This window comes from Orbicella franksi, chromosome 5 (genome assembly GCF_964199315.1).
Source record: "Orbicella franksi chromosome 5, jaOrbFran1.1, whole genome shotgun sequence".
Lineage (NCBI taxonomy): Eukaryota > Metazoa > Cnidaria > Anthozoa > Scleractinia > Merulinidae > Orbicella > Orbicella franksi.
In genome coordinates this window covers 15,830,132-15,902,220 of record NC_138149.1, presented here as the reverse complement: position 1 = coordinate 15,902,220, position 72,089 = coordinate 15,830,132, and the positions used below count along the sequence as shown (strand labels likewise).

The 72,089-nt window shown below is 38.5% G+C and overlaps 2 protein-coding genes across 2 annotated transcripts; one reads left to right on the top strand and one right to left on the bottom strand.

Moving 5' to 3' along the window:
* Positions 1-11,935: 11,935 nt before the first annotated feature.
* On the top strand, positions 11,936-57,393 carry LOC145487813 (uncharacterized). Its single transcript, XM_081466611.1, has 7 exons — positions 11,936-12,111; positions 52,442-52,777; positions 54,008-54,313; positions 54,761-55,081; positions 55,957-56,016; positions 56,354-56,570; positions 56,955-57,393. Exons 1-7 carry the CDS (start codon positions 11,988-11,990, stop codon positions 57,391-57,393), a joined length of 1,803 nt encoding a protein of 600 aa, XP_081322737.1. The 5' UTR covers positions 11,936-11,987.
* Positions 57,394-61,518: 4,125 nt separating this feature from the next.
* Positions 61,519-62,507, bottom strand: LOC145487355 (uncharacterized). Its single transcript, XM_081466118.1, has one exon. The coding sequence runs from the start codon at positions 62,498-62,500 to the stop codon at positions 61,775-61,777; it is 726 nt and encodes a 241-aa protein (XP_081322244.1). The 5' UTR covers positions 62,501-62,507; the 3' UTR covers positions 61,519-61,774.
* Positions 62,508-72,089: the final 9,582 nt, after the last annotated feature.

Here is a 72,089-nt window from a genome sequence, read left to right as displayed (position 1 = left end):
AATCATATAAGTGCTTCTTGCTTTATTCGCGATACTATTTTTGTTGGGTATCAGATTCTCTTTATTTACATTCTACCCTCAGCTCAGTTTTCTAATAATCACTCAGCCATCCAGTCCAGTATAGTGATTTGTCGAGCAGGCTATTTCTGATCTTCTGGCCACAGGTTCAGTGGTCGAGTGCGCGTGTGCTCCTGCTGTGGTTAACCCGTTGTCAGTTTCCATAGAGTTAGAGTTCTGGAAGAATAATGTTTCTTATCTCAGTTCCAGTGTTTTGCAGACGTTGCTCGCAGACTATCTCGTATTGTATACTCGGATGTTAGCGCTATTGGATTGGCTGCTTTCATTGCCATTGGTAACATGCCTGTTTTCGCGCAAAAACTGAGATTCTATGTAGACGAATACCAGATCGAGTACCACGTGGAGGGAACTCCACTGTGTTTGTTTTGCTTTGAAAAGTTTGCACATCTTCTTTCAGGGTGCTCTGTTAAGTGGTTTACTGACAACCAAACTGTACCTTTGATCGTCGATTCTGGTAGTATGAAACTGTGTTCGCTTCAACTCGCCGGTGATATATTTGATACCGCCAAAGAAAGTAATATCAAAATCGAGGCTGAGTTGATACCTCGTTCAGCTGATTACTTATGCAAGATCGTCGATTGGTGACTGGTCAGTTAAAGATAGCTATTTTCATGAAGTAACCTCTTATTGGGGTCCCTGTTCAATTGATTACTTTCCCAGTTAAAAAAAAAAAAAAAAATTCAAGTTTTCCCAGTTTCTATTCGAATATTCCCTAGCATTTAGTTGGGTAGGAGAAACCTGTTGGCTGGTGCCACCTGTTTCGTTAGTTAAAAATGTCATCCGCCACATATGTTTTTGTCAATAGAACTGTTTACTCTTTATTGGCCTTTCAGCTCCCTTTTGGCCTTTTTTGGTGGATCGTAGGTGGGGTTTCAGATCTTTTGTTATTGATTTTCTCTTCGTTGAGAACGGTAAAGATGTTTATCTCCATGGGACAAATAACAGTTCCCTTTTGGCTCGGAGAATTTTAGTTGCTTGTCGGGGCTGTACAGTACATTATCCAGTAGAACCTGTCTATGGAGAAGTCATGCCGCGCGGTCATGATTACGCTGTTTTAGGCCGTTGGGCCATGTCATCTTTGTGCGGGACTGCCCGTTTATCATGTGTTGATCTTAGGTGATTGCACTGTTTTAGGCCATTGGGCCATGTCATTTTTGTACGGGACTGCCCGTTTATCATGTGTTGATCTTAGGTGATTGCACTGTTTTAGGGCATTGGGCCATGTCATTTTTGTTCGGGACTGCCCGTTTATCATGTGTTGATCTTAGGTGATTACACTGTTTAAGGCCGTTGGACCATGTCATCTTTGTGCGGGACTGCCCGTTTATCACGTGTTGATCTTAGGTGATTACACTGGTTAAGGCCGTTGAGCCATGCCGTTTTTGTGCAGGACTGCCAGTATATAGTGTGCTGAATACAAGATTTAGGCCTCTGGGCCTTCCTTATGTTCTGATCTGCGTGTTGTTGCTTTTTTGTTTTTTCTAATTGTTCTCACTTTTTTTTTGTTATCTTTCAAGTCTACAAAGTGGATGTGTGTTTACTTCAAAGGTTGCCCACTCAAGAGATCCAGACGGCTTCGCAAGTCAACGGAAGGTCTTCCCTTGCGTTCCTCTAAAACAAAGGCCCCTTCAACAACACAGCGTTATTCAAGTGACTTTCAAACATTTAGAGAATGGTCTTCGCGCTTTGAGGAATTCGCTTGTTTGCCGTCTGATGAGACGTCATTTGCTCCTTATTTGGAGTATTTTGCTGCAGCAGAGTTCCCTCTACTCCACACTTGAATCTGTCTGTTATGGCATAAATTGGGCACACCATCGGTATGGCTTTCCAATTTGTGATTTGACTTGTGATACAAGTGTTCTCGAGGCGGCTAAAATTGAGCTTGCAAAACCTGTTTCCATAAAAAGGGGGGCGCTGTTACTCCCGAGATGATTTTGAGGATCTATAATAGGTTTGCGCGCCCCAAGGCTAATCCTTCTAATCATCGCTTAGCTGCAATTTGCGTGACTGCCTAATCGGCTTTTCTCCGCGTCAACGAGTTAGCTAGCCTTCGCTGTTGTGACGTTAGTTTTTGCGATGCATTTGTCAGAATTTATACATGTGAGAGCAAAACAGATGTTTATTATATGTAATTTTTAGTTTTAATTTTAGGAATTTATTTTCTTCAAAGATAGAGCATATTTTGCTCTCAAAAAATTTGCAGTAAAATAAAGTTTTAGACTTGGCATGCGTTTCCGGAACTAGGATATCTTATACACTTGTTTGATCTACATAGCTTAAGAACAGGGGCCGCTAACGAGCAGACATCAACAATCTACACTCTTTATGTCACGGCAGATGGGAGACTGATCGAGGCAAGGACGGCTAGCTACGGCTATATTACGATAAGTTAGAATCTTTACTTTCAGTTTCTTGAAGTTTGCACACTTAGATTCCTTTGTTCTCTTTCTTTATTTTCGAAAGCGGGCATCAATAAACGAGATGCCCGCCCCTGATGCTGTGTTTGTGTTTATTAAGATTAGTTACAAAATATTTTATAATCGTTTCAGGGTGATTAGAGTATAAATATATTTTGTAACGTTTCGCTAATTACACTGGAGTATGTTCACTATGTATGGTTCGTGTTAACTTTAGAAGTATTTTAGGCGTGAACCCCTAAGGGGCTAGTAGGCTATTTAAGAATTTGTAAGTTATGCAAGAGCCACTCGAAGGCATCTCTTTCAACTTTGCTTTTTAATTCTTCTGTTTATTCACTGCTGTATTTTCTTTATGATGATGTAACGCTCGCTGTATCCTGCATCAATAAACGAGATGCCCGCCCCTGATGCTGTGTTTGTGTTTATTAAGATTAGTTACAAAATATTTTATAATCGTTTCAGCGTGATTAGAGTATAAAGAGTTTTGCTGTCTAAAGCAAGCACAACATTATCGCCACAGGGCAAACGGCCTTCTGTTAGAGGACTAAATGTGACCTGTACAGTTAACACATCTCCTCAGGCCCGCCTCACGTACGATAATGGACGACGCTTACTAGCAAATCGTTAGACTTGAGCCTTCATTGGACTTAATGATGTCCTCGGGCAGACTTTAGACAGCAAATACAGAACGCTGATCGGTCGCTCCTTGTCAGAGTCACCGCGCGAACTGAATTCAGACGAGTGTAGCATGGGCTAAACTTAACGCAAATTGAAAAGGGGGGGGGGGGGGTCGATAACTAATGAAAAAAACACCTAAATAAATGAAACATGCGGCGAGGAGTTTTCTACATTTCATGCTAGGTAAGATTTACAAGCTGTTGTCATATCGAAAGCAGAAAAAAAAACAAACAAATGAAAAAAAATAATAAATCAAAAAACACCTGATTTAGTCTTTAACACCGTTTTCATATATATATATATATATATATATATATATATATATATATATATATAGCTCGCTGGCATACAAAGCTCTGCTTTCATGTCCAGTTTGAGCACTCTACTGGGATGAGTCGTTACTGCTGCAATTGCGTATGCTCACTAGCTCGCTAGTTTGAGCACTCTGGTAATGGCTTAGATACTACCACATGTGTAGTATTTGGGGCGGCTTTTTAAGCTTAGCCTCCATCCTAGTCTTCAGCACTGCACTGATGAGGCCCAGAAGGCCGAAACAGTACTGTCTGCAGTTATATATAAATAGATAGATAGATAGATAGATAGATAGATAGATAGATAGATAGATAGATATAGATATATCACAAATGAAGACAAACTGCACAATGTAGTTGCACACCTATATTTCGACTGCCTACAACAGTCTTCCTCAGTCTTCATTTGTGATAGTGTATATGAGTTCATGAAGATCGTTTACGTGTGGCTGGTGTTTGTGAAGATTTATATATATATATATAGGCTTTCAAAAGATGCTTTGTCTGGAAATGGCATTTTGTATGTTCCACAAAATGTTGCCAAAAGATTACAAAAGAACAGACAACTCAATAAAGGAATGGATATTAAACTGTCCAAGATCAGTTTAAGAAAGCAGGCTGGTGGAAGCCTTTTGACGAGCATATTAAGTTTAGGTCGTACTTTTGCACCCACAATAGCAAAAACACTTGGATTATCCGCATTAGGTGGATTAACTTCAGAAGGTGCTTCCCAAGTTGTAAAAAAGATAACGGAAAGAGGCCAAACAGGTGGTTTTTTGATTCCACAAAATAAAGTTGATCAATTAATAACTTACAAATATCTTTTAACTGCAAAACAGAAACAAGACATTTTGAACGCTCTCCAGACTGGTGGAAGTCTTACAATAAGACCAACAATAGTTCAATCAGGTGGATTCCTAGGTAGTTTACCTGCTTTAATTGGTTTTCCACTTGCTGTTGATATGATTGGTAAACCATTGTTGAAAGCCATCACAGGAAAAGGCGCTCCACAACTTGGAAGGCCACCATTACCAAAATCAAGGGGTGGTGCAGCTCCTCAAACAGGACAGCCGCCCCCGTTTATTGGTACTCGGAAAAAGACCGTCGGACAAGGGGAAAAAAGTCGGGAAGGGGACTACTATTAGGCAAAAACAGCCCATTCAACTCCATTCCAATAATCTGACAAATATTCTAAAATTTCACAAAAATATTCCGATGAGCAACCATGATTTGGTAGAATGGTGTAAGTATCTCAGAATACCGATCAATGATGTTTTGTCGAGAGATCAAACAGTGCCTCTTAATCATAAGCAAGCATTATTTATTTACAATCTTGAACCTTCATATATGAGTGGATCTCACTGGGTTACGACGTATGTTAGGGATAACGTTGTAAACTATTTTGATTCATTTGGAATGCTGCCGTTTCAAGAAATGGTGGATCACCCTAAAAAACTCAACTTAACTTTATTACATCACAATAACCAAATTCAAAATCTTCTGACAACTATTTGTGGTTATTTTTGTTTGTCCTTTTTGAATGAAATGGACAAAGGGAAATCATATTTGGATGTGTTAAAAGTGTTTGACATACACAATACAATGAAGAATGAACGGTTTATTGAGAGACATATTAAAGTATTATGTAATATATATTATATATGAAATCTTATTGCGTAAAACAGAAAAAGGTCACAGAATGTGTTCCAGGTAGTGAAAAATATGTCACGGCTAAAAATGGAAGACTGATATTAAAATGCATTTGTGTTAAATGTGGAATAACAAAAACCAAATTTGTGAAGTCAAAAAACTAATTGAGCCCTCACAAGCGGGGGGGCAATATATTTCAAACAATGGATTTGGTTATGAACTTGCAAAAAGGAGAAAGCTGAAAAAAGAACGAGGGGAGAAGGTATATTGAGCAGTGTTGGAGATACAGCTGCTGAATTATTTATCAGTAAGGGGATTCCTTATTTAGCCAAGAAAGGTACAGAAGCTGGGAGATATCATGCTTCTGAATTCATGAGAGATCCAAAATTGCAAAAGAAAGCAATTGATTATGCAATAAAGAGAGCGACCCCTGTTATTTAAAAAGTTGGTTCTGAAGCATTGGATCAATTATCAAGCAAAGTTATACCTAATATAAATACAAAACCGATAGAATGGATCTGGATGCGGATATGTACAAAGGTGGTAGACTTGAAATCCACAAAGCAATTGGCAAACTACCTCAACCTAAAGCCGGTTTTACTCCTGGAAAGTACAGATATATGGGGCCGTACAACACCCTTGATAAGCAATTAGAATACGACCCAAACACCGGTGAAGTTCTCAAATGGCACGTACAACCATATAACAAAGTGGATGAAATTGCCGCTTATCACGATATTTGTTACGACATGGGTAAAAACAAAGGAGATTGTGATCGACAAATGGTGCCAGTCATTGGACAAAATACCTTATAATGAAATGCCAAAGTGGGGATGAACAGCACGATTCCTGATGGACAAAAAACAAAAACTAGGTCTTGGTGTTCCAAAAAACGAAAAAGCCGTCGAGTGAAATAAACTGGCAAGAAAAATTAGCTGATAAATTACATAAACCAATAAAACGTAACTTTGCTCGACGGCGTGTAATAGTCAATCATATTGATGAAATATGGTGTTCTGATTTAGTTGAAATGCAACAGTTTAGCAAGTGGAACAAAGGCTACAGATGTCTACTAATGGTCTTAGACGTGTTCAGTAAATATGGTTGGATTGTTGCGCTGAAGGATAAAAAAGGTGAAACTGTAACTCAAGCTTTCGAAACCATTTTCAAAGAAGTTAGAAAACCTGAGTACTTATGGACTGATAAGGGCAAGGAATATTACAACAAACATTTCAAGAACTTATTAGACAAGAATAAAATAACATTGTACTCCACCAAGAATGAAGAAAAATCATCTGTTTGAGAAAGATGGAATAAAACAATAAAAACCAAAACGTGGAAGCAGTTTACTGTTCAAGGTAATACACAGTATTTGGACATTCTACCCAAAATATTAGAACAGTACAATAACACCAAACACAATTCAATAAAAATGACACCCACAGAAGCTTATCAGAAGAAGAATGAAGGAATTATATATATATATTATTATTATATTTTAATCTGAATGGTAATACAGAACCCTCATCAGAACCAAAGTTCAAAGTAGGTGATAAAGTCAGAATAGGTAAGTACAAAAGAAAGGTGTTTGACAAAGGATATACCCCAAACTGAACTGAAGAAGTAATTACAATTGATAAGATCCAATATACGAATCCAATAACATACAAGTTAAAAGATCTCAATAGTGAGGAGATAAAAGGCAGTTTTTATGAACCTGAGCTGTTAAAGCCAAACAGAATGTATTCAGAATTGAAAAAATTGTTCGGAAAGATTATAGGAAAAAACAAGCTTTAGTAAAGTGGAAGGGATACAGTGATGATTTCAACAGTTGGGTGTCCATGAAGGATGTGGTGAAAATATAAACGTTAATCGAGTAATGTAAATTAGCGACATTACTCGGTTGTGGTGAAAATAATGTAACCTATATATACAGATAGATTCTCTATCAGGTGTGTTGTTATTACTACAGGTTTATTTTGCTATTTTATTTTAGCCAAAAATATCATTGTTTCTGGCTATCGTATATTTTGTTATGAGTACATCTAGTACCAGTTTTCAAAATTTATTCACAACGAGGGCATTTGTATTGTTTTTGTTGCCATTTTGTTAATAATTCATTTTTACGCTTTTTTCGTTCTTCATCAGACATTTTCGGTTTTATGTTGGCAGATTTTTTGTAATCATCGGGTAGATCTTCTTTCTTGACATACTCGAATTTATAATAACAACCATCTTTTGTCGACATGCCTGACTTCACATTATTGATTTTTTCACAAACCATTTTCACAATACCAGCATTGATCCCCAACTGTTGATTTACTGCATACAGACTATTATAGTATGTTACTTCTTTTGTTTGTTTGTTGATTGATGGCTTTCACACATCTTTTATTTTGATGATTGTATTTTACAAATGTACAATCACGTTTTTTGGCACACTTTTTGCAATTTTGTTGTTGTGTCATCAATTGGAGATTGCATAATTTATTATCATCTTTGATTTCATTGGTATGATCAATAACTTTATTATCTGGGATAAGTCCGTTATAACATTCCCAACCAAATCGATGAACGTAATAACATTTTGACCTTTTTGAGCATATCTACGAACACGGAGTTGGATATAACCAGTGTTATGAAGATTACCACTACTTGGTATTCGCTTTATGATATGAATTATTTGTCCATTTTTTGATGCTGCATACAGATCATAACTGGGGTGAATTTTATAAACACAATTATTTATTATAATCTTACTCATTACTACCAATATATTAATAGCGACATCGCTTTATATCTTATTTGGAGGGGTTATTTTATATGTGATTTTTAATAACTTGTGACTCAGGGTTGATGGAGCTATAATATTATTTCATATTGAGCAATGGTGAGGCAAATTTTGATTTCTGAAAGTATGTGGTGAAAAAGTGGATTGACATGAGAAGCCATGATTTTAAAATGGTGAGCCATTTTTTGATTTCTAGAAGGGTGGGAAGACTGTTTTTTGAAAAAGTATGAAAAATATATTTTCAAATAATGGGCCATTTTTTTTTTATTTCTAGAAGGGTGGGAACCATCAAATTTGTCCACTAGCGGGCTGGAAACGGAAGTTGCTCAGAGAGGTCTGAAAATGCATTTTTCCAGTTGGGGCTCGGCGAGGGTATTTTTTGATTTCTAGAGGGGTGGGAAGGCCGTTTTTTTTCATAATGTCCTAGTAGCCCCATTTCCCATACTACTATCCTGGAAGCATACATGATGCCAGGGTGTTAAGATTAAAAGGCCTCTTTGATTTAGGAGAAAATGAACAATTTTGACATCGCCAATGAAAATCGTCAGTGGTACAGAAATCCTCCCTCTTATTATAGGAGACAGCACTTACCCACTGCTTAAGTGGCTTGTCAAACCGTTTAAAAATAGAGGGCACCTAACACCGTATTAACGTAAATTCAACAAAAAGCTTAGTGCTGCAAGGTCTGTTGTTGAAAGAGCATTTGGCATGCTCAAGGGACGCTGGCGGTTACTATTAAAGAAAGTTGAGCAGCAAACCAGAACACTCAGTAAAACTGTTCTTGCTCCATGTGTTTTACGTAACATCTGTATTGATCATGGAGACTTGTACAATTGCAGCGACAGCGATTCAGATGACAGTGACTCTGGAGACGATTATGCAGGGCCATTACGGGAGGGCGGCACTGAAGTAAGAGAAGCTCTAAAGAACTTTGTGTGGGATAACTTGTAATATAACTTGAATGTGTTGAATTTAAGTAGCAAGTGCTCCTTGCAAAAGTCAAAATTGCTTGTCTTTCTACGGAAGGAAACAAAGACATAAAAACAAGTGGCTGATTTGTTGATTGTTTAATTCGTGAATTTTGTTGGGTTTTCGTTTTCACGGGGTTACCATGTCTTTTACAACTCATGCAATTAGAACGACTGTTAAAAATAGGTGAAAACTGTAACAAGCAGGAAATTTTATTTGTAAACGTCCATTAAAAATTGAGCTTTTCAAATGTGAAAAGATGAACAATCAACGGTGGAAAATCGTGTCTGTTATAAGCATAATTTTAGAACGAATTTACTAGACGACGGTAAAGTTCAAATGGTCAAGTGAACAGCACATGAGCAAATGTTTACTGGCTCTATTCCTTCATCAAATCCTTCATTAAATCTTTAAATCGGGATAAAAGAGACGCTGTTTGCATACTTCTTTTCTTGGAACATTTTCATTGACTTTTCAATCCTTTCATTTTCTTGTTGAAGACTTTTCTCCCACACTTCTTTGAATGCACTCAAGTCGTCTGTGCCATTAGTCTCGTCACTTTTTCCTCGTTTCCTCTTCCGTGATTCCTTAACACGCACTTCTCTACAGCCAAGTTTCACGCCAGCACTTGTTGAAGCCCAGTCCTCGTTTTCCGATCTTGCAGCACCTGCAGCACTAGCTTTCCTCCCTTTCCTTTGCCCCGGAAGAAATGATTTATGGAGTACTGTCAGCATTGGACGCACTTGGCATGAAAGAAGAACCTTCAATTTCCATCTTGGCGGAATCTACGCGGTCACGATAACCCATAGTTTGGTCAAAAATGCTATAATAAGGAAAGCCTTCCTTGATTTTATTCAGGCCCTCTTCGCCAGTTTTAATTGCTTTGACCTTTAGCTGCTTAAATTCGTATTCCAGATTTTGCTGTCTCTCCTTGACTTGTAACAACGTACGATCACTCTCATCCCAACTGCTCTTGAAGTTTTCGTAAATCTCGTTCCAAATCGCTGTGCGTACTTTGTTGTAGGCTCCTTTCAATCTTTCAAAGCGAGGAGCCCACGTATGAAGTAGTTGTTTTGTCTCCGGAACGGACCAATCTGCAGCTTTTGGCTTTGTGTTTCGGATTTCCTTTCCTTTTGATGATGAATTTCCTTTGGATGATTCCCGGTCTGCAGTTGGAACAGTCGGTGCGGAAAACTGTAATTGTTGACGGATCGGTTGTGGTGCAAAGAAATGAATGATTTGCCAGTAATCGGATACCCGTGTTTGCGCGAATAACTCTGGGATCGTCAGGGGGCAAACATTGCAAGTCGCTAGAAGAAAATGTATAGCGAAAAGTTGTTTCGACGTCCAAAAAAAACGATTTTGGAGAGAGATCAACGATTTTTCGCCGCTGTTTTATCGCAAATGAATTTAGGCAGTGTTGATGTGTGGAAAATTTGAGTTTTTGTTTGGATAACCGTGAAATATGTGATAAAACCTACCGACAAACTCCCTTCCTTGCGTGAGGTTTATTGTGAAATTTACAGCGCGTAATGGTCCGAAAATATTACAAACTTAGGTATAATCGAGAGGAAATAACCCAGAAAAGCCTTTTAAGTTATGTAAGGCTACTTTTGGCTTATTTTGAAGCTCATTTATATAAATAATATTGGAAAAAAAATCCCGGTGGCGATCATTGTGCTGTGTGGGGTTGATTAAAATGAATAGACAGACCTCGCGACTCATGCTGTGGCCATTGTGTTGTTCATTTGAAGCTGTTGTTTTGCTTTTACAAGCACATCTTTAGGCGATTTTCCTTTTCTAAGTGGCTCCTTGAATGTCTCTCTGAGTATTTGCATTTAATACGCCATTCGCCCTTGATTATGCTTTTCAAATTTTGGTAATGCAGTTGAAATTGCGTGACAAAGGGTGGAGGTTTCTTGTGCGCTCTCGTTTTCTGTTTTAGAGATTCTTGTCTGTCTTTATATCTAACTTCTCAGAGAGTCTTTTCTACCACTTGCTCCGGGTAGCCTCTCGAAACAAGGAGTGTTTTCAAATTTTAAATATTCTGTTCAATGTAAATTTCGCAATAAACCTCACGCAAGTAAGGGAGGTTATCGGTAGCTTTTAATCACACATTTCACGGTTATTCAAACATAAACTTACATTTTCCATGTATCAACATTGCCCAAACCATTTTCGATAAAACAACGGCGAAAAAGCATTGATCTCTCCCCAAAATCGCTTTTTTTTTTTGGACTTGGAAACAATTTTTCGCTATACATTTCCCTCTAGCGACTTGCAATGTTTGCCCCCTGACGCACCCAGAGCTCTTTGCGCATAACATGGGTATCCGATCAGTGTCAAATCATTCATTTGGCAGAACCGCACATTGTGTGGGATGAAACGAAAACCGACAATTTAGGCTGTCTCTGAAAATGAAATCCAAATTAAGGTTATTAGTTTATCCACTTGTATCGACTTTTCTTTCCTTTCTACTTTTTTACTTACAAAAAAGAATGCTCCATAGAGTCTTCTAAACTCCAGCCATCCATTCTGAATGTTTCCATCGATCTCAGCTTGCAAGTTTGTCTCTCCGTTCATCGGAATTGTAGCACCGCTGCACGCCGCTTTCAGTTGGCTTCCATTTCCTATTGGTCAAGTACGTTCTCAAGTATGTGTAGACCACACTTGGCGGCGTACTTCGGCTTCTTTGAACTATGAACGTTTCCTTGGTTACTAAGTAAAGCTCAAGTAAGTACATTTTACCCCTTCAGACTCAAAGTAGGTTCCAAGAGCACTTAGATCGTACTTACAAGCTCTAGTGTGAAGCCGAATATTGTTTCCTAACAATTGTTATTCTAATGATGAAGACGGGTTATTTTTGGCAACACCAGTTTGGGATCAATAAAACTGTCGGAAGCTGATGACATAAACCTTTTTGTACTTTGCGAGAATTTGAATAAAGAAGTTCAATACAACCCACACAAATTACACTCCACTACCCCAGCAAACGTACGGCACTGAAAGAAGATGTCGAGAAAGTAAAATTTAATAGCATCTATTAATCACTGGATCTGGACAAGCTTCTGGGGGACAGAAACATATAGCCAAATGCAGCAGCTCTGCTTGAATTTTGACGTTGTGAAACATAAAAGTAGTGGTGGGAGCAACTTTTCACTATCTCAGTTTGTAAGCTGTTGTCTTCTTGCCAAGCTGCTTGTTATATTTCACACAGGTAAGCTCTCTACATTTTTTTAACATGACTGGTTGACTTTGATGGACGAATCAGTGGACAGCTTTTGGGACAGACTTTACATGAGTAAGCAAAATGATAGAAGAAATTTGGAGTCAGATATTCACTTCAGTAGACTGTTGAAATTATTTCACACTCAAACGTTTGTTTAAGTATGCAGGAAAACAAGTTGATATAGTGTTCATTCTGCTGGTGCGACAATTATCTTTACATTTGTCCTGTCAATTAGAAATCATGGTGAACTGAGTAGACTGACTGACTGACTAGCCGCTCTTTAATCACAGGAGGCTAAATAAACTAATTCTGTGCTCCCACACCAAGAGAGTTGGGAGTTTAAATTAAATAACGGATTGTTTATTGTCCCGTGCACGTCTCGACTGTCATGTTATTTCATCCGATATTCCGCCCGCGAAAATCTCCCTGCGATTATTCCAAATTCACCGACGCCGTTTTCAAATTTTCAGAGCGAGGTTGATTACTTTCAAGCCAGCTTAGATAAATTAAGGTATGAAAATTTAAGATTAATTTTTCGCTACAAAATCTATGCAAAGGATGCAGGAGATCCATCTTTTTCTTCTATGTCAATATTTTGATTTAACACTAGATTCCCAGGTAGTCAAGTTTGCCTACAGGTTAACAACGCGAAAACGTTTTGTCTTCCTAAAACATGCGCTCCCGTTTCCAGTACATGTAGTTGCGATTGTGGTGTAGAATGGGTATAAATCACAGCAATAGGGTTTTACAAACCACAAACAATACGGTTTAACAAACCAGAACTTGTGTTGTGGAGTCCAGTTGTATAAGCTGATCACTTAAACTAGTGTCACGCAATCTTTTCCGTCAGCACATGTCATTGTGACCAGTGATTTTTCTTCAAACGTCATTGGCAGAAAATACAGAAAAGCCAAAAGAAAAAAAAACGGGTAATCAGCAAAGGCTCAAAATTTCGGGTCCCGACTCCAACTGGAGCAAGCATGATTTATTCCGAGATGACGGTGAGATTTTGATCACATAACATTAATTTTGAACCCAGTAATGTCCCATAACTGAATGGTATGTTCAGTATAACTTTGTTTTCAGTATATTTCGATAACTAAGTTCCCCTAACTCAATCGAGTACATGTCTTTTAATATTACTTCTGAGGAGTTGGTGGCAGATCAATTTTATCCCTTAGTTGACGATCTCAATTCCTTGTTTCTTGTCGACTTCCTGTTTAAATGGAAGCGGAGCAGCATACCAAATTGTGTTTTTGTCTGTAAGCCTTGGTAACATCTCAGGCGAGTCTGGTCAAGCTATGTTTGGTGTTTGTCCGGGCACATTTAAGCAGATCAAAGAAGACTGATGCCCACTAAGTTTAGCAAAATTTCATTAGAAGGTACTTTCGGTGACAAACTTCAGGTTTATTTCTTCGCGAACAAGATTTTTCCCCAGTTAAAATGTAACAGCCATCGAAGTATGTGATTTCGAATTATCTTGATTGAAAATAGTTTCAGAAAAAAAAAATAGGCTTGCTGTCACATATACGTTTTTGCTTCCTATGAATTTGGCGAGAAAAAACATCGAATTTTATGGGTTTTGAGGGAAATTTGTTGATAAAATCGCTGGTACAATGTGTGAAGTGCTCTTTGCAACGGCTGTGATTTCGGCGCGAAAATTGGCTTGCTCAGCTTTTGTTTGGTGACGTCAGACAAATTACTAACTGATCCAATCTTATGTCTTACGTTAGCTGCAATTATGTGTCATCTTACTTACGAAAATTTCAACTGTTATGCGCAGAATCTAACCTGTAGATGACATCACAGGACATAAGCTCAGTGCATTGATATTGCGGTAGGATAAAGACCAATAAAATTTATTCGTTTTGCGGCAATCTGCCATGAAAGAAAAACTTTGCGCTACGTTGCATGGTGGTCCTCTGGACGGCTCACATACATATGACGAGAACTATGATTAAAGAGAAGGATTTTAGTTTTATAGTTTTATTACAATTCATGGCGCCAAAAGAATTACTTGTAAATACAGAATAATAAATTCATAATTAAAAAAAAAAGCCAAGGGATAATCTGTAAATGAGTCCAGGATCCCAAATAAAAACAGTTCACCGAATTGGTTAGAAGTGCATGTGATATCTAAGTAATACTAAAAGTGTAAAACGTAAAACTATAAAAACTGGAGTTAGAATACTCATAAGTCCATGAAAAGCCTCTTACCTCTAGCTTTAAACATATTTTGAAAGATGAGAGCTGTTTTTCATAAACCGTAGTCAATGAAACGTCGGTTACTTGGTGCGCTGGAGTGCCAAAATACTCACGGCGAGACCGAACGAGCCCTATTAGCCGTCGAAGCAGACTAAAATGGTACGATCCAAACTACAGTGAACACCCGCATATAAAAACAAATGGAATAAGAACATCAGGCTGAAATGCGGCCCATAAAGTACCATAAATATAAGAACCAGTTTAGCCTGATAAATAGAACATGTCCTTATATAATAACGGAAAGGGTGTCGGAATAAGAAAGCAATGTAACTATGGTTGCTGCCAGACAATGGTGGCCCGGTTGAGTTAGCATGACTGTAAGTAATATTTAAAAAATGTTGAAACTAATGTTACATTTCTACTTGTTAGTGTTAACTATTTTACTACCTGAGATTGTTATTTTATTCATTGATTTACTGATTTGCAATTGTTTACTTACTTATTTATTTATAATAAAATATGCTAACTAAACCTCTAATAACATGTTATGCGTAGTATTTCTGAAAAAAAAGTTTAAGAACATAATTTATTAAGAACATCTTCAGGCTGATTTCTCACTAAGCACCCGACAAATAAGAACCAGATCAGCCTGAACCCCGAAATCATGTGTTCTTATACTTTATTCTCACTAGATTTCACGAGTGTTCAATTTCGCGAAAAGTCAAGCGCCATATATCGCGAGTTTTAAATTTTGCGATTCTGAGAGGAAATTAGAATTGGAGTGTATTAAATTTCGCGATTTTTCTCTCTTCTTTAATATGTCGCTTAGACAGCGCTGTAGTTGGACATCTTCCAAGGGAGATTTTACGTGTCACGTTGTTTTTTAATCCTGAACGGTGGTATTGTAAAAGTGGACGTAATTAACTCTAAGCACAGAAGATCGCCTTTGGTACAAGGAGGGCTTGAAATTCGGGTGAAAGTAATCACTGAAATGTAGCACAGCACAAGGGGACGTGAGATATTTGCAAGACACCAGACACATCTTAGAAACAATTGCGAAGACCCAACAGATGGAAAGTTTGACGACTGCACAAGCGAGATTTTGAAGAACTTGGCGGCAGAGGACAGTTCTGACAGCGAGAGTGATTTATTGGAATATAACTGATGGACAAAATCAGACGAAAAACTCCTTAACATGAAGCTGAGACATGTTGGAAAAACAGTAATAAAAAACAGCTAGAATTTCATTATTATTTGATATTATGTAGGTATTAAATTTCGCGAGTACAAAATTTCGCGATTTTTTGAAAGTCGCGAAAATCACTAATTTTAGTGCATGAGAATGAAATATGCGGGTGTTATCTGTATTAGATGTAACCTTCTCCCGCTCAAGTACGATTACTTATTTACAGTTCCCAAATAGTAAGTAAGTAAGTAAGTAAGTAAGTAAGTAACAACTTTATTTACAGAGGGTAACACATAACAGTAAAAAACTGACGAACCAGTGGCCCTCTATCCTAAGTTAGAAATTAAAAACTATTTACACTTATAAGATAATAAAAATTACAAAATAGAATACAGCAAAATTTAAAGATATGATAGAAGTTAAAAATTTAAAAAATCTAAATCTAGATATGCACAACTAAAAACTAAGCTAAGAGGTTTTGGACAAAAAACATTTTCTAACAGAAGATTTAAAGGAGGCAATGGAGTCTTTCTTGCGAATGTCTAAAGGGATGCTGTTCCATAGTTTTGCTCCCATTGGCTTGGAAAGTTCGTCCCCCTTCCGTTTCTCTGTTATAGGAGGGGCACACTAAGTTATATTTTCCATAGCGACCGGTTCTGGTGTGTCGGTCTGAGCCGACCTTTATGATATAAATGATACCGTGCAATCAGTCGACCTTATCGCCTGAATAAGACTAGCAGTAAGCAGTCGAAACGTCGCGATCTACATCTAAAGTGACTACATCGTGTGACAAACGATAATACATTTTATTATTTCTGTTACATAGCTCGGACAATTATTTTCATCTTTCATGCACCTAAATATTAAACTAGTCCTTTTAAGGTTTAATTCTTCCTTAAGTAGCAGCCAATCAAGTCGTCTGAGAAGCATCTCGCCGTAATTTCGGCCGTATCAGGGCGACACTTTCAATCCAGCCAAAAATTGCGGGACTTTCAAAACGAGAGCAAATAGTACAGAAAATGCTAGGAAAATATTCGAATATATACGAATCAAAAATATACGAATTGAATCGTTCGGTCGAAAATGTTGAGAGAAAATTTTGTAGAATTTTTTTTCGAAACGACGACAACCTCGCGATATTTACCCAACGTTTTGTAATTTTCTTAGACCTTCTAAGAAATCTTCGTTTACATCAGATCTCGACAGGTTTACTCAAATTTCTTTAGCTAAATAAGATAAATCTTAATTGTTAGCAAACGTCATGACAGGTTAAGGAACATATTTTTCAAAACCTTTTAGGCAGTTGTTTTCTGTATTTTGCGGTTGTCAATATCATCTCTACCGGCGAAGTAAGGGGATATGTTTTTGGGTAGACCATTTCCATGGTTGATTGTCGTGCCAATTTGGTCTTATAATTCATCTGACATCCTGTTTTGCATAAGTAATTAATATTTGGCGTTCTCCCCGCCCGGCTAGAGCCATTAAGAACTCGCCTCTCTAAATTTAAGCATGTAGGTACATATTGACCAGCAATCAAAGATAAGGGTGGGTATCCGTGTTCAGGAAAACACGAGTGCAACAGCAAGATATTTCGACAAAGCTAAGTGATGACCACGAATTTACAGTTTACGGCTGGAATTGAGAGCATGAACAATCAACACCTGGAGAAAAACTTCAAGCTTCGTTTGGTGAAATACTTCCTGCTTTGTTCTTTGTCTCTTCTCATGGTTCAAGGTATGTAAAGTGAATCACGCTGTTAAAATTTCATTCGCCATTGTGCATTCCTTTAAATTTAGTTCATCAACTATGTCGTTTTTTGTTGTTTATTTGGTAGCAAAAATGAAAAATAACGAGAAATTAATCGACTTTTTTCATCGCCCGCAGTGAAGAAACCCTGTTTGCAAGCCTTCTTGGCTTGGCGGGACAAACGTCTTCGTTATTTCTTTAAAATATCTCTACGTATACTTCTTTGCATACGAAGAAAATCATTCCAGATATTTCAGAAAATTTAAAAAACTTAAAAGAAATGCACTTACATCACTACGTCTTTATTTTAGTATCACAAATTACAAAGGGTTCCGGAAAATTCCAAAAATTGCACCATGAAAATCAAATAGGACAGAAATTTCCAGCAAATTAAAATTACTTCCAGCATGTTGGTATTTTGACCGCGATCACAGAGAGTTGGACATCTCACGCTATTAGATGACGGCGACGCGTCTTCGAAAATGGATTAATATTTTACTTTATAATCTAGCCACCTGTCCATCGATAGAATACTAGCTACAGCTAAATACGCCAAGAAAGTGTTTAATTCCATTTAAAAGATATGCCCCGTGGTGTTCTCGTTCTTTTTTTTCTTTGTTGTTTTGCAAAGGATAGCTAAGAAATGTACGGAAATTTATAACGCGTGCAGAACCACCCGAACACAGTACAAAGCGGTAGACAAGATGATATTTGAAATGTAACCCGCCTTCGCTTCTATTCAAATCCCTTCTCAACGGCTGAAAAAGGCACAGGAACACAGGTAAATAACAGTAGTGATTATGTTATTGCTGATACAGTGTTAGGGTCCCCTGTGTTTAAAACTTGAAGTCATTGAATAATTCCAAGCGAACAAAAGTGCGGGAGATTCAGGGTCTGTCAGCCATTTTCAATTTTAGAGGCAACAATTTCGAATGGAACGGGGAGTCTATCTTTTTGTCGAGGGTTGAGGGTCGAGAGTCCCATGTCGAGGATGGAGGGTCGAGGGTAATATATTTTTTTCTGGTCTTTGCTGTAGGTTCGATTTCCGCCGCTCAGTCGAGTCAGGTCTGCATGTTCCTCCCCGATTTGGTTAAATGTTCGCTAACATGATCGCTCTTCATATCACAAACGTCTTTGCTACAGTGAGAAAGATAATTTATGTAGTCCTCGATTCAGATATCTTTTTGGGTCCAATGTTGAGGGTTTAATAATATATCACAGACCTGATTATTTTTCTATAACCTTCTCTAACATTCAAAGTCCGGTTTTCATGTGACTTCATCACGCTGGATGCTTTGGCCGATGTACTAATGCCCTCAACTTTTGAATAGCTATCCGCGTAGAAATAAATCTAAGCATTCAGTTTTGCAGTTGTAATTTCTTCAACAAAAAGATGACACACAGGGATACCAGTAATAGAATGAGGTTCGCGTTGATATTTGTATTGATAGTGACAATGTTATGTCAAAGTACCTCACTCGCTTCGAATTTCACATTTTTAGCTTCAAATTTTTCACTGTGGGAAACAAATAAAAACACCTTCCCTGGCTTCGTTTATGTATCTTTTTTTCTTTCTATGTCCCTGTAGTGGTTTTAGGTCGTGTTACTACCAATGCGATTTCGTGGAGTGTTCGCTTCATTGTTCCCAGTGTTATTGACGGGCCGCGATGAGAAATATTCGTTTGCCATATATCTATCCAACAGGAACTGTAGGTGATGGGAGCTATGGAAGCAAATTTACGGCTATTTTCCTCCTTCGGTAAATTCAGTAAAATATCTGTGAGATTTGTGATCCAAATTACCGCTCTCCTTCGGTAAACTTGCCGGGCTTTGCCATGGGTCGCGATGAAAAATATCTGTGAGATTTGTGAGCTTAAATAGACTACATATCACGGTTTTCGACGCCACCTTACTGACAAATGTAAGGCAAATTAGAAAAATTAACTGAGCGTCTTCTAGCTAAGCTACATCCTTCAAACTTGGTGAATACAATCTTCCTCGTAGTATTTTATACCTAGTCAGAATGAATGATAGCAAATCAATAGAGGAATTTAAAACATATCGAACATATTCATGGGGAAAATTTTCAAGCAAAATTTCTTCTACGTCATTTTTTATTCAAAGAACTATTTTTACTCGGGAGAAAGCCAGTTCAAATCCAGTTCTATTTTTGCGGCGGCCGTTTCTAATGCGGCTACTTCCTTTTTTTCTCCTGAAACTCCTGTTTTTCATCTGGATGCCTACTCAACTCTCCACAGAAAAGCACTGACTCACAATTTGCCATTCGGCAGGTGCGAACCGTATGATTTCTTACATGACAATTACATAGCGTTGACCGGTATTTCCAAGCGCGGACGCTGCGTCTCTTATCTTGGGAGAGGTTTCTTCAAATTCTTTTCTTTTAGCGCTCGCTTCCTCAAATTTAAAGTTTAACTCTTGCCTCTTTTCCTCGATGAACCTTTCGCATGGGCTAAGTAACTGATGCCTGCTTGTCGGAAGAGAAACGTCGCTCGCTTTTGGTACTCTATACTCGTCCACGACGGACGGCCATAAATTTTCTAACTCCTGCAGCACTGTTTATTCTCGCTGTTACAATGTACACAGGGCTACTAAATCGTACTCTTCCTCAAGATAAAGTGATTGACTTTGGACTGAAAACAACGCTTGCCGCCAAGGATCCTCCTGGGATAGGATTCGAGGCGATAATAAGAACTCATCGTGAGCAGAGATGGAGGTCCGCCATCTTGAAACGGGATCGTACTCCAAGTTCGTTCCTGGTGCTCTCACTCCTGCTACTTAGCGGTAATGTCGAACTGAATCCTGGCCCACATTACAAACATCCTTGCGGATCCTGCATCAAACCGGTGAAACCTAATCAGAGAGGCGTCCAATGTGACATTTGTGACATTTGGTATCATACTCGCTGTATGCTAATGAGTCCTGATAGGTATGAAGGCCTAGCCACCTCATCAGCGGTATGGATATGCTCAAGTTGTGGTGTAACAAACTTCTCTAGCACTCTACTTGATGCTGACAACAACATGGAACTTTCAAATTCCTTCTCAAGCTTAACACAAGGTAAATTATCTGCCAACCCACGTTCTTTTAGCCATTCAGACATGCCGGGTGTCCTGTACGACTCATCTTTACCAAGAACAAACTCGGCGAAAAGTTCCCGATCAGTGAAGAAGAATATATCTATCCTGAACGTCAACTGCCAAAGTCTACCGGCTAAAAGGGAAACATTTCTACATCTGATTAACGATGCAAAACCGGATATAATTATTGGAACTGAATCCTGGCTATCTCACGAGCACAGCAACAATGAGTGTTTCCCTAGAGAGACCTACCAGGTAGAGAGGAGAGACAGACCAAACGACCCTCACGGCGGGGTGTTTATTGCTGCTATAAAAGACCTAGTACTAGTGAGAGAAAGTAACCTGGAAACAGAGTGTGAACTGCTCTGGTGCAATATTCATATTATTGGATGTAAGACACTCCATATAGGAGCATACTACAGACCGCATGTAGGCGATGAAAACAGCCTCCAAGAACTGGATAAATCACTTTCTCTAATAAATCCTGCCCATGATATCCTGCTTGGAGGGGACTTCAACTTCCCAGGCTGGGACTGGAAAAACAAAACCTTGAAAACCTGCCCCTTCCCTACACTACACCACCAATTTGGGGATCTACTCGACGATAAAGGGCTTATCCAAATGGTCGAAGAACCTACCAGGAGCCAAAATATACTAGACCTAGTAATCACTAATAATCCATCTAGAGTTCGCCAAGTCAAGGTATTGCCTGGCATATCAGACCACGACTGCCCAATGATAGATCTAGACATACGTCCCATTCGCTACAAACAGAAACGGCGAAAAATACCACTCTATAAGAGGGCACGATGGGATAGCTTTGAGGCAGACCTCCAAACCACAACTGAGGTGATAGATCGTAACAAAGATACATCGTCGGTAAATGAACTATGGCTTACGTTTAAAAAAGCCATTCATGACGGCATCCTAAAACACATTCCACAAAAGACATGTAAACACAAGAACAACTTGCCGTGGATCACGCCTAGCATTAAAAGGCTAATCAGGCAGAGAGACAGAACAAATATCAAGCGAAAAAGAGCAAGAGAAAGGAATGCAGTTGGAGCTTCTCGTCTACTTGACCAGAAGATGAGAGAGCTAAAGAGAAAAATCCAGAGGGATTCTAGGAAACAGTATTGGGAGCATGTCGAGTCTATCATCTCACCGATGGAAGAAGACACAAATGACTTCTCCGGAATGAAAAGATTCTGGTCCTTCATCAAACACAGCAGAAGGGACAGTATGGGTGTTGGGTCATTGAAGAAAGATGGCACAACAATATCTCATCCCAGAGATAAAGCTAATATCCTAAACATGCAGTTCCAGTCAGTGTTCACACGTGACAACCCAGACGCACAAGACATACCGATGATGTCATCGTCGTTTGCCACCACAGACGACATCCAAATAACTAGGGCAGGAATCAAGTGGATGTTAGACCGGATGGTATAACACCTCGAGTGATGAAGGAGCTCTCAGAGCCTGTAGCCTCCATTCTTACTATCATATTTCGTAGTCGTATGAAAGCGGAGAAATCCCAGACGACTGGAAATGTGCCAACATCACACCTATCTATAAGAAGGGCTCTAAATATGATGCAAGTAACTACAGGCCTATCTCCCTCACGTGTATATCAAGCAAATTGATGGAGCATATCATAGCAAGCTCAATCATGCGGCACGCCGATAACCACAGCATCCTGTACCCCCTACAACATGGCTTCAGGGATAGAAGATCGTGTGAAACACAGCTTTTGGGATTCGTAAACGACCTAGTTAACACTATGCACGTTGGATCCCAGACGGATATCCTGGTGATGGACTTTAGTAAGGCATTTGGCAAAGTCAGCCATCCTCGTCTTGTTACCACGCTGAAGTATTATGGAATTGGTGGTAGGACAAACAGATGGGTCCAATCCTTCCTAAGTGGCAGAACACAGAGAGTTGTCCTTGAAAGAGAATTTTCAGACGACGCCGAAGTACTTTCTGGTGTACCACAAGGTTCTGTCTTGGGTCCATGCTTATTCCTTTTTATATAAATGACCTACCTGAATCCCTTGCCTCTAACATTAGACTATTTACTGATGACACCATTGTGTACCTGACCATCCACTCAGACAGTGACACCCAAGTACTCGAAAGAGACCTAGACAAATTAGCCGAATGGGAAACCCTATGGAAAATGGAGTTCCATCCAGACAAGTGTGAAGTACTTAGAGTAGGGCGCAAGCGTGCTATGGTACAAAATAACTATATTCTTCATGGTAAGACATTAGCAACGGCTGACTCAGCCAAATACCTCTGAGTTACTATAGCATCAGACCTGAGATGGAACAAACGCATCGACACCATCTCAAGTAAAGCTAATAGAACTCTTGGATTCCTGAAAAGGAATCTAAAGATTAACTCTACTGCACTCAAGTCCACTGCCTATAAAACATTGATCCGACCTACCCTCGAGTAGGCCTGCACCGTTTGGGATCTTTACACACAGGGAAACATCTATAAGCTCGAGATGGTGCAACGTCGGGCAGCGAGATTTGTTCTTGGCAGATACAACAACACATCTAGCGTAGGGGACATGCTATATGAGCTCGGCTGGACTTCCCTCCAAACTAGGAGACAGACACTTAGACTCTGCATGATGTATAAAATTCATAAAGGCTTGATAGCCATGGACGCACAAGAGTTCATGACTCCACTTCAAAGGAGATCACGGCACGTAAATTCAGATGCGTACAAAATTCCCCGCTCAAAGACGGACTACCACATGTACTCGTTTTTCCCGAGAACGATACGAGAGTGGAACAGCCTGGCCAATGAAACAGTAAATGCACCAAACTTGACGGCCTTCAAGAAACGCCTGCCGCCTGACCAAGGCCAAACCAAACGATGTTGACTTTGACTTTATTATTATTATTATTATTATTATTATCATTATTATTATTATTATTATTATCATTATTGCTATTATTATTATTATTATTTAGTTTTTATTATAGCATTTTAGCCTTATTTTAATTTGTAGGTTTTTTTCTATTTATATGCTCACTAGAATCTTCAGAATTGAAGGAGGTGAGTCGCCCAGGAAGAAGAAGGATCATTGTTTCAGCCCGACGTGAAGACCTTTTTTCGTGCAGGAGATTTTAAATTTGATTCAGGGCTTTGTAAATGTTGTGTTTACGTTGTTTGACGCTTCAAGCTGCTTTTACTCTCTCGGGCGTTGTTAGCCGAACAATCATGTTCAAGACTAATCTTTTGTGGCCTTCAGGGAGAAAATGAAGATCTTCTTCTACTAAATACCGCGCTGACAATGTTGAGGCGAACCCTTTCGTCCTTAATTCCCCTGAATATTGTAAAAGATCACAGTCGATATCAGACAGAAATTCCTCTATTGATTTCCTATCATTCGTTCTGATTTTCAAAACTGCAAAACACAAAATGCCCGTACGCGTTCCTGACTTTGCTTCTCTTCAATTGTCTGTGGAGTGGCGCCAAAATATTCCCAAGTGGGCGGGTAAACTTTGAAGTATGATTGTCAAAACTTTGAATTTTGATTGACCGGCAGTTGCAAGCGACGGTAAGACCTTTTTTAAACGTTTCCTCCACCGGGATCTTCGTTTGTAATAGCTAGTAGTTACGGCATGTATTTCAGAAAATTTATTTAAAAGTTCGACTGATCGTGCGACAGGAAGTCTCGCCAAAATTTTACCAAATTAGATTTGATGTTATGACAAAGCAAATACACGACAATGTAGTGAATGGTCATGTAAAATGGGATTGACAAGCTTTCGATTCACAACTCTTACCATTTGTGAAATTTGAAAAAAAAAACTACTACTACCCTCGACCCTCGACCCTCGACCCTCGACAAAAAGATAGACTTTGAAACGGGCTTATCGTTTTCCACTCCGGCGATGCAGTCAACCGGAAAATTGTGTTCCATTCGCTCTAGGAAATTTCACACTAGAAGTTTTGGTCGAATGGAAAGCGCCCAATCTTTCCAAGTGATTTTCTTTTTGACAAGTACATGAATTTTGAATGAATATTGAAAAATGGGTTTAAAAATAAGGTTATATTAGTTTGTTTTGTTTTTTTTGTTTTTTTTTACAATATTAAATACAGTTTAATTTCACGTCTTCCTTTACTGAAACTTTTAAGTTGTTGGAACTTTTGTTTTAAGCGAACTTTACGGCCTTTTGAATTATCTAAATTTTTTTGGTTTTCGAACAAGTTTGTGTTGTTCATTGCCATTTGAATATTAATGTTTATGATCCAAAATTCTCCGGCTAAGTTTTTTGAATTTCAAAAGTACCCTTCTAAGTGCGCTCATTTAACGTACCGCCTTTTTGAATCTCGAGTATAACCTTTCATTTTCATCTAATGGGATCCTTAGCACTAGCAGAAACGTCTTGAGGTAACATCTAAAAAACAGTCACTGACAAACTTATCAGTTATGGTCCAGATGGTATTTGGCGCACAAAAAGCAATGAGCCTACTTACAGAATGCAGCTTGGATGAAAGACTTACTCTAAACATTTTATGAAGTTAGTGATATTTAGCAACGCCACTATTGCAAGCTGAATGCTATCCTCCTTCTGATTTTGCTTCTGATTCCGGTATAACTGGGTCGTTCCAACATGACCAGGGTTTAAGAAATTATACCATCAGGCCCCGTCTACACTGCGCCGGAAAAATTTGAAAACGCAGCTTTATTTCTACGGGTTGGCCTACCGTCCACACTAATCCATCACGAAAACGGGGCGTATCGAGACCGCTCTTGAAAATGGAGGAAAAAGTTTTTCACTGCCAACGTTTTTCTTTACTAACATTTTGTATTGTTATTATTATTATGGTAATTTTTTTTTCTCTCCCGCAGACTCATCTGTTTGTTATTAACTATTAGTCTTGTTACATATTATTAGATACCAGTCTTTTTCTTTTTCTTCGCGTTTAAATTTCGATTGTAATCTAGTTAACGGTCACTTCTGAAGATGAATGCTATACATACGAAACGTCAAGGAAATTAACTTTGTTTAACATGCGTTTTGGTTCCATGTTTATCACCGCGGTTTGTGTTTTGTTTCTTCTAAAGCTACGATGGCCAAGGAAAAATATGAGTAGGCTTCTGGTGAAGAGCGTAACACACAGGCTCTCTTTCATTATATTTGTATACGTAACCGCATGGGCCACAGCGCAATTAAGGATTAATTTCACGCGTATTTTCAAAGTTTTCACAACAATTTGGAAAACTTTAAAAATACAAGTGAAATTAATCCTTAATTGCCCGAGAGCAATTGCGATTACTTGTTTATCACACAAAGAGCAAAATTATGCGCAAACGAAGGTCTTGCCGTTCCGTAAACAGGTTTGGCGGTTGTCATTAAAGAACAGGCTAGCAGTAGAACTAGAAAAGCCTACTATAATAGTAAGCAAAACACAGCAAGTTCAATTCACTTAAAGCAATTTCTTTACAAATAAAACTTTAAGCAATCTAGTTTTATTCACCTGTTTTGCGAAGTTTGCAACGGCGTGAAACTACTTCATCAATCGATGAAAGACGTAAACAAGTGTCCAAACGAGCTCTAATAACTCAACCTTTTTTTCAGGCTATAAATCAATGCATTTTTCGATGGAAAAATCCTTTTGCTTTGCCACCAAAAGACTGGGCTTTGCTGCATTAAAAATTCCTCCTGTCTCAGCCAATCAGCATTCAGTAATTTTGTCCCGTATGTGATAAGCTATGAAGGTCATTCCTCACATTTGCATTGCGCATCCTTACTGCGCATAATTTATGGCGTCATTAGCGCGCGCTTGTGCACGCGCATATTGATATTGATATTGAGCTCTATCAGTTGAAAAATGGCTCTAGCTCACCAACGAGCATGGGCACCCCAATTTTTTTTCCAGTCGTTGTAATGAACTAATCATAAGCTTTGCGTGAGAAAAGACTGATTTAATTTCTATTGCTGAAAATTGAATAAATAAGAAAAATAGCAGATACACTGTGGGCTTTTCTATTTTGCAGTCGGTAACCACGTCAAGAAATTTGGTTCAAATTTTTAATCAAGGATTTAGCTTTCTGTCTGAATCAAACTTAAACGTTTATTTGTGTCCGACACAATGTATTGACTGTAGTTTAATGCGTGCTCTTATGAGTCCGGGCTTACAAAGATGTTACAATTACTGGGAATGCGTTCTTATAATAAGCATTAAATAATGCCAAAATGGGGCATTTTCAATGCCTCACTGCTCCTTAATGAGCATGGGCACTCCCCGTTTTTATTTCAAAATTGAAGTTATCATATGACAAATATTCAGTGGACAAAGTTTGAACAAAAATCTATTCTCGCTTTTATTTCAGAGGAATTACCTTAACAGTCCCTGTCCATAAAAATGGAAAATAGCTCGGCAAGGATCGAAAATTCGATTTCGCTCATATTTTCATGCTAGATAGGCTAGGGCATGACGAAAACTACTGGATAGTTTTTTTGGCAAAATATCCTTTTACTTCAAAGAAATATGCAAATTACCAAATTCCGTTACAATCGTCATTTGACGCACCATTTAATTAAACAAGTTTGAGAGCTTCGCATGCAAAGCCACATCATTCTTCCGTCTTTAAAACACTCAAATATTTTTGTGCGATGTTTAAATGTGTACTGGGTTGATTTTAGGGAATGTTGCGTTGTCTTTTTGGGTGCAAAATAATTAAATTTCGAAGACATGTATTTCATTCACTTAAAAGTACTTCGTGAATATAGTTAATTTTCACCCTGTGCGAAACCTTCAAATGGATTAAGCTTCTGGTGGTCGAATCGCCGAAGGATGGTCTACAGATTCCAGTAAAAATTTCTTTGGGCAAATGATTGTGAGCGACGCGAGAGCTTTTCAAAGTAGGTTAAAAATGCAAATATTTGACCATCCTTCGTCAAATTTCAATTTACGGGTTAGACGTATATTTTAGCATGCGCCACATGACTTGACCTATGTTAAGTTGAAATAGACAACAGATAACCTGTAAAAGGCAGGTCCAAGGCCTATTTGACGTGTTTCTCTCGCCATTCATGGCACATAAAGCAGAAGTTTGCTTTTGTTTACATAACGTCCGATGTACATCGCCAACTGTCAACTTATTTAACGGTCGAATACCATCAATCTGTGACCCTCTTTCGACACATACGATCACCACTGCATCTAAGTCAAAAAACGGCTAAGTCATTTGTAGAAAGTTGCTTGCTTTGCACTACACCAAAATATTACGTTTGATCATCATGGTTTGATGGCTCGAATCCTTGCTTGCAGCGGTTCCTTGTTCGTCACGCAATGCTGTCATCCCATTTTAGGGGGTAGGGGTAGGACAATTTCTATCCTAATACGTAAGGCTCCGTAAGGCTTGGAACCACTGGGAGCCCACAATCGTTTTGAGAAGGAAGAGATTAAATTAAGAAATGAAAAGAATAAATAGTTTACCATTGACCCTGTTGTTATCTTTTACTCGACCACCTCTACCTACATGCCCTGCGTAATGCTGTAACGCTAAACTCGTACCTAGGTCTTTTCGCGCTGTGCAATTACTTTTGGTTTACATGTAATACAGTGGGCTACCCTCGGGGAAATTGGCGGTGACCGCTTAATGGGGCTAGTCGCTTAAATAGAGGTTGGTGTACCTTGAATATTTAATTTTTCACTATCGGGTTATAAATTGCTTGGTGAACATGGAGTCAATTCAAGACAATCATGATAGACGTGTGTTTGAATTATCACTCGTCATGCACCTTCAATTTCAGACTCTTGTCTGCCATCGCCCTTTCCAAAACAAAGTTTTTAAATTTTGGGTGGCCGCTTGATAGGGGTAAAGACAATGATGAAACCCTTGTCGGAACGACCAAATGGTGGCCGCGGAGGTAACCGGTCAATAGGTGTTTTATTTACAATATTTTACTGACAATAATTTTGGACTGTATTGACAACAGTCCTCTGTTCTCTGTTACAAACATACCAATGCCTCGCCACTAAGGAAACAAAATACGCGAAATAAAATGGCATGGCTAGGGCTATTTACTCACGTAATTACTAATTAAATTTAGTCTGTTTTTCTCACGAATTAGACACGTCATTTCCTATTTTTATTTCAGCTAGTTCTTGCTTCATTGATCTATAATTTGTGTATGGCGATTTTTTTAAAATTCTAATGAGTACAGGCACTAGTTTTATCAGCTGTTGTCTGAAACATCAGAACGTACAACAAACGTGATTTGGACCGAGGCCACGTACACTATAGAATACGAATATATAAATATACAAATATTATTATATATATGAACAAACAGATGAACAATGATTAAATTGTTTCACTTATCCTGAGAGTGCTCTATGCAAAATAGATGATCAAAATGTGCAGCATAAACCGTGACAGCATTGCGTGACGAACAAATAACGGCTGTAAGATTGTGCTGCGCCGACACGATTGTCAGCAATTGTCAGCAATCGATGAAACTTAATATTTTGGCGCAGTGCAAAGCAAGCAACTATCTACAAATGATTCAGCCGTTTTTGACTTAGATGCAATGATGTTGATATGCGCAGAAAGATGGTCACAGATTCATGGTATTCGACCAATAATAGGTTGACAGTAGGCGATGTACATCGGACGTTAACCTTGTGTAAACAAAAGCAAACTTCTGCTTTATGTGCGACGAGTTGTGAGAGATCGACTAGAAACACGTCAAGTCGGCTTTGGACCTGCCTTTTACAACAAATAAGGTTAGAACGTTTCGAAATTATCAGCTCTGTGTCTATTTCAACTTATTATAGGTCAAGTCGTGTGGCGCATGTTAAAATATACGTCTAACCCGTAAATTGAAGTTGACGACGAATGGTCAAATATTTGCATTTTTGACGTGCTTTGAAAAGTTCTCGCGTCGCTCACAATCATTTGCCCAAAGAAATTTTTACTGGAATCCGTAGACCATCCCTCGGCGATTCAACCACCAGAAGCTTAATCCATTTGAAGGTTTCGCACAGGGTGAAAATTAACTATATTCACGAAGTACTTTTAAGTGAATGAAATACATGTCTTCGAAATTTAATTATTTTGCACCCAAAAAGACAACGCAACATTCCCTAAAATCAACCCAATACACATTTAAACATTGCACAAAAATATTTGAGTGTTTTAAAGACGGAAGAATGATGTGGTTTTGCATGCGAGGCTCTCAAACTTGCTTAATAAAATGGTGCGTCAAATGACGATTTCAACGGAGATTGGTAATTTGCATATTTCTTTGAAATAAAAGGATATTTTGCCAAAAAACTATCCAGTAGTTTTTGTCATGCCCTAGCCTATCTACCATAAGAAAATGAGCGAAATTGAATTTTCGACCCTTGCCGCGAAATTAACAATTTGTCTGATTTTTACAGGCAGGCACTCTTAATAGGACTAATTACAGATCGACAGGTCATTGCTTCGTGGCAGCTGATTTCAATTTTAAGTTAGCGGTCGTCTGGTGCGATTTTCGAAATAGAAAAACCTTTCGAGAGCTAGTTCTTACAAAACCTTAACGGTACGCGATCAGTGTTCCGAGAATTGTCATACGTATTGTAAAGCTCCAGACCTCCAACCGTTCAAAATGGTCGCCACAGAAAAAGAAACGCGTCGCGGGAATAATTATCTTTTATTCGTTCCAAATTTTTTACTGTGCTGGCCACCCTGTAAGTATTCTGGCAAATTTCATGTACCTTTCCCTCTAACTGACTATAAAAAAATTAGCCAATGAGCGCGCGACAAGTTGCACAATTGTTGTATCAGCAAATTGTGCAATCGAAAGAAGGCCAGAGAAGTAGTTGCGGGTAAGATGTCGTTTCTCGGTTTGCCTGACCTAAGGTCTTGCAATTTGCTGCCAAAAATGATAAATGGCCCGGCGCAGATTAATAATAAAACCTTTTTAACTTTTACTTTCTGTGCAAATGGGTTTTTGGCAATGAACGAAAAATTATTCTTTTTAAAATTGTTTACGCGAAATTGCATCGCTGATTTGTAATTTCACGAATTACAAAATTAATCCTGTGTCACTAAGAGAATATCCTGTTTATGGAATGCGTTTAAAAAATTCCCATTAACTGAAGAAAGAGCTCATTATACAGCAAAATTTAAATTGAAAGTGAAGGATGATCATCGCAGTAAATTTTCCAATTTAAGCAATTGGAAAGAAGCCTGAAAAAAATCAAGGCTTCGACGGGATTCGAACCGGTGACATCCGCAATACCGGTGCAATGCTCTACCAACTGAGCTACGAAGCCACACATTGGGAGCGAGGTCAATTAAGGTATCAGTAAGGGGAAAATTTGCAATTTTGCATAATTTTACTTTTTTAAGCGGTTGGATAAATCTTAAAGTAATCTTTAAGATAAAAAAAACTCCACGAAAAAATCTTATATCTGCCGCTAGTTATTGCGCGAGAAAGATTTTTTGCATATTAATTACTTAATTGAGAGTTGACAAGTTCTGTCAAATGAATTAATTATCGAGGCAAGAAGTCACATGACATCAAGATCATGCTGAGTTGACACGCGATTCGCGCGCCATAGTCAGTGCCGGTTGTCTTCGAGGAAGACAGAGCGATCTTGCACGTTTTCATCGGCTGAAGGAAGGCCAAAGAAGGCGAAAAACACTTTCGACAAAGAGTGGGCCGCTAAATTAGCGGAAAGCGGCAAAGGGTTCGTTTTACAATCAAGAAAAATTGCTGGATGAACTCGACAATGATCGCGATCACGAAGCCAGTGAGCAGGCCTAAATGAGCGCAAGCCGCGCTAAAATACTGTTGCAAGAAACTGTCGAAAATTTTATTAATTTAAGCAATTGGAAAGAAGAAGCCTGAAAAAATCAAGGCTTCAACGGGATTCGAACCCGTGACCTCCGCAATACCGGCGCGATGCTCTTCCAACTGAGCTCAGTATGAAGCCACACATTAGGAGCGAGGTCAATTAATTGAGTTCATATCTTATTATTTCATATATACTTCACATCAAAATGTAAATTGTCGTCACATAACGTAGTCAATGAACCGTCGGTTGCTTGGTGCGCTGGCGTGCCAAAATACTCACGGCGAGACCGAACGAGCCCTGTTAGCCGTCGAGGCATACTGAAAAGGTACGATCGAAACTACAGTGAGCACCCGCATACAAAAACAAATAGATTAAGAACATCAGGCTGAAATTTGGCCCATAAAAAACCATAAATATAAGAACCACTTCAGCAAATAAAACATGTTCTGATATAATAAGGGACAGGGTGTCGGAATAAGAAAGCAATGTAACTATGGTTACTGCTAGACAATGGTGGCCCGGTTGAGTTAGTATGGTTGTAAGTAATATTTAAAAAATGTTAAAACTGTAATTGTAAAGATTCTTGAGGTTGCCCTTACTCAAATCATAAACAACTACAGGGGTAGCGCGGTGCGAGATATTCGAACTCCACTTGGTAGATTCAACTTGAAGGAGCGGTAACTTGGATCCTCTGATCGTAGCACGGTAGCGGTATAACTTCACTAACAATCTCTGACTAAAAGAAGTTGCGCGTCGTCTTTTATTGCCTATGCTACGTGAAAAAACTAGAGCGTTGTGAGAAACGTGGCGCCCACAATAAAGACAACTTCCTAGCGGCAAAATTTCTAGAACATTTACATACGTGTGAAAATCACCATTTTATGAAAGCTTTGATTTTGAAATCACGTACTTGGCTTGAACAATAACTGATAATAAATCAGTAGGAAGTTGCATAGGAAGTTGATAAACGATCGGCGTTTCAAAACTAACAAAAACTAATGTTGCAATTCTACTCGTTAATGTTAACTAGTTTACTACCTGACAGACTGTTATTTTATTTATTGAGTTACTGATTTGTTTACTTACTCATTTATTTATTTGTTTATTTATTTAATTATAACAAAATATGCCAACTAAAAGTTTAATAACATATTATATGTAGTATTTCTGAAACAAATTCAAAGAACATATTAAGACCATCTTAATATGTCTACCTGCAGTTTTGAAAAAGGGGTCTGTTAATTGTGCTGTGAAGTTATTTTTGTTGGTAAACTTTTCAAACCAGTTTGACTTGATTAATACTCTTTTGGATTTTCTTGTTTTCATTTTCAATTTGAGTTTGGTTTTTCTAGATGAAGGTAGGGGCTGTAGATCATAAACATGCCACACTGTCAAAATCAAACTGCTTTGTTATAAAGTTGAAGCCAAAGGTAAATTTTGTAAGCACAACAGGGTTGCTATAATGTACTGATCTTACCTCTCCAAGCCCACGGGCAGGTCAACCCTACATGGGCTCAGACAGTGACTTAATCTGAGTGCAAAAGGACATGTTGTTTTACAGAAAATGCATGACCTGGAAACATAGAGCCATTACAATTGCACTTTTCCTTGAAGTTTTGAAAAACGCATACCTTTAAGGTATGCGAGCGAAATCGAAGGTATGCGAGCTGAAATCGATGCCGCAGGCATCGATTTCAGTTTAGCGTAGCACATTGTTTTCCAGGGAGGCATCTGGAGACATCTACAGGAGTGTGGCTAATTGTGGATACCTCTTTGGGGTCCCTGGCCCTTAATCTAGGGGGGGTGGGGTCAGTTTGAACTTGTGTCCATAGTCTCAAGTCAGTCTGACGGCTGGGTATGTACTTAGCTGTCCGACGTGACACAATCCTAAAAGTGCACGGAATTTCCCAAAGCTGAGTGGGTTTATTGCCTTGGCAGAAGGTTCCATTATTGTCGTGAGGGGGGAGCTGATATGTGCGGAGGGGTACCTGACCCCCGGGGGGAGGGGGAGATTTCAAGGCACTTTAGTTTGCTGTCATTAAGTTATGCTTGCAAAAAGCTTTTATCTGATATGATGACAGTTAAGCCTGAATTCATCCACAGGTGGCCCAGAGATTCTAGTGTCATTTCCTTTTTGCACTAGATGAAGTGTGGAGTGCGGAACTTGGTAAGCACTGCTTACATGACTCTATTAGGCACCAGCTGTTATTGGGCTGTTCAGACCTGGTTTTCAAAACATCAGGTATAATTATCGTCAATGTATCAGTGGCTAGAGCAGAAATTGCTTGTAATAAACTCTTGATCTATTACCGAAAGGCTGTTTCGCATGCTAAAATATGACCTTTCACTAAAAAAGAGGAATATTTAAGATAATGGCAAGACTTGGCTAAGTGTAGATTAATAGTAGTGTTTATGAGAAGTATTGGAGTATTTTTGGCCTTTTCGTTGTGCTAGCTAGTGCTATAAGCCATTTATTAGTCGTTATTATTGACATTGCTTCTATTCTTTTCCTTATTGTAGACATGGATGTGTTTCCAGAGTTTTTTGGATAATAATACCATACTTTGTTTGCTTTGGAATGTTTTTGGTATAAAAATTAATTTTTGTTTTCTGTACATTGTGGTATTTCTTTTTTGTTGCTTTTGCTGCATTGTCACTGAAAACATTATTTTTTTGCTGTACTGGTATTTTTAATATTCTTATAACGATAAGCCATGTATATATATAGAACAGAAGAACAGCTACTCCTTAAATCGGGAATATTGATATTAGGACCACAGAAACGACTAACCTCTTGGGGGTTGTACTTGACAGTAAGCTAAAATTTGACGATCTTGTATCGAGTATTTGCCTTACTTAAGTGAGTGCTCAAATAAACGCCCTTAATAGACTGAAAAACATTTTACCACTTAAAACCAAGGAATCGTTATATCGTTCGTTCATACTACCTAATTTTTATTACTGCCACCAAGTTTGGCACCATTGCGGGAAAAGAAACACTACAAAAATCGAAAAAGTCAACGAAAGGGCGTTGAGATATGTCTATAATGATAAACATGCATCCTATCAGCATCTCTTGGACAGGATAAGACTACCCTCCATGGAATCTCGAAGAATTCAAGACATGTTATTGACAATACATAATAGCATATCGAACAAAGCACCACGGGCAATTAGGAACTTTATTAATTTACGCTCATTTAAGTACAATCTCCGGCGCCAAGAATATGTTTTATCTTTACCTAAAGTTAACACTACCATATATGGACTCAAGTCATTGAGATATTTTGGAGCCAAGAAATGGAATGAACTATCAAATGACATTAGAATTAAAGTAGGCACCAATGAAATAGTGAACAGAATTAGATCGCTAAATTTCGGGGATTAGTACATTTGTGACATTAGTTTTAATAGTATTTTGACTGCGGCGGTAATATTGTAATAATAGTTTTGAATAGTTTTAATCAGTATTTAATTTGTGATTTTCACCTGATGAATTGTGATATTATCGTTGTTTAGTTGTTAGGTTCTCATTAGTTATTAGGTGGAACACCTGTAAACTAGCTCTCAAGCTAAGCGTATATCCACGTTAAATAAAGCATTCATTCATTCATTCGTATCCTGCATACCAGGTGTAAACGGGGAGGGAATAAGGGGTATCCTTTCCCACGCAACGCTTATGCAGCGTTTTCTCTATTGTCACTTGTATTTTCTTGGTATATATGCCAAGTGAATACAAGTGGGATATTCCAATGTATACCAAGAGAAAGCGTTACATAGCTAGTTTATATTTCAGCCCCAAGTTAATTTAGAGGGCTAGGAAGTCAAATCAGCCAATCAGATTGCTTCATTGCTGGAACAATATTCTTTAAGTATTGGACCCGGCCGTGTCTAGGATGATCCCGCACGATTACTGTTAAAGATTTTTGTTAGTGTTAATGGCGTTTCTGAAAGAACTTGCTTTGATCACACGAGACACTCCTTTTATTTTGTTTCCAACTCTCTTTCCCTTCTGTTTTGTTTAACATCAGGCGCGAGTATGCGACTAGTCGGCTTCCGGTCAGAATTGCGCGTTTGAAGTTTGCAATGTCTCCCCAGTTTGTGATCGTGGCATTTTTCTGAACATTTTCAGTTGCGTAATAAATCCCCTCTTAACCAAGCTTGCAATTCTTGTTGACTAATTACTTGTAAGTAATTTATGGACGTCCGGCCCATTACCCCCCGGGCATTCTGCATAAAAGTCAAAGTAAATTTATGGCCACACATTGTTTAAAGAGTTGCGGTTTGTTTGACAGTATCACATCTGACAACGTCTTCAGATGTTGATTCTTGTCAGTGTGCTCGTATACGACATATCCAGTCAAAAAGAGCCCTTACCCATTTTTCACCGAGATCCGATCGGTTTTGTAATAAATTTCAAGCATTTTCAGTTTCTGGTTATTTTTGGGAAAAAACTTAACAATACAACAATCTACATTTTTTTTGTTCCTGTTTATTTTGTGAACTCCGATAAACTCCTCATCCGAGCTATCTCACTACATTCAATACACTTTTTTAGCTAGAACTGCGACATCATATCTCAAGGACGCAAATCTGACCTCGCTTTCTCGAAGGTGTAGGCTCCGACGAGTTATCAGGTCACGAATTTCGTCGTCTTGCTTGCTAGATCGATTGTTCAACGATCGTAGGTTGTCAAGCCTGTTCTTACATTTGTCACACTCTTGTATCAACCCTAAACTTTCTAAAACTTAAAACGTCTTTCAGTTCCCTGTTAAATATATTTCTAAAAGTTGAAAAACTAATTACAGGTCCACTATTTTTGTTTTTTAAGCTGGTTGTCGTTAAATTAGGGTGTTCACGGACGAATTCAGACCACATTTGGCGCATCGAAATAAATAGTTAGAATCAAAATATTTCTTGCACCCACTTCTTGCTCTCCGATAGTGTGATTCTGTAATCTCGTAAGATAATATGAAGTCCATGACAGCATCTCTCGCTTCGGGTAGAAGTTTCCGAGGAGTCTTCTGTCCCCTTTTGTCTGGTTCTATGAACAACCCGTCTTGGTCGATCTTTTTAAGCAAAACTTCAATTTTGCTCTTAGAAATGCCGTATACTTTCCGGAACGCAGTCTTGCAAACTTTTCCGAGCGATGGTACATGATACGAAATTTTCCGTACGCCACTGAATGTCAGTTTCAATTCCATGAGCTTTGACAAAAGGTAGTTCTGTTCATTATAACATTTCTGGTATAGCAAGTTTCTTTGCTGTCGTGCAATGCTTCTAATATTGTATAAGCCTTCTTTTAAGAGACAACCACTGTCGCAGCATGTGAATTCCAACTGGTACAAGTCTTTAAAACCTCCATTTTTACGTCTTGTCCACGCTTTTTTCTTTGGCAGGTAGACCCTTTTTAACTTGTTAGAGTTCAATTTTCTTCTCCCTCTTTCCACTGAACTTGCAACGGGATGACCTTCCTTAAAATGTTGCCATGGTTTTGCCGCATCAAATTTGTACAAAGTAGGTGGAAATCAATATCATCTGTGCCTCTGCGCTCTGCATTTACTTGATGAGTAGGACGCAACATGTTAAAAATCAATCTATAGGCACTCTAAGGTCTGTCTAAACACACAAGTCAGGTATATGATTGAGCTAATCTCTATACCCGACCGAACGGACTTTACGTCGACAAAAGCTACTGAAGTTACGTTTACGCCTGAAGTTATTACGCGCGCTCTTACAGTTATGCGTTTTGTATAGCGTAGCTAGGGCTTTCCACAAGTTGCTCAAGATTTCCCAAAAAGTTTCCCGCAATTTCTATAAATGTTTCTCAAAGTTGCTCCAAAGAAATCAAAAAGAAAATTTTGTTGCTCTCTTCCTTTATTTGGTCTGATGCAAAAGTACATGAAAGTAAGATTTCAAAGCATTTTTCTGCAATTTTGCGGCATAACCAGCGTTGCTAAATAGCTTTGCCCTTTGTCCTCTAAGGACACAAGTCGGGTATATGGTTGAGCTAATCTCTATATCCGACCGAGCGGACTTACCGTCGACAAAAGCTACTAAAGTTTATGCTCGAAGTTATTACGCGCGCAACGTCGCGTGCGGGCTCTTTCAGTTATGCGTTTTGCGTAGCAAGCGAATTGTCGTGTGCAAGGCCAACTGAACAGGTCAACAAGATAAATAATAAATCCTACCTGAAATATGTTACCGAGGGTGTTAACTCTCCAAATGGATTACCATAAGTGCTTACGGACACCAAAAGTTTCTTCTCAGGATGGCTTTTACGCGAGGAAGCTACGGGCTAACCTTTTCGGGATCTATTGTGCCAACGAGGACATCATTCATTGTTTCTTCTATGATGAATCTATTGGAGGAAGCGGTCCAAACGAGGTAATATCTCTGCTGAACTATCTTCTGAAAAGCCTTCAGGAAAAATACGGTAAATTCCATCACCTTATACTGTGGGCAGATAACTCGCCGGCTCAATTTAAAGAATCCTACTTATTTTTTTACCTATACCATATTGTTAGAAAGGGAGAGTTTCTAAGAGTGGACCTTAAATTCCTACTGGAGGGACACTCATTTTCAATTTGTGACAGGCGGTTTAGCTGTATTCAGCAATTCTTTAACAACAAAGAAAAAATTGAAACTCCACAGGAGTGGGAAACGACACTACGAAACAGCCCCTTAAATAACGTTAAAAGTTACTGGGTGAATTTGGATTGGATTATGAACTATAAAAGCTTTCTAAGAATGAAGTACGTTGCTAAAAGGGAGGACATTGAACGCGAGAAATTCGAAGTAAGGAAGATCGCGTTTGTCAATTTTGGTTCTGGAGAAATAACCGATCAGGAGGAGAACTTACAACTAAGCTGGCACCCGGAAACCCCATTTATAAGGTTTACAATGGATACGAAAGAAAAAACGAGAATTGTCTCGTTTTTGAAGAAAAAGCAAGGCGTGGAATTGAATGCGGCTGAACATTTGGTTCCAGTGAGACTAGAAAAGAAACCCATTCGCGATGATGTTAAGCAAGACTGTATAAAGCTAGCTCAGAAATATTTATCTGAAACTGCAAAACGTTTCTACGCCTCATTACCAGCAAGCTCTGATCAAGACATTGATGACGATGATGACTGAAACATTTACCCCAGAAGAATGAAGTTAGTGTTAGTATAGGTAATCGTATGAATGCGAGTGCATTCATACGATTTACACTACTCCTTATATTTGAAAATTCTCTCAAAATTGCACAAGCCTTTAGGCGAGTGCGATTTGAAAGAATTTTCCAATATCAGGAGTAGTGTGAGTCCTTAATTGCTCAAACTCTCATACAATTACTTATTTATTATATGACTGAGAAAATTGCGAACGCCCGCGCGTTGATTTGTACTGCAGTGCAAATTAAGAATTAACGACAAATTAGCCTGCTCTTAGCCAATCACAATGAAGTAATTTTCTTGGTCATATAATGTCCGTAGGGTGCTAACTTAGAAATTCAGATCCAAAGAAAAGTAGTATCATTCCAAATTGTGAGTTTTAAATTCAACTTTTAACACACTACCAGCAAAACCAAACACAATTGGATTGCATATCACAAATGTGAAGTCCCCTGGCTTCAGTTAAAGTGACAATAGCTTTCACGGTAATGGCGGGTAAAAAATTGCGTTTTTGGTTATTGGTTATTGAAGATGATTTCCAATTGAATTCCATTTTTTTTAGAAGGATTTATTATTTATCTATAATGTTGACACCTTCAGTACTGTTTCTTCCTTTCGCTGGGTTAAATTTGAGCGGTTTTCGCGATTCGCTACGATTCTGAGTACCCGTTTGCTAATACGGATTGCCATTTGTTGAAATTTTCAAAAATATCTAGTTAGCTATAAACACTGACGACTTTTTTTTTATAACAAATGGATAATTTTTCAGACTCGCGAAATTCACCTACTCGATTCCACTTTCGAGTAAATAGGACCTGGCGAAATAAGTAACAATGATAGGTATTTAGCCTCTGTGTCAATCTCGTTCCCAGAGTCCTCTGTGTCAAAAGTTTTGAGACAAGAGAAACATAACTCTTGCTCACGAATAACTCATGTTGGGTTAGTGGTTTTAGCTGGCCCACTGCAGGCCATGATCAGTCAGAAAAAAATCAGTCAAGCCAAATGCAAGGTTTACTATCACGTGTATTCTAATAAAAAAATTATCTACATGAAACAGTATATATAACAGTATACAACTATATAACAGTAACTTCGTTTTTGCTATTAGTAGGTGGCGAAGTATTTGAATAATTCGTAAGAAATTGAAAGGGATGCAGTTCAGGATGAGAGGCATTACATCAGAATCCGGAAAATGCGTTTGTACACTTGCTAATTAGTGAGATGCAATGAAATGTTTCCATATAAACGTGTATAACGTTACACTTTGTTTGAAGGGGGTGGGGACAATTTTTACTCACGAAAATTAAGGCATGAACCAGGCCTATAAATTACGGTCTAGAGAAGGGTCACAAATTAGTCCAATACTCTGGTTCAAGTCATACCCTAAGATTCTTTAGTAGAATTCTACTACTATACTAATGAAAATGCTGTAATCTGATTGGCTGAGCCACTGCACACTATCATGCATTAGTGTGCAGTAGCTTGGTGTGGTCGACAACATTGCAACGTTTCCTCGATTCTACGAAGTTTTCAAAGAGCATTCAGAAACAAATGGATAAACAAAATTCCTGAGAAGACTAAAAGGAGGGCATTTACGTGCGGTTTCTTGAATTAAAAAAGGTCGAAATGTTTGAAAGAAACTGATAAGCGCGCGTACACAACTGCAAATGTCAAACTGACAATTAATTCAGTCCGCACGAATTCCCTAAAGCATGAAGTTTAACACTAAGACCAGAAATAATTAGAACCGTTACTTGAAAGAAATTTCAGTTAGAAATCTACTAAAATAATTAGATTACTCGCCCTCGATTTCTATTTAACAATTAGATTACGAGCTCGAGATTTCAAAAAATCTCTTATCGAAATCCTCCTCGCAGACACTTCGAAAGAAGTGGCCGTCAATTTGTTAACAAGGGCACACTACTACGCCACTCATTATCTATCGATCACAACGTAGCTAGTGAGAAGCGTAGCCAATCAGAGAACGGCATTCGTGATAGAACGCTAGTAGATTTGACTACGAGGCGATATTTGATTCGGCCTACGGCCTCGTCAACTATCAACTCGTAGAAATCTCGAGCTCATAATGTAATTGTTAATTAGAGTTCAAGCACATTAAGGTCTGGATCATAGCAAATAGTTGATTCATGAAAATGTCAGTGGAACAAAATTTAGCAGTTCTGCCTATTTAGCGTCGTCAACATTTTCAAGTGTACCCAACATTTGAGGATTTGGTGGTGTTTGACAAAGAAGCAGGTCGACCATTTCGGTCCTGCAACGTTTGGAATGAGCGTATCCCTCGTTTTGAGATGGTCGAAGGTCACTAATTTCCCCCAAAGACCTACACCACTCTTTAATACGAAATCAAGTACACTCCATTCTAAACGTAACAAAGGTAGATAATTAAAAAAAAAGCCCTGCGTTATTGACCAACAAGAGTGGAAGTCTATGCCAATTCGATTTCACCGACATGTAAGAAAGGACTCCAATTTAGTTTTTAGCAGAAGAAAATATACATGTCAGCTTAGTAAAACAATTCAGGATAACCATAACCCGCGTGACTACTCAGGTTCTGCTGTTTCCCTTTAAATTCTTGATCCAGGCCTTAAAGGGCTTGAGAGGGAATAGTTTGACTGTCTGCATGACATTCCCAATCCGTATCGTTGTAGTTCCATAGGAACTCTACGGTTTCGGGAATATCATGCAAGGCAACCAAAAACACTCTCGGTCTTCCTGAATTTTTTAACGCTACGAAGGGTCTCAAATTTGCGTGGTTTCGAGAGTGGTTGATCAGTGCCCCCCAAGTCGGCCCGTTTTCCTCGTTGCCTTAGTAGGGATTGATCCTAAAAACAAAATATAAAACAAATAATGCGCATTATTAAATTGTGTATACTTGTATTTCAGCCGTGGCTATAGGTTTAATTAGTCTGGACTCATATAGACAAATTGATCAAACTCGTTTCATTTTTCAAGTTACCATTAATTATACTAAGGGTCGCGATGGTTGTTGAGATAGCTCTGTTAATGAAACGCCTTTTGAAGATCTTACGTCAAACAAGGTACTTACGCAATTTGGCGGCCTCCACTTTCAATGACCATCAGGGTGCAAATTTTGCCCTCCCTGGCGTATTTCTCCTCGCGCGTGGCCGCTTCTACCAAGGAAACATGCTCCCCTTGATATTCTACTACTATTTCACCCCTCTCGATGTCGCGGTTTGCAAACGCACAGCGACCTGCCCCTCTGGGGTCACTGGGAACATCATGGTTCGGTAAAATGAAAGAATGGATAAATATTCAGGAAGATGACAAAACATGTTAGTAAAAACATTAAAAAAAACCTTGTTTGACTCGGGAAACTTCGTATACAGCCTTAGCTTCGTTTAGAAATCTTCGGAATAGCTTTTATGACTTTCGATATTCTTTGGATGTTTCTCGGTAACCGTAGGAAATATTCTAAATTTTCGGTTGAGTTCAGGCAAACTTGGCCAATCTTTGTTGAAAAAAAATCGGATGGCCTCCCGTGATATTCGGAAGCCTTCCAGTGGTTGTTATTCATCTTCGGAATACTTCGGATTATGTTGGAAAAGTGATCTCATATCATTCGCAAGTAAATTATATATGGTATTGCCTCCTTGGTTTGTATGGTACATGTAATAAATAGCTATCGCTGTTAAAAAAAAAAAAAACTTGAAAAATATTTTGCTTTGGTTGGTAAAATAAAACTCACCTCTATCGGGGGTAATGGTGGAGGATTTGCGTCTATGTAATTTTGAACCCGTTGTTGGGTGTCACGCCCACCAAATTCATATCCTGGGCGACTTCGACGAGCGCGGCGGAGTTTAAGTCCTCGGTATCTGCGAACGTGGTTGCTCATGTCTGTCCTCACTTGCCATCCCTTAAGTTGACTATGAGTCGAAATGGCGTTTTTCAGTTGCTGTAAAAAAAAACGCGTTAAATGTGCAAATAGTGTCCCCAATTAGTTTCTTTCTATAGCTAAATACTCTGATCTTTGACGTGATTCATTCATTCATTCGTTCAAAAAAATATCTATTTCATTCTCTTCACTCTTGTTTGAAACATAGAATCACAGACCTATAAACGAAGCAAATTTTAAAGCAATGATCGCTGCAAAATACTTGCTCTGTTAAAACTGTTTCTCTTCATTAAAAACTTTGTTTGGCCGCTAACACTGTCGTTGTCCGTCCACACTCTAACCGCGCTTTCGTAGGCTTCGAAAATCTCGGCCGTGGACACAAAGTTACCCGGGCTTTGCTCCACACAAGAAGACAAAAATTTAACTAGAAGTGGACATTTAGCCCCTCTCTTGTGCTTAAGCATTACCCTGCGGACGTTTACGAAGGACATCTCTGCTCCTTGATGGCAAGATAGGCTACATACAAGTGCCAATGAATATTTTCCCACAGAAACTTCACATGGGCCTTAAATTTATTCAAAAGCACGGGAATTTGTGGTTAACACGCGGTTCGTGTTCCATTTGGTCGGGGTGTAGTAACTCCAAGAGAAACTCTTTTTTGTTGCTATGCAGTCTCTCTGGGAACGCATTCATTTTTGATACAGACCAGTTTTTTGTTTTTTGGGTCCGTTTCCGAGTGCCGTGTGTCTTTGTTCAATCAGCTGATTCAACTCCTGCTCGCTTAAATTTGAGGCCCGGCAAAAAACTTAAGCTCGAAATTTGGTAGCTCACAGGAACAATATTCCTTGTCTCCGGAAGAATTATTAGATTTTTCCATATTTTAAGAGAAGAAAAATAGGAATTATGTTTTACGAAGTGTCAACATCGATGAAAAAAATTTGCCGAGAAGTACCACTAGGGCAAATGGATCGAGCATATTAGCCAATCTTAACACTTGAAGACTGGCGCGAGTCGCACTGCGGTCTAAAATATGGCGGTTGTTGAGTGCATAGAGCTTTCTAAGGCGAGTAACTTTACGTTAGTCAGGGTGGACCGGAGATAAATTTGTTCGGATTTTTTAGTTTTATCGTTCCATCTCCCAGAAAACACTAAACAGGAACCTCTTGAGAGGCTCGATAGTAAGAACAAAACAGGTTTTTCGCAGAGTAGCCGAACGTACAAGTAAGCAGTAAGGAAAAGATGGAGAGAGGTCAGAAGTCTACACAAACGTTTATAGTGGTAAGTATTCATCCATAAGTCTCTCATGAAATATTCATATCCAGAAGGGCGCCCATTATGCTATTTATTTGCCGTCTTTAACTTTTGAGAAGTTCTGAAGCGAGATTGTTTTTATTCAATCTTGTGGTCTGGGTGATTCCCTGCTGTATCGATTTACGTAATTTTGATAAGTAAATACTGTTATAGTGCAACTTACTCAGGGGAACGAAATTCCGTAATATGTTTTACTTAGTCGAGAGTTCAGTTTAACAAGGCAAATTAATAAAAGTTTCTCATCTCTGTTATTCCAGAAAAATTTACAGTGACGACGATCACTCTCGAACTCTAAACACTCGATATTTTTTTGAACATTTTTTTGATATATCAATTTGTACTGATATGTGCGGAGTGGTACCTGACCCCCGGGGGGGAGGGGGAGATTTCAAGGCACTTTAGTTTGCTGTCATTAAGTTATGCTTGCAAAAAGCTTTTATCTGATATGATGACAGTTAAGCCTGAATCATCCACAGGTAGCCCAGAGATTCTAGTGTCATTTCCTTTTTGCACTAGATGAAGTGTGGAGTGCGGAACTTGGTAAGCACTGCTTACATGACTCTATTAGACAACAGCTGTTATTGGGCTGTTCGGACCTGGTTTTCAAAACATCAGGTATATATCGTCAATGTATCAGTGGCTAGAGCAGAAATTGCTTGTAATAAGCTCTTGATCGATTACCGAGATGCTGTTTCGCATGCTAAAATATGACCTTTTAATGAAAAAAGAGGAAAAACCAGACTGATGATAGGTTGCAGAGGCATGACTTTTACACTGAAAAGAATCGGTGAATTTCGACAAGATAGAGCAGAAACAGCTGGTAATAAGCTCTCGATCGATTACCGAGATGCTGTTTTTCAGGGCAAAATATGCCCTTTAAGTGAAGAAAGAGGCAAATCCAGAATGATGATAGGTTGCAGAGGCATGACTTTCACACTGAAAAGAGTTGGTGAATTTTCACAAGAGATATCTACCTGCAGTTTTGAAAAAGGGGTCTGTTAATTGTGCTGTGAAGTTATTTTTGTTGGTAAACTTTTCAAACCAGTTTGACTTGATTAATACTCTTTTGGATTTTCTTGTTTTCATTTTCAATTTGAGTTTGGTTTTTCTAGATGAAGGTAGGGGCTGTAGATCATAAACATGCCACACTGTCAAAATCAAACTGGTTTGTTATAAAGTTGAAGCCAAAGGTAAATTTTGTAAGCACAACAGGGTTGCTATAATGTACTGATCTTACCTCTCCAAGCCCACGGGCGGGTCAACCCTACATGGGCTCAGACAATGACTTAATCTGAGTGCAAAAGGACATATTGTTTCACAGAAAATGCATGACCTGGAAACATAGAGCCATTACAATTGCACTTTTCCTTGAAGTTTTGAAAAACGCATACCTAATTTTACTCCGCGAGCTGTGCTGAAATCGATGCCGCAGGCATCGATTTCAGTTTAGCGTAGCACATTATTTTCCAGGGGGGGCTCCGTTACCGGAAAGTCTGGAGACATCTACAGGAGTGTGGCTAATTGTGGATACCTCTTTGGGGTCCCTGGCCCTTAATCCAGGGGGGTGGGGTCGGTTTGAACTTGTGTCCATAGTCTCAAGTCAGTCTGACGGCTGGGTATGTACTTAGCTGTCCGACGTGACACAATCCTTAAAGTGCACGGAATTTCCCAAAGCTGAGTGGGTTTGTTGCCTTGGCAGAAGGTTCCATTATTGTCGTGAGGGGGGAGGGGCTGATATGTGCGGAGTGGTACCTGACCCCCGGGGGGAGGGGGAGATTTCAAGGCACTTTAGTTTGCTGTCATTAAGTTATGCTTGCAAAAAGCTTTTATCTGATATGATGACAGTTAAGTCTGAATTCATCCACAGGTAGCCCAGAGATTCTAGTGTCATTTCCTTTTTGCACTAGATGAAGTGTGGAGTGCGGAACTTGGTAAACACTGCTTGCATGACTCTATTAGGCACCAGCTGTTATTGGGCTGTTCGGATGTGGTTTTCAAAACATCAGGTATAATTATCGTCAATGTATCAGTGGCTAGAGCAGAAATTGCTTGTAATAAGCTCTTGATCGATTACCGAGATGCTGTTTCGCATGCTAAAATATGACCTTTTAATGAAAAAAGAGGAAAAACCAGACTGATGATAGGTTGCAGAGGCATGACTTTTACACTGAAAAGAATCGGTGAATTTTGACAAGATAGAGCAGAAACAGCTGGTAATAAGCTCTCGATCGATTACCGAGATGCTGTTTTGCAGGGCAAAATATGCCCTTTTAGTGAAGAAAGAGGCAAACCCAGAATGATGATATGCTTGCAAAGAGCTTTTATCTGATATGATGACAGTTAAGCCTGAATTCATCCACAGGTGGCCCAGAGATTCTAGTGTCATTTCCTTTTTGGACTAGATGAATTGTGGAGTGCGGAACCTGGTAAGCACTGCTTGCATGACTCTATTAGGCACCAGCTGTCATTGGGCTGTTCGGACCTGGTTTTCAAAACATCAGGTATATGTATATCTTAATGAATATCTTAATTCCCAAATCTGGCTGTAAATTCGATCGTATCAGGGCGACACTTGAGATTCTGCCAAAAATTACGGAATTTTCGTCACGACGGTAAATAGTGCGGAAAATGCTCTGAAAATATACGAATATATACGAATCAAAAATATACGAATTGAATCGTTCGGTCGAAATTTTGAAAGAACATTTTGTATAATTTTTTTTCGAAATGACGATAACCTCGGGATGTTTACCCGAAGATTTGTAATTTTCTTACACCTTCCAATAAATCTTCGTTTACATCAAATCTCGACAGGTTTACTCAAATTTCTTTAGCTAAATAAGATAAATCTTAATTGTTAGCAAACGTCATGACAGGTTAAGGAACACATTTTGGCAGTTGTCTTCTGTATGTTGCGGTTGTCAATATCATCTTTACTTATGTGTAGGTCATTTCCATGTTTGGTTGTCGTGCCCATTCCGCCTTGTAATTCATGTGATATCCTGTTTTGCATAAGTAATAAACATTTGGCCCTCTCCCCGCCCTGATAGAGCCATTAAGAACTCGCCTCTCAAAATGCATGTAGGCACATATTGACCAGCAGTCAAAGATAAGGGTAAGTAAAGTATCCGTGTTCAGGAAAACACCAGTGCAACAGCAAGATATTTCGACAAAACTAAGAGATGAATACGAATTCACAGTTTACGGCTGGAATTGAGACCATGAAGAATCAACACCTGGAGAAAAACTCCAAGCTTCGTTTGGCGAAATACTTCCTGCTTTGTTCTTTGTCTCTTCTTATGATTCAAGGTATGATCATGCTGTTAAAATTTCATTGGCCATTGTGCATTCCTTAAAATTTAGTTCATCAACTATGGCGTCTTTTGTTGTTTATTTGGTGGCAGAAAATGAAAAATAACGAGAAATTAATCGACTTTTTTCATCGCCCGCGGTTAAGAAATCCTGTTTGCAAGCCTTCTTGGCTTCCCGGGACAAACGTCCTCGTTATTTCTTAAAAATACCAATATGTATACTTCATTGCATACGAGGAAAATCATTCCAGATATTTCAGAAAATTTAAAAACCTTAAAACAAATGTACATACATCACTACGTCTTTATTTTAGTATCACAAATTACAAAGGATTTTGTTGCTCTTAACAACGAAACCTCTTACAAAATTTACGCTCTGTACACTTTTGCTTAAAAGAGAATTTTCAACATGCCTAGGTTTGCTATAAAATACTAAACAGTCTTTCAAATTGATCAATTTGACAAGCATATTTCAAAGGCAAAAGGACTGCAGTAAATTTAAGACTTTGCTTATTTATCCTCGCTACCCGCCAACTTTGGCGCCACAAAATAAAATGGGTTGATAAGATTACAGTTAAGTTTTGGTTATGACGTCCTCCATTATTCAATCTTTTAACTGTTGTGAATGTTGGATTACTCCGACCTTCAAATTTTAGATTATCTGAGTTTTTTGTTATTCGGACTTGTCTCTGTTGTTTAGGTCACATTTGAATAATAATGAGTCACTGTCCAGGTGGTATTTGTCGGTGAAACGAGCAATAAAGCCATTCACCGAATGCAACTTAGACGAAAGTCATCGTTACTTACTCTAAACATAACCCATTGTTTACCGAGCAACATAAGGTTTTTGGAAAGTGAATATGTATCCTCGTTCTCATTTTGATTCCGATCCCGGCATATCTGGGACTCTCCACTCTTTTTACATTCAAAATACACCTGAACCAGTCGTTAGGAAATACAGCATTGTCTTCACTGTCTCCTTATGGATTTATTAAATATCAACAGTCGCTAAAAAAATCGACGTGTTTTATCGACGTCACCGTCGTAGCTACTTACCTTTTAGTCTACATGATGCCGCGGTATCCTTATATTATATGGTGGGCTCTATAATTCATATATGACATCCTGTTTTGCATAAATAACCAACATCTGACCTACTTCCCGCCTCGCTGCAAGCATTAAGGACTGTTCCCAAAATTTAAACAAATCGCGTGAAAGGGAAGGCACATATTGAGCAGCGATAAAAGGTAGAGGAGGGTAAACTCGTTGAAGAACACACTAGTGCAACAGCAAGAGACAAAGCTAAGTGATGACCACGAATTCACAGATCGCGGCTGGAATTGAGACCATGAAGAATCAACACCTAGAGAACAACTTCAAGCTTCGTTTGGTGAAATACTTCCTGTTTTGTTCTTTGTCTCTTCTTATGATTCAAGGTATGTGAAGTGAATCACGCTGTTAAAATTTCATGCGCCATTGTGCGTTTCTAAAATTGTAGTTCATCAACCATATCGTCTTTCGTTGTTTATTGGTAGGAGAAAATGAAAAATAACGAGGAATTAATTTTCTTTTTGTCGCTTGCAGTTAAGAAGCTTTGTTTGCATTCTTTCTCGCCTTGACGAGACAAAATCCTAGTTATTTCTTCTACACTTCATTGCATTTGGGCAAAATTACTCGAGGTGGTCGGCGAAATTGTATGTAAAAGAAATGTATTGTCCATAACGATGTTTGTTCTTTAAACTATTGCAAGAGTATTCCGTTCTAATCCTTTCTTGATAAAACAATTTTAACAATAGGCATAGATTTTCTGTAAAATACTAAACAGTGGACAATTTCCATTCAACCAAAAATTCCGAAATTTTCTAAACTGGGACACGTGGTACGGAAATTTCCTGGGAAAGGTTCCGGAAAATTCTAGAAGTTCCACCATGAAAATCAAATGTAACAGAAATTTCCAGCAAAATTGCCTCCAGCATGTTGGTATACCTGAGAAGGTTGTCCTCTTTTTTTATTCACCGCTAGTTCTTTTGACCGCGATCACAGCGAGTTGGACATCTCACGCTATTAGATGACGGCGACGCGTCTTCGAAGATGGATCAAGATTTTACTTTATAATATAGCCACCTGTCTGTCGATGGAATACTAGCTACAGCTAAATACGCCAAGAAAGTGTTTAATTCCGTTAAAAAGATATGCCCGTGGTGTTCACGTTCTTTTTTTTTTTTTCTTTATAAAACCTGAAATTGAAAATGAACTGTTGTTTTGCAAAGGATGGCTAAGAAATTTACGGAAATTTTTAACACGTGCAGAACCATTGTACCACTCATTAAACCCTTTGTTTTGCGATGTTTTCGCTGCCGTTGTGGTTTGTATAAGGTCCCCGCTTTTGTGGTCTTAAAGTCACAGTATTCTGGTTCCTTAGCGATTTAAGCCACAAAGGACCCGAACACTGTACAAAGCGGCAGACAAGATGATATTTGAAATGTAACCCGCACTTCGCTTCTATTCAAATCCCTTCTCAACGGCTCAAAAAGACACAGGAACACAGGTAAATAACAGTAAATTTATTTTAAATGATTATGCTATTGTTGATACAGTGTTCGGGTCCGCTGTGTTTAAAACTTGAAGTCATTGAATAATCTCAAGCAAACAAAAGTCTGGGAGAGTCAGGGTCAGTCAGCCATTTTCAATTTTAGAGGTAACAATTTTGAATGGAATGGGCTTATCGTTTTCCACTCCGGCTGTGCAGTCAACTGAACCAGAATTTTTGGTCCAATCGAAAGCGCCCGGCCTTTCCAAGTTATCTTTTTAATAAGTACATGAATTTTTAATAAATATTGAAAAATGGGTATAAAAATAAGATTATATATATATAAAAAGTTAAGATTCATATATATATATTTTCTTTTTTTTTCTACAAAATTAAATACCGTTTAATTTCGGTTATCACGTCCTCCTTACTGGAAGTTTTATTTTAAGCGAACTTTACGGCATTTTGGATTATCTGAACTTTTTGGTTTTTGAACAAATTTGTGTTGTTCAGTGCCATTTGAATATTAATGTTTATGATCTAAAACTCTCCGGCTAAGTTTTTTGAATCCTTCTAAGTGCGCTCGTTTAGTGTACCGCCTTTTTGAATCTCGAGTATAACCTTTCATTTTCATCTAATGGGGTCTTTAATACAAGCCCAAACGTCTTAACGTAACATCTAAAAACAGTCACCGACAAACTTATCAGTTATGGTCCAGATGGTATTTGGCGCTCAAAAAGCAATGAGCCTATTTACAGAATGCAGCTTGGATGAAAGACTTACTCTAAACATTTTATGAAGTTAGTGATATTTAGCAACGCCACTATTGCAAGATGAATGCTATCACCCTTCTGATTTTGATTCTGATTCCGGTATAACTGGGCCGTTCCGACATAACCAGCGTCTAGGAAATTATGCCCCCAGGCCTCGTCCACAATGCGCCGAAAAAATTTGAAAACACAGCTTTATTTCTACGGGTTGGCCTACCGTCCACACTAATCCGTCACGAAAACGTAGCGTATCGAAAACCCTCTTGAAAATGGAGGGATTTGAAAACGGCGGCCTTGCGTTTTAGATTGGGCGGAAAATATTTTTTAAAAGGAGCTTTTCGAAAACGATGAGGTCAGGATAATCATGCGATTTCCTTGCCTAAGTTTTCCTCAAACACAAATCCAAAATAACAGGTAATGGTTGCGTTCACAAATTTCTTCGATATAGTGTGGATGGAAAACTTTTGATGCGTCTCAAACTAAAAAAACCCTTTTTTAAATTTCTTCGGCGTAGGTGGACAAGGCCTTAGTGTCTCTTTGTGGACGCCGGTATCGAATATCAGCAGTTGGTAAGAAGGTTTTGGTTGTTAATTGTGCCTTTAAGCAAGGTGTCTCTTTAGCAAATAAATAAGAGACAATTCAATAACAGTTTCATCTGTCATAAATTGTTATTTCCCACAAAGAAAAAACTACAAGAGAAATGATCAAAATATGAGTAGGTTTCAGGTGAGGAGCGTAACAGACAGCGTCTCTTTCATTATATTTAAGGACTAATTACAGATCGACCGGTTCTTGCCTTGTAGCAGCTGCTTTCAATTTTAAGTTGGCGGTCGTCTGGTGCGAAGTTCGGAATAGAAAAACAGTTCGAGAACTAGTTCTTACAAAACCGCGACGTTACTTTATTATTCTCGTTACGAGATCGATGTTCCGAGGTTTGTCGGCTGTATCGTAAAGCTCCAGACCTCCAACCGAATATTAAACATTCAAAATGGCCGCCACGGAAAAAAGAAACGCGTCGCGGGTATAGTTATCTGTTATTCGTTCCAAATTTAGTGTGGTGGCCCCCTGTAAGTATTCTGGCAAATTTCATCTACCATTCTCTCTAACTGACCATAAAAAAATTAGCCAATGAGCGCGCGACAAGTTGCACAGTTGTTGTATCAACAAATTGTGCAATCGAAAGAAGGCCAACAACAACAACAACAACAATGCTTTATTTACTCTAGACACATAATTCACATTTGCAAAGAAATAGGCCAGAGAAGTGGTCGGTTTTTCTGACCTAATTTGCTGCCAGAAATGATAAATTACCCTGAATAATAATAAAACTTTGTTAATTTTTACTTTCAGTCCAAGTGAGTTTTTGAGAATAAACGAAAATCATTTCTTTTAAAATTATTTACGCGAAATTGCATCGCTGATTTGTAATTTCACAAATTACAAAATTAGTCATTTGTGTCACTGAGAGAATATCCTGCTTATGAAATGCGTTTAAAAAATTCTTGTCGAGTGAAGAAAGAACTCATTATACAATAAAATTTAAATGGTCGTCACATGACACCTGTTGTTACTGTCACAAAAGAAGGAGTTAATAAATGCAAACGCGGTAAGATAACATTTGCTTGCGTTATGTTTTCATTCTGAGGTCTTACTGCACAGTAATCTGTGCATGAAAACAACAGAAACTGTTCAGACATCAAACGCCGCTGTTTCGACGAAATCCTAGAAAAGTTCAGTGATTTCCTTTATTACTGAGCTTTTTTAAAATAATATAATTTTTAAATTTTGAAAAAACAGCGGAGAAATCCAATGTAACACATCAGTCATTTTGGAATTGCGGGTGAAAAGCACTTACATGTTAGAACAAACTACTAACCATAGAAAAGGAGATAAGTAAAACATGTAGTAGGGTAGATTTATAGTATATTTCGGGCTTTTTATTTACCAAATAGAAGGAGGTTTCCATCTTCCATTTAAGAAATACTCCAGGATAATATTTTTATCTCTTTTAGGAAATAAGTAGTGGGAAAAGTGGAAAATCTCTCGACTGTTCCGAGATAAAATTATAAAGAAATTACTCCCTTCGCCCGATCGCTACGTTAACTATAGGCGCTAGCTCTCAGTATACTGCAGCATATAGTCACTAGATCGACAAGCTTGTCTCTGATGAATAATTATATGTTCAGCTCAAGATGAATGGTAGCCCCCTTCCAAGCAATCGTTCGCTACCATACACACTGCTCTAGTATATCAATGACAAATTGATGTCAATTGATGTTGTTGGGTTGTTATTTTATTGAACAGATGCCTCATCTGCGACTGACGTGAAATGTGAAATAAAGTCATCCTCTTGCCCACCAGGGTGTCAGTACACAAATCCCATCACAGTAGATCCAGACTCCAACATCACTCTCAACTGCTCGATCATCACACCAGGACTGAAACCAGGCATGACCTGGAGGCAAGCGAAGAAGAAAATCCAGAACAGTATTGGTTCACCAGACTTGGTATTGCTGCAGTCAAATTCAACAAAGGACAGCGACACTATGTCATGTGACTGTACCAATATAAGCTTCACGCGTAGGTGTTTCTTCGCTTGTTTTATCTTTGCTTTCATTAAGTTCTGCAACAAAAGGGATTGTACTCTTAACATTTCTCGCCTGACGCATAGTGTATATTTCGACTTCTGTAGCCAATCCATATTGTCTGTTGCCTTTGAAAATTAAGATCCAAATAGGAATGTTTTTATGACACACCACTCTTGGCAACAGTGACATACATTTGTCAGCTTATTATGGTTTGGCAGCTTATTTGAAACTTTGAGTGAGGGATGCCCAGGCCAAGATTTTGTCATACGGCAACTTCCGGTTTAATTGGATCCGGTGAAATGTGGTTATACAGCGGGCAATACGGTTAAATGGTACATTTTTACACTGTTGTCTCATTATCTCTTTGAGGTTTCATGAAATCAAAAAAAGTCTCTATAGGTTAAATGTCGGATATGTGAAGGAGTTCTGCAAAAATTGTGTTTTTATCATTTTTAAGATTTGCATGAGCTAGATGAAGGGAGAAAAGAATGGTGGAGTTGAAATAAGGATTTCATATAAATTTATGTCAGATGTTTTTAGTTCATAACTAATAAATGGACATGACATGTCAGATTATTCCAATAGCATTGAATGGCATGTTATGTCACGATATTTTGAGTTAGTTTGGCCACATACAGAACTACCTTTAAATTGGAGGAAACTTGAAAATAATAGTTTGCCAAGATAGAAAAATATCAAAGAGATAATAATAAACCATGAAGTAACAAGGGTTGTTAAGGATGGAGAGGATTGGACTGTTACAAACGACAAACTTAAATAATTCGGAATAAACTTTTCAAGATTTGCAAACCATGACGTAGCTATTTAAGGCTGGTTTCCATCCGATCGCTACGATCGCTGCGAAAAAAATTGTAGCGATCGATCTCTTCGGCGACCGTAGCCATGGTGAACGGAGATAGACCTCAGTTCTACCTCAGCAATCATAGTGTTCGCTGCGGCATAATACGGAAACCACGCTCTACAGATATTAGCGATCACTGCGATGAAAAATATACCAGAGATTCTGAGTGCAGTGCGCCGTTGCTTCGTCTAAGTCCTCCAGGGCAGTTTAATTTGCCGCGATATCGTGGTAGTCATAGGAACAGGTAGCCGTAAGGATCGCTCAACCGTTTGTTGGAGCGCAGCAATCGTAGCCATGGTAACGATCATATGGAAATTAGCCTTATGGAATATATGATTCTTGATATATAATGAATCCTTTCATATTCAGATATTTCTTTTACGCATGCACTGACTTTTGTAAAAATATTCTCCACTCTAGATGCACCAAAAGTTGATTGGTTCTCCAGAACTCCAACGTTTTTCACCGAAGGAAAAAAACCAGACGATTTGAAATGCCATTTCTCGGGATGGCCTCTCGAAGTTTATCGGTACAAGGATGACAAAATAATCACGAATGGAACTGAAGGCATTTATCATTCAGTGCGAGAAAATGGAGAGGAAACTGTTCATAGCAGACTTAGTCTTCCTCCAGGACGTGAAGAGCTGGAAGGAACCTATAAGTGCTGTGCGAAAAACAGGATTTCTGGCCGGAGGGCCTGTAAAACCTTGCAGTATGAATATGGGTGTAAGCAGAAACCCATAACCACTTAGTGGTAACTAAGGGAGTTACTAGTAGTGGAGTGGAGTCCTGGAGTGGAGTAGTGGAGCGGAGCGGCGCGGCGCGGCGCGGCGTGGCGGGGCGTGGCGTGGAGTGGCGTGGAGTGGCGTGGAGTGGCGTGGAGTGGCGTGGAGTGGCGTGGAGTGGCGTGGAGTGGAGTGGCGTGGCGTGGAGTGGAGTGGAGTGGAACGGAGTGGGGTGGAGTGGAGTGGAGTGGAATGGAGTGAAGTGGGGTGGAGTGGACTGGAACGGAGTGTGGTGGAGTGGAGTGGAATGGAGTGACGTGGAGTGGAGTGGAGTGGAGCAGGGTAGAATAAAGTAGAATGTATGTTTGAGAGTGTAAACTTGGCGTTAATAGTTAATTTTGTCATAATAATTGTGTAATAATGATCAGGAACTTTTTACTTCACTCAGGTCCACAGCCAAAAAGCCTTACCATTGTCTATGCTCCGGAGGTTCTTGCAAGGACTTTTTCTACTGTCAATCTGACATGCTTGTCTGGTGTACACGACAAATGTCCAAAACAGTTGACTTGGCGCAATGAAACTGCCCTCTTGAAACATGATACAAAGTACCAAATAGAACAGACGAAAACGCGCAGCAAATGTAAACTACAATCCATCCTCTATATTTTTAACGTGACAGAAGATGAAGAGGGAAATTACAGCTGCAACTGGACCTGCAACAGCCAAGTAGCTGGTATTCACTGGAAAGTGTTCGTTCAATCACAAACGGGTAAGAGCCTGGTTAAAAAAAAGAAATGATGCAACAGAATCAGTGTAGTTTTTCTTTCAAAACCATGCCTAACTTTAGCCCTAAACTCTAAACCCCAAACCCTAATCGTACTTCGCCTAATGAAAGCGCGCACGCTTAATGCTGACAGCATTGCTACTTACCATTTTTAGCGAAAAAAATCAGATATAGCTCCAAGATCGCATAGATAAGACATTTCCTACAAAATCTAAGGGGAAAGTTGTGAAGTATCGGGCTACTTAAAGGATTCCTCCATTTCGAAACTCTCTTTGAGTACTATTCTACAGTTTCAGTTAGTTATACTATTCAAATCATATGGCGTCCGGCGTTTTCTTAATTCAACACCAGCGCTTGAAAAGAAGGATGAACACCTTTCAGAAACCTTGTGTGTTTTAGGGAAATTTCCCGGTAAAGGATGAAAAATGACTTTGGAACTCACTTAGGGCGTACGTGGAAACTGCATGTGACTTCGTTATATATTAATTTTAATTCTATTTCAAAGTATTCGAATTTTTATTCGAATTCCAATGAAAAATTTCGATCCCGACCTAAAAATTTTGAGTAGCCTCTTTAGGTGCAGACGTTAACATTGAGCGAAAAAGGACAGCTGACTGTTGGGTGAGTCTTGCCCTTCACGTTTCTTCGTCGGAACCTCGGAATTTACGGAAAACCAAACTTTGTGCATGGATAAGTAGAACTATAAGTTGAACTGACCGCCTAATAGTGGAACTCGATACGCTGCAGCAGAACTTTATTACAGTGTGTAGAAAGTCCTCTAGGCTCTGGTCTGTTGCCACTGACAAGTAAAAATAGTACAGTGGTCGTCAGTTTTTTTCTAATTTTGGTTCTCTTTCCAGGAACGCAAGTGACTGAAAGTGTGACCACTTCAAGACGTCTGTCTTCTAATCTGGGTTCAGGTCAGAGTTAGACAGTGTCACCCCGCGTCTGTTTACATGAAGTAACCTTTGCAGTAATCTAACGTTTTTGACAGATTCGTTCTCATTTTCCACTCTCACTTTTACATTGTTTAGAACTTTTTATTCTAAACCTTAATCTTAACTGAGACTAAATGTCCTTATGAGGTTTTCATAAGTTGAGCCTCATATGATAAAAACAATGAATGACACTCTTTTGAACAAGGATCTTTGTATAATGTACCAGATGTACCGCCCCCAGCAGAGGGAGAGAAAGAATCTACTCATGCCATAAGAAATGTTTTTTCGTGTGTTTTCATGACTGGTTTTTAATCCACAGGACGTCGCAGAGAGTGGCTTCTACCAATCATCATCATATCAGCCGCAAGTGTCACCGTCTTGTTCATGGTTTTCGTGCCATTTTGTGTCAAGAAGAGATGGAAATCATCCTATAACATACCAAACTGTAAGTTCAGAGCTGTAGCTCACCCGGAATGGGAAAGCATTCCATACAATAGTCACGGAAATGCCGGTCGTACCTTACAGCGGAATACAGCGTGAGATTTAGTGGTGCAAATACCCCCGGTTCTTTTCAGGGCCATAAACAGAAGTTCTTTGGACCTGTCACGCAACAGACGATTGCTTGAAAAGTCCAAAAAGCTTTTCCCTCAGAGACCACGATGGCATAAGCGTTTCTAAACGGCGCTTAGTGACTAAGATTCCAAGTGGAGGATGCCCAAGGTACAATAGCTCAACTCCTTTCAGAGTTTGCTTTCTCATTGGAGTGTAGAAGCTAGGGGGGTGGCGGTTATTACGCATTTTGTTAATTCGTTTACACGATGGCTTGACCAGTTTGGCGTTATAATTTAGCGTTCATTGAGTCTCCGCCGCTGACAAGCTGATCCTTTTTTGGCGCACCTTCCATTGATAGATCACTACAGTAAAGAAGATTTGATAAACCGACTGTTTATCAGCTACAGCTCAAAGGACTTTGGTTGGGTCACTGACAATCTCATGTCAATTCTTGAGAAGCACTCGATTGACTACAGCATCCACAGCCGCGACTTTGAAATTGGAAGACCCATCGTCCAGAACATGGCCGACAGTGTGTACGGCAGCCGTCAAGTGTTGATTGTTTTGTCTGAGAATTACCTCGCCAGCAACTTTTGTCGAGAGGAGCTGCACATGGCTGTGCAGAGGGGATTGGATGAGGGTGATTCGTCACTGATTCTCGTAAAGATCAACAACATGAAGAAAAAGCAATTACCAGCCGCTTTGAGAAAGAAGAAACTGGTCGATTTTGACAAATACAAGACGACACTAGATTGGGAAGAGAGATTAATCAGTGAGATATTAAAGAGCAAAAATGCTAGCGCGTAGAAGATACGCGTGGTAATAATAATGATCTTAATCATAGTCATAATCGTAATCATAATAAATAGACTGAAACAATATTTGTGAAAATGATAGTTCTACTGCACCTCCAAGGTTTTAAAGACACACTGACGAGAAAATAACACAAATTCTATCAAGCCGCTACGTATTTCAAGCAGTGTCTCAACTAAAGATGATTCCATATAGGAATCTAATAGCTTTGGAGCTACTTAAAAGTTTTATTCTGTGCTGTAAATATTTCGGACAGTTAAAATTTCGGACGGTTTTATTTTCGGACTCTATTTCCATTCGAAATTGAAATCGTCCCAAATTCTTTGCACGTAAGGTGTATCGGGCGGTAACATTCTTCTTTCTGCCCCAGTGCGGACTCCTTGACAGCGTTTAGTTTGGATGTTGAGCTAACAGCTGGTATTGTTTGTGTATTTGCCCTTAAGTTTGGTCTGTTTCTGTTGTACCGTTATCATAATCTCTTCGTTAGAGTCTCTGTCTTCCTCGCAGTCTACAAGCAGTCTTATGGATTTCCAAATAATTCCGTAAGGTTTTCTTTTACAGGCTCTTCTTACTTACTTAGAAGCTGTTTGTCTCCAAAGTGAAATTCAAAATTTATGGTACACTGAACAGTTGCCATATGTGTGCCTTAGTCATTCATTGTTCATTGTCACTCGAAAACGTTCGACTTCATGCGCTCAATACTTTTCTGCAGCCGTACGGCCCTGCCAAAAACGCTTGTGGCCCCGAAAAATCGATTCAAGTTAATAACAGAAACAGTTTTCTGGCTGCAAATTTTCTTTTTCTTTTAAATGAGTTATGAAAATGAACATAGAGTGAGTAGTGTCATTGCTATTCAAGTGTAGTCATTGGTGTCCATTGTTATTCTAATCTGGTCATTGGCGTCATTGTTATTCTTACTAGTGTAATCATAATCATTATTACTGTTGTAGTGTAGCCACTAGCGTCAATCTATTCTAGTGTAGTCAATGGCATCATTTCTATTCTTTTATAGGTACTAGAATCATTACTATTCTAGCATTGTAGTCATTATCATTATTGCTATTCTACTGTAATCACTAGCGTCATTGCTATTCTAGTATGGTCATTAGCATTGTTGCAATTCTTAAACAGTCATTAACATCATTACCATTCTAGTATTGGCATCATTGCTATTTTTATGGGCGTTACCTATAGCATCATTGCCATTGTAGTATTATGGTGATTGTCATTATTGCTATTCAAGTATAGTCGCTAGGACCATTGCTATTCTACCATAGTCATTAGCATCGTCGCTGTTCTAGTATTAGCATCATTGCAACTTTTTTAGCATCCTTGCTATTCTAGTATAGTCATTGGCATCCTTGCTATTCTAGCATAGTCATTAGCATTTTTTGCCATTTTAGTATAGTCATCGGCATGATTAGATTAGATTAGATTAAGAGCTCAACATTTCTATCGCGTGGCAGTTGACGAGGAAGCAGCCCGAGTCAACTATCACGCATAATAAATAATAAGTGATGGTGAATTAGTGGGTAATAGGAGTTTTTTAAACCAATCACAATCGAGGAGATTGTAATTTTTATGATTATAATAGTAATAATATTAATATTAAAAATTTGTATAGCGCGACTTTCCATAAAATGTTCTAGTGCGCTTTACATCATAAAAATAAAAACTAATCCTAAAAGACGTAAATTTTCATTGGTTACTAAAAATTGCAAAACGTGTTAAAGTAGATAACAATTCAATAAAAGATTAAATAAAAGAGCTAACCTGATCTCAATACAAAGCTGAGCTAGCATAGAAATCTACTAAAACGCAAAGAAGCGGCCGCCTGTTAGTTAACAACCAAACACTGCTAGTGAAAGGGATTTCCTTACTACTGACAAGTTTCTTTGGTGATGTGAAAATTTGGAAAAAAAATTGAAACTGGGACAAATGGTAAAATCATTTCCTGGGAAAAGCGAACCATTCAACCGAAAATTCCGGAAATTCCAGAATGAAAATCAAAAGGTATACCTCGCGACGTTGTCCTTTTTTCGGAAATTATGTGAATTTGCAATTTTCTGTTCAACGCTAGTTCCTTTAGTCGCGATCACCACGATCATCCCAGACAAAGATGACGGCGACGTGTATTTGAAAATGGATTAATATTTTACTCTACACTTGTCTGTCAATAAATGCTAAAACCTGAAATTTGTCGAGATAGCATTTAATTCCAATAAAAATAATGCCTCAGTAGTGTACTTCTTTGTTTTGCATAGGTTGACTAAGAAATGTACAAAGACTTATAACGCGTGCAAAGCCATTGTCACTCATTAAACCTTTTGTTTTGCGACGTTTTCGCTGCCGTTGCGGTTTGTATAAGGTCCCTGCCGGCATGGGCTATAAAAAGTCACCGTGTCGACGTATCAGTGCTCTGTTTGCTTTATATTTGCGATTTAAACCTCGAAGTCATTGAAAAAATCCAAGCGAACAAAACTGTGCGGCTTATCGTTTTCCACAATGGAAAAGTCTGTACCATTCGCTCACAGAAATTTCCGGAAATTCACACCGGAATTTTTGGTCGAATGGAAAGCGCCCCTGAATTCCTGTACGCTTCAAGGATACCTGAAGCTAACATGAATGGACTGTAAATTGCAGTTAACCATGGCCTGTAAATTCACATTGTAATGCTGCTGTCTATTGATGTAGTCCTCGGGGATACCAAGTGACGCGTTTATTTCGATGTGACAACCGTCGATAGCGCCAAATATATTCATCTTCGATCTCATCCATCCGATCCTATATCTCTTGTCTCGTTAGTGGAAATTTAATAAAGTGGTCTTTTAGTCGGAGAAGAGAAAGTTTGAATCCGGCGCAGAGAGTTTTGGCGGTTGACATCCCAAGTCCAAATTTCAGTCCAAAGATTTAGAGGCTATCCCCTGTTGCTAACCTGCAAAACGCAAAGCCAACTCTTGCTTCGACCCTTATAGGTGAGCGCATGATTTCACTTGCGGCCAAGCGCATTTGTGATATGCATGACTGATTTTACCTTTTTTACCCTTCTTTTTTTTTAATAAATAGAGGATAATGCGTGGGTGCGCCTACATACAAAATGTATGCAATTTCTCTTCGAGTGTTCAAATTGATATCTCACTCCTTCGCTGCGCTCACTCGTGAGATATAAAGTTGAACACGAGAAAAGAAATTCCATATCTACAAGCAGCCATGTATTATTGTGTTTATTATATAAACATACTGACGACGAGATTTTTGAAGATTTCCCGAAGATTTCTGCGCACTTTCCGAACATTTCCAAAGATTTTCCAAAAGTTCTCCGAAGGCCAGACAAACATTTTCGAACATTTTCCGAAAATTTCGGTAGATTACGATAGATTTCCGAAGAACTCCGAAGATTCCGAAGAAGAACCGATGATGTTTCGATCGCAATGCAACACATATAAATACTTTGCCTAGAGGATATTACACGGTGGCTAGAAGATAAGAATTTTATGTTCTCGTGGCAAGAACAATATCTCACGAGTGAGCGCAGCGAACGAGTAAGATATTGTTCTTGCCACGAGAACATAAAATGGATATCTTCGAGGTAACGTGTAATGTTCATACTGAGGACGGCGTTTTTGACGTTTTTCCGAAGATTTCCGACAACTTTCCGAAGATTGCCGAAGATCGCCGAAGACTTTCGAGGAAGACTGGAAGATGTTTCGATCATTAACCAACGAATTTAAGTACAATTTAAGAGACAAACTTGATGTCAGTGAAATCATCGATACCTTCACCAGTGAGGATATCGAAAATACGCCACTCGAGTGGTGTATTTTCCAGTAAAACACTCGTGTTTAATAATTTTTTTCATTTCATGTACAATAAATTACAACACACTACTTAAGCTATACTACTTATAAAGTGATACTTATGCTATTTACAATACAGTACTAAAACGACTTAAAGAAATACAAAACTAGCTACAATACGATATGTATAGGAAATAGCACGGTTTCCAGGGGTATTTGGGATAAATACCGCGCGTGATATTTCAAAATTCACCAAAATATCACGAGCCGCCGCGGCGAGTGATATTTGGGGAGTTTTGAAATATCACGAGCCTGTATTTATCCCAAATACCCCGAAGAAACCGTACTATTTTTTGTTTATACTACAAGGCAAAGAAATTTTGCATTTCATATAACACACATATTTTTATTTAGTCACGCGCAGTTGAATGGCTTTACAATGACATGTGATTAAACATGTGATCGCTTCAACATCACATATGGTCACACAGCACACAACTGTGATGAAACTGTACTCGAATGTCTGTAAATCTCAGTTCTAAAGAGTGAAAGTTTTTAATAGGCTCATCAATCAAAGTTTAACAATCATCTGCAATCGATTCTGCCTGTGGAACACTGCACCTCGGCTCGGGAAACTTCTGGCTAAGCTGGTAGTTGATGGTCACTTGACAGCCGTGGAAATTGTTGATTGTAGTCAACCGCTCTTCATTCATCATCAGCGTGTTTTCCACATCAGAGGAAAGGCCAACATTCTGAAGAGGACGGCGTTGGTTGGACGTGCTTGCCTGACCGTCAGAGCTTATGATTGAGGAAATCAGCCGTTGTTCATTCTCATCGCCTTCCTCGTAGTCGGCTAAAGAGCGCTCGTTTGTATGGCCAGTGACGCCAATAATTGCGGAGCGAGGTTGGTTGGCAGCTTTGAGTTTCTTCACCAGCGTTTTCCGTGCACTGTGCTTTGTGAGCCGTTTAGCTTCAATCTCGCCCTGAAGAGCCATAGATTTCATGAAGGAATTAATGCTGTGGATCCCCATTCTCTGTCGCTTATACCACACTTGAGACTTAGGGCGCTCAATCACCGCGAGGTAAAATGGCCCACTGTTTTTCATTTCCTCGGGTCTGTGTGCCAGGAACGTCTTTAGAAGCTTGACTGGACATCTTGGCCCACCAGTTGCAAACATGTTCGGCTGAACCACTCTTCTTTTGTTGCGAAGGCCGCCCTGACGCGTTTTTGTGGGATTTTCTTCGTACGTGATGTACTCGACGCCATTGTCGTCTTTGGTGAATGAAAAATCTTCGACATACATGTCATGGTGTTCCTGACAGCCTCGTAATCCGAAATGCTGCGTCAAAAGAAATCACATTGTGGTTATTAGGGACTTCGGAGACTGGCTGCCAAGGAGCCCTTTGGACCACAACAGCTCTTCGTCTTCAGTGGTTAGTGCTTTTGATGCACGGGGACGTTTGCCGTAGCCCTGTTCACGGAGGAAGCGAGCTTTCCCTTCGAGTACTTTGCGACTGTTGACAAACTCTCTGTCCTTGGCAATGGAAATGCTGCTGCCTGCTTCCTATAAATGACGGTCCAGGGACGCTATCATTACCCGCAAACTGTCTGGCTCGTAGTCTGAACCATCCTTCTTTCTCACCTCGGCGAAAAACTTCTGAAGCATCTCGTCAAGTTCCTTGGCTTCGTGGCTTACAATATCTGGACTGTATCCTTTTTCTTCAGCCCATGTGGTCCAAACAGTAACCCAGGTCTTAGTGCTTTTCTTTGTGTTCGAATTTTCGGCATTTTCCTTAAATTGTTGTAGTTCTTTCGCGTCAGAATCGGGAAATCTATCCGCCATTGTTTTAAAATTAGAAACAATAATTTTTCAGTTACCATGGAAACTGGCTGTAATTTTTACACGTAAGTATTTCAAATTTGGCTTAAATACTACTGGTCTTAGCCAATCACATTTCAGAAATTTCTCAGCCTGTAGTATAATAGTTGACATTACTAACAAAACGATACTTATGCTACTGAGAACAATACTAATATTACGATACAATACAATTACTTACAAATCGATAATTTAATTAAGTTACTTCCAAATGGATAGTAACAATATTTGTATTTGCACAGCTAGCCTGCAATAGTTAATTGTCTTTTTTCATCTTGTACTGCGCTAATGTAAAGAAAATATTTTCCAATTGTGATCAGGTGATTTAGAGTTAAGCCGGACGATGTGTATTTTAAAAACCATACATAATATCATTCACCTCTAAAGCAATGTTTCCTCTACATGTAGTGTAGTACCACTTTGTAAATTTATTCCACAAGGATTTAGCAATTGGACATTCGACAGATAAATGGAGTGGTGTCTGATCAATGTCATGGCGATAAGGACAATTGGGTTGCTGTTTCTTTTTCGTCTTGTAAAGAATTTTATTTGTATACAGGATATTATGAACTATTTTATATTGAAACACGGATAATTGTACCCCATTTGCGACAGGAAAAGGAGGTGAATAGATTTTTTGTCTTTCTTGAAAGATAAAGCCGCGTTCAATAAGTCTTCTGTCTGCAGTTGGAGGAGGGAAGTGCTGCTGATTCAGTAAAGTATTGTCAATTGTTTTGCATGTAACCTTTTCGATTTCAAGTGGTACGTATTCAGTTGACGGTAGAAGACATTCCTGCTTTAGCACGGTTTTCTGATTCTGCGGTATTGCAGACAGAAGGCTGTAATACTGTAGAAAATTACTCTTGGCGTTATATTTCTGCATGAAGGTTTTAAAAGACATCAAGGTGTTAATTTCGTTGTCGAAAAGGCACGAGAGATTTTCAATGCTGACTTTTTTCCAACCATGGTAGAAGACAGATGACTTGTATACTCGAATAAACTGATTATTCCATATTATTTGAGTTAGTACGTCTCCTTTTGTTTTCGGATTAGTGCTATTAATTTTCTGCCAGTGGGAAATTATATCTCGATAGAATTTTGATAAGTTTTCATTCAGTGGTAGATATTGGATGTCATAGTTACACCGGAAAAGAAGGTTGCCGCCAACATTGGAAAGTAAGGATAGTGGGATAAATTTACATGGTCTTTTATCGTTAGCGTACAAGTGCTTTACCCGGCTATCTTTAATGCTTTATCAAATGGCGTAAAATCTAGCATATTTAGGCCCCCCTCGTTCTTATATTTGATTTAAGTCGTTTTTTTTTTGAGTTTTGGATTCTTGTACTTTCATATGTAATCGAATATTATGTTGTTTACTTTATCGGTAAACCCATTTGGAGTGTCTAACACGCTGCAAATAAAAGTTAGTGTGCATATTACCAACGTTTTGACTGCATTTACTCTTCCATACATAGATATATCTCGAGACGACCAAATGTTGAGTGTCTTTTTGGGAAACTTTTCAAAGAAGATTTTTAGTGGCAAGTTCTTCATCATATGAAAAATATACACCCAATGCGTAAACAGACTCATCGCTTAATTTTAGATTAAGAATGGAATCCTTTCTCTGACGCAATGATCCCAGCCAAAGTATTTCTTATTTAGATTGATTTATTCGGAGACCAGAACAGTTTCCAAATTGTTGCAGCAGATCAAAGAGTCTATGAACAGACCGAATATCTTGAACAAAAACAGTTGTGTCGACGGCGTACTGGATTATTTTATAGGGTATTAAGCAATTGAGGGCACTATAAATAATCAAACTAATTTTGCAAATAGAACACAAATTATTTAAAATCCTAACAGGAGGGAGGCTGACGGTTGACTATTTAAGCAATGCGGGATATCCATGAAGCATTCAAAACCTCGTGTTTTGATACCAGCTTTCGAATGCCATACGGATATCCCGTGCCTTGGAAAACACTTCCTGTGTACATGAAAGTGCTCCTATTACATATATTACACTACATTACACTACACCGCCAGTGCCCTGTTGTAATGTTAACAATGTTCACACCAGCTTTCCAGTGCCTTATGGATATCCCATGCCTGGCAGTGCGCCGAGAGCTTAAGCAAACACATCTGGCGAGCCTGGAGGTAAACCTATTGGATCAATCATGAGTGTTTAAGATACTTATGAGTGGTCTAATAGGAGCACTGGGTACGAGTCAGGACTTGCTGTCACTACACAGTCTCTGGCGAAGCCTTCCATCCCCACCCTCGGAGACCGAGAGAGTTTAGATTGGCTTAGTATTATTACCTTAGATAGTTTTTGTTTGTTCCAAACAAACTTACATACAAGTTTGGTCTTATCATTAACTGGTAGAGTAAAATTACTTTTTACTTTCTTTTTTTTTTGTCATTCACTTAACTATATGTTTATATCTCGTTTTTTTGTGGGTTTTTTTTTCGCTTTGATTATGTATGTGGCAAACAGGGTAAAACCTGTTATTATTTTTTTCTATCTACTCTGCTTGTTTAGTTTTCTTACTAGTCTGAGTAGTTTTTTTGTTTTTTTATACTAGCTGGTTTTATCTTTTCTTGTAAATCTGGCAAAATAAAATGGTTGGTTGTTGTTGCAGATTGGAATAATAACAGCTCAAAACCTACAGTTTTGGGGCGGCACATACCAAATATAACATCATCAAAATGTAAATTATCTTTGCTCAGACCATCATTACGTGTTATAGAAACACGATTTTTAACCAATCAGCGCGCGTATTTTATCGGCTATTTCTAATAGGTGATATTTATGCCTCATTGTTCTTCATGATACCTTTGAAGCTGCACGAAATTTATTTTCTTGAATCGTTCAGCAACGAGGGGGAACAGATAGTTCCAGCTTTTCAACTTGACATGGAAGTTTGTCTCTGTCACTGTTTAGAGAGAGAATGATCGCTAGACAACTTACTGTGTATGGAGGCGTTTGTTTTATGGAGACGTTCTTTTTATGAAGTCGTTAACTGAACTCCAGTAGAGACACATAAAGACTTTTTCATTTAGATTGCATTGCTCTTTCTTTTTCTTTCAAAAAAAACAATTATGGAGCAAAAAAATTAATTAAGGCTTGTTTCAATCACCGTAATCTATCATTGAAGACGCACCAAAAACAATTTGTAAAAATGCAAATATCAAGCTTGATCGTAAAACACATGTCCTCCTCGTATTTGCACAGATTTGTTTAGTCTCTCGTATTTTCTTTTTTATTATGATTTTTCGGTTTTCCGCTTGCGTTACGATATATACCACAAATGTAAATCAAAGAAGGACGTCCTATTCCCTCTCAAATATTGTTCAGATACTTAAAATAGGTGTGCACGAAGCGACGGAAGACATGTTATAACGCCGGTGCAAGCATAAAATAGTGTTATAGCGCGTTATTGATATCGAACGAGCCTCCTAAGGAGACGGATGTGTTAACGTGTAGTATTAAAAGCTGAATCAATGGATAATGCAATCCAAGAGTTTTCATTGGCTTAGCCATCATGGTATATGAGCAATTATCTTCGGACTTTGGAATCGAATGCTTCTCTAAAGTGAACGTGGGCTTTAGAGAAGTCACGTATTGAGGTCTTGCTTGACGCAACCAAACAAACCCAAAAGAAGGTATGTATTGTTATGAAAAGCAAGTGTGTTAAATACAACTTAACTGCATAGCTTGCAAAGCCGCGCTATCAAACTCGGTATTACAGTGATGCACGATCATGCCGAAATGATATAAATGCATCTGTAATTATCCTTATTATATGCTTGGCAAATTGGTCCACGAGGCAGAGGATAATTCTGATTGCTTTTCTCAGCGCCCCATACTGGACCGCTCAGAAATAGTTTCGGCAACAGACAGATCATATTCTCTCGTTTCGGTAAATCACCTTTTTTGCACGAAAGAAAACAGTGTCTTCTTAAGTAGAAATATATTTTCCTTTATGTCTGGAGGACAGTTTTAGTTAAACTTTCTCGAAAGCGGCCTGAGACAAGCAAACATATAATTGACCTTGGCTCGCGCGCTTACCGAGAATTGATGCATTCATGTGTCAGCAGAATTTTAAAAGATCCATTATAATAAATACGTTATTGAAGTAAATTGTTCTGTCTGTATTAGGGAATATTAGTCTCATTCATTCTCTTTTACGGACCTCACGCTTGTTCAATATACATTTATTTTTCTTAACGAATCCTGCAATCTGATTGGCTCTTAGCGCGGTCCGGATTTTCCTATCTGTGACCACAGTCAAGGCAACGCGCGCGCGATGTTTGTGTGGAAATGATCAACAATTTCAAAACGTAAGGTGGGAGAGAGAGGAAAAAAACGTTATTTATTGGCCTACGGCTGGTCCGTATAGCGAAAAATTGTGACCTCGGGCTTGAGTTCGTCACAGATCTTCACTACAAGGACCTCCCAGCCGGTAAATAACATATATGAACATAAATACGTAAAACGCGAGTCGCACTGCTTAAGTGCAAGTTTTTCTTCCGCTCGCGCTATCCAAAGTCATTTGCATATGTTAATAATATGCCCTGGAGACTTCTAAATTATGAATATAAAGGTCCACGTTGGGCCCACCCCTTGCACTCTACTCTAGGCCGCCGTTTAGATTAGATGTAGCGACCCGCCCTCCTCCTCCGCGAGGAATCCGGGTTTTTGGAGCGCATCCTCCAGACTCTTCGTCTCGTTTGGACTCGTCCCAAGCCAGAGCGTTTCCCCATACCTTATTTACATTTCATGAATAACAATACCCAGGGCAGAATATTATACTATTCCGCGATTGCTATGACAACCAACACAAAAGCGAGGTATTAGCCGCAAACAGAGTCGCTAATAAGCCGTGAACCACATGATTTATACGAGCACTTCGCGTCTTATATAAACTGCGCTCGTATAAATGGTCCAGTTCGCATAGGAATGCATTTACCTGTAAGCGTCGAAGCAAGAATTGCCGTTCCGCTGTGGAGGCTAGCAACAGGGGATAGCTTCAAAAGCTGTGGACGGCAATTTGGAATTGGGATGTCTACCGCTAAAACTATCTGTGACGAGTTCGAACTTTCTCTTCTCCGACTGAAAGACCAGTTTATTAGGTTTCCATTAACGAGACAAAAAGTTACAGAAACTGATCGATGAGTTTGAAGAGGAATACGGGATTCCCCAAATAGTTGGCGCTATAGACGGTTGTCACATCGAAATAAACGCACCCCCAGATAACCCCCAGGATTACTTCAACAGAAAGCAGCATTACAGCGTTAATTTACAAGCCAAAGTTACCTCCAATTTGAAATTTATTCATGTTAGCTTCGGGTATCCTGAGTAGTATAGGAAATGGGACTACTAAGACATTATGCAAAAACGGCCTTCCCCCCCAAAAAAATACCCTCGCCGGGCTCACTCTCCAAAAATGTATTTTCAGCCCTCTCAGAGCAACTTCCGTTTCAAGCCCGCTCGTGAGCAATTTTCGTGTCTACCACCCCTCTAGAAATCAAAAAAATTACCTCACCGGGCCCCAACTCGAAACACGCATTTTTCATATTTTTTCAAAAAACAATCTTCCAACCCCTCCAGAAATCAAAAAATGGCTCACCATTTCAAAATCATGGCTTTTCATTTTTTCCTACTTTTTCACCACATCCCTCCAGAAATCAAAATTTGCCTCACCATTTGCTCAATGTGAAATAATATTATAGCCTCATCAATACAACCCTCAGTCACAAGTTACTGAAAATCACATAAAAAATTACCCCTCCAAATTAGATATAAACCGATGTCGGTATTAATATATTGGTAGTAATGAGTATGAATAAGAAAAATATTATGATAATATCTAACTATAATATAGTAGAGATGAATAAATTAAATTTGAATAAATTGACAAAATCTCAACTTATTGATCTGTTGTTGAAAGATCAACAAAAACCAATTCCTAAACCACGCAAAGGTGTCATACAAATGGTCTGGGAATATGAAAATCTCATAATTCCCCCACCACCTGAGTTCAGAGATGGTTATATTGGTGGTCAGATACCAGTTCCAAAACCTAGAACGATTAAACTTGTGCCAGCTGTAAGAACTAAACAACCACCTGTTCCAGCTCCAAGAACAAAAGTGATAGAATTACCTATTGGAGCTATGTTGAAGGTAGAAAAACCAATACCTAAACCAAGAACAAAAAAAAACCTCCCATTCCAGCTCCAAGAACTAAAACAACGCCTGTTAAACGAGTTCTAAAAGATGCTGTTGAAACTTATGAAATTAATTTGAAAAATAAAATTGATCCGTTAGTTCAATTACAAACTACCAGACAGGCAATTGAGTACTATTTTAATAAATCTCACTTGGAAAATAATAAAAATTTCAAATTTTATGAAACTCTGAGAGTAAATTTTATCAAAGAAATCCCTGATAGTGGAAAAAATGATAATGATGTTGAAGTTGAAATTGATATTACTGGTGGAAAGCATTATTTGAAACGTAAAACTGCTCGTTTCAATAGTAAAGCCAAGACTGTTACAAGCATCATTGATTTAAACCAACAATTAAAAATTTCCCAAGAAGAGATTTTGAAAAAGATCGCACAATGGCTATCGGAAGGTAGTGATTGGATAATAGTCTCAGTTGAATAACAAAGAAAAATATGTTTTCCACTACAGAAATATACAATTATATCTTGATTTGGGATTAAAATTAACCAAAATTCATCGTGTTTTAAAATTTAATCAATCTCCTTGGTTAAAAGAGCGCATTAATTTTAATACACGAAAACGAACTAATGCTAAAAATTCGTTTGAAAAAGACATCTTCAAACCCATGAATAATGCAGTCTTTGGGAAAACTATGGAGAATGTTCGTAAACGAGTTGATGTTAGACTTGTTACTGATGAGAAACAACATGTTAAAGTAGCAAGTAAGCCTACTTACGTATCATCAAAAATTTTCAATAAAAATCTAGTTGCAGTACATAAGATCAAAGAAGCACTGACCTTGAACAGACCTGTTTATTTACGTATGTGTATTTTAGACTTCAGTAAGACTTTGATGTATGATTTCCACTACAATTACATCAAACAAAAAATACGGATCAAAAGCTCAATTATTGTTCACAGATACTGACTGTCTCACATGTGAAATTCGAACAAAAGACATCTACAAAGACTTTTAGGCGGATAAAAGTAAGTTTGATAACAGTGATTATCCAGAAGATAGTAAATTCTATAATAAGACCAATAAGAAAGTAATTGGTAAGTTCAAAGATGAGGCAGCTGGTGAAATAATAACAGAATTTGTTGGTCTCAGAAGTAAAATGTATTTGTATATCAAAGACAATGGTGAAAACGGTAAAACCGCGAAAGAAATCAAGAAAATTGTGATCAAAAAGAATATTCATCATGTTGACTATAAAAATACTCTCTTCAATAGTCAGCAAATGTATCATAAGATGAAAACAATCAAATGTGTCGCCATCAACTGGGAAGCTATAAATTGAATAAACTGAACTTGAGTTTTTTTGATGGTAAAAGATATCTGAAAAAAGATGGCATACGATCATATGCTTACGGACATTATAAAATCAAAAATTAGTCCATTGCGCGACATTTATCGGAAAGACCGCAAGTCTGTTATGTCATATCCGCGGGACTTTTCCCTAATTCTCACTCTCTTTCTGATGCATCAAAAACACATAATTGTATAAGACAGTCGTTGACCTTTTCATCATATCTCTTCTCAAACTCTGCTTTATTCGTTTGATGCTTCATTGTTAGTTTATGTTGGATTATATACGCCAACAAATAATATTCACAGCAATACGGACAGAACCAACGTACAATTTCCATATACATATTATCTACATAATAATCCTCTCAATTTTTTTCCAAAATGACTCTTTTTTGAAAACCGCATAGAATATTTTGTCAGGGTATTTTTCTAGTCTGAAAGAATATACTTCGTAATTTTTCATATCGAGTTCCATAGTATAACTGTTATATAAAAAATAAACTCTATACCTATAATGTATGAGTTCGTATAGTTCAAGTCAATCGAGTCAATCAACAGATCCTGATCAAATTTACTATACGTATTAGTGATGAACTGCAATATAGAAATAGATAGTGAGATGATCAAAATGGACTACATAGATTGTCGATTCTGCGATCATGAATTACAACAACCATCAACAATATAACTTCCTTGTTGTGAAAAACAAGATATTGTCAATAACAAAGGCGCCAATGTATGCCGTAATTGCGGCACAGTTAACAGTTATGATATAGCCAGCCAATACATTGATTTTCATGAAAACAAGTACAAGATTGTCAAGAAATCGGTTTACCAAAGAAAATATCATTTAGAAAACGTGATAAATAACATATGCAGTAAATACAAATTACAAATACCAGTTTCTGATTTAACCAAAATACATAAGATTTTCAGAGAAATAGACAAGATGCTACCACAGATTAATGGTAATCGCAAACGAATGATTAACATTAATTTTATTTTGAAACAAATATTCAAAATGTTAAATATACCACATGAAAATAACCCATGACGAAGTCTAAAAAAGCGCTAGACATTTATGAGCAATATCGGAAAAAAACACGAGATATTATTCAGTTGTAAACAATTTGTTGTATTTATCCTCAGACTTGTCGTATAATGGACACATATCTATTATAATTTCATCGACCATTTTGATGTAGTCCAAAAGTCGTTCGTCATCGAATTCTAATCCTCTCAGAAAGGACCTTATGACGGTCAATATTTTTTCATATGAAGTGTAAGCAATTTTACACATCTCAATCTTTCGTTTGTAATTTTTAGCTTCTGTGAATGCGCTCAAAATAAGACCAGCACCTGATATTGTCCCAAGAACAATGGGGTTCAATGTTGCAGCTCCCACTTTTGTTCCTGTTGCTATCAATCCAACAGATCCATTTTACATGCCAGGTCCATTTTTCTAAAATA

Excerpts from the sequence above, each read along its gene's own strand:
- LOC145487813 (XM_081466611.1), top strand. The coding sequence starts at position 11,988 with ATGCAGCAGCTCTGCTTGAATTTTGACGTTGTGAAACATAAAAGTAGT. Across the intron at positions 12,112-52,441 it reads GCTTGTTATATTTCACACAG|ATGCCTCATCTGCGACTGAC; the intron begins GTAAGCTCTCTA and ends TTTATTGAACAG. Across the intron at positions 55,082-55,956 it reads GTTCGTTCAATCACAAACGG|GAACGCAAGTGACTGAAAGT; the intron begins GTAAGAGCCTGG and ends TTCTCTTTCCAG.
- LOC145487355 (XM_081466118.1), bottom strand. The coding sequence starts at position 62,500 with ATGTATGTCGAAGATTTTTCATTCACCAAAGACGACAATGGCGTCGAG.